At 37.5% G+C, this 72,089-nt stretch overlaps 1 long non-coding RNA gene across 2 annotated transcripts; it reads left to right on the plus strand.

The window, feature by feature from the left end:
* The first annotated feature begins 32,337 nt into the window (after window positions 1–32,337).
* On the plus strand, window positions 32,338–45,899 carry LOC115289249. 2 transcript variants are annotated; one of them, XR_003907507.1, is made up of 3 exons: window positions 32,338–32,433; window positions 36,553–36,617; window positions 45,737–45,899. It is a non-coding gene; the product is annotated as an uncharacterized LOC115289249 (long non-coding RNA). The 2 variants fall into 2 exon arrangements; XR_003907506.1 differs by lacking the exon at window positions 45,737–45,899 and adding an exon at window positions 38,539–38,725.
* Window positions 45,900–72,089: the final 26,190 nt, after the last annotated feature.

Genomic DNA, 72,089 nt, shown 5'->3' on the forward strand with positions numbered 1-72,089 from the left:
ATGTAGGGTGATGTCTCATTATGGTTTTGATTTGCATTTTCCTGATGATTAGTGATATTGAGCATCTTTCCATATGTCTGTTTGCCATGTGTATATCTTCTTTGGAAGGAATAATGTCTGTTCAGGTCCTCTGCCCATTTTTTCAGCCAAATTGTTTGAGGATTTTGTGTGTGTTGAGTTGTATATAAGTTCTTTATATAGTTTTGATATTAACTTCTTATCAAATACATCGTTTGAAAATATCTTCTCTCACTCAGTAGGTTGCCATTTTGTTTTGTTGATGGTTTTCTTTGCTGTGTAAAGGCTTTTTATTTTGGTGTAGTCCCAATAGTTTGTGTTTTATTTTTATTTTTATTTTTTTTGCCTGAGGAAGTATATTCATAGATGTGTTGCTAATGGTGATGTCCAAGAGACTACTGCCTATGTTTTCTTTTAGGAATTTTATGGTGTCAGGTCTCACATTTAGGTCCATTTTGATGTGTGTGTGTGTGTGTGTGTGTGTGTGTGTGTGTGTGTGTGTGGCATAAGAAAGTGTTCCAGTTTTCATTCTTTTTCATGTAGCTGTCCAGCTTTCCTAGAACTATTTACCCAAGAGGCTGTTGTATATTTGCACTTCCTTTTCATAGATGAATTGACCAGATAATCATGGGTTTATTTCTGGGCTCTCTATCCTGTTTTATTGTCCTATGCATCTATTTTTTTTGTGCCAGTAGAGTTTTGATTGCTGTAGCTTTGTAGTGATTCTTGAAATCTGGGATTGTGATGTCTCCAGCTTTTTTCTTCTTTCTCAAGATTGCTTTTGGTTTGGGGGGTTGTGGTTCCATATAAATTTTAGTATAATTTGTTCTGGTTCTGTGAAAAATATTGTTGGTGTTTTGATAGGAATTGCATTAAACTTATAGATTATTTTGGGTAGTATAGACATTTTAACATTGTTGGTTTTCCCCTCATCAGCATGGGACATCTTTCCATTTGTTTATGTCATCTTCAATTTTATTCTTCAGTGGGGTTTTTTTAACTTCTTTTTGGGAGAGCACAAGTGGGAGAGGGGCAAAGAGAAGGGGACAGAGGATCTGAAGCAGGCTCCAAACTGACAGGTGGCAGTAGTGAGTCTGATGTGGGGCTTGAACTCAAGAACCAAGAGATCATGACCTGTGCCAAAGTCAGATGCTCAACTGCCTGAGCCACCCAGGTGTCCCTTCTTTCCTCAATGTTTTGTAGTTTTCAGAGTACAGAGTTCATTTCCTTGGTTAAGTTTATTCCTAGGCATTTTATTATTTGTGGTGCAATTTGTAAGTGGCATTTTTTCCTCAGTTTCAAAGATCTAGTTCTCTTAAAAGATTAATAACATTCACATACTTCTGATATGGTAAAGAAAAGAGAAAGAAGGCAGATTACCAATATCAGGAATGAAGCAGAGGCTATCACTAAAAATCCTGCAGATATTAAACAATATTAAGGGAATACTAAAACAGCTATACACACAAATTTGGCAACTTAGAAGATTCCTCAGAAGACACAAATTATCATAATTCACCTAACATAAAATAGATCATTTGAATAATTTTTAGCTATCAAGAAAATTAAATTCATAATTTTAAACATGACCCCCAAATAATGCTCCTCTACTAAATGGTTCAATGGAGAATTCTATCAAAATGTTTAAATAATTAATACCAATTCTACACACAATATTTTCCAGAAAATAGAAGAGCAAAGGACAGTTTTTAATTCATTTTATGAAGCTAATATTTTTCAGATATCAAAAACAGATTAATATAGTACAGAACAAGAAAACTGCACATCAATATCCTTTATGAATGTAAATATAATTATTTAACAAAATACTAACAAATAGAATTCAGCAACATATAAAACAGAATTGTTATATGATGAGCAAGTGAGATTCATTCCAGAGATGCAAGACTGGTTCAATATTTGAAACTTATTTAATTTAATCAATATGATGTAATCCACTATATGAAAGAAGAAAAAACTCAATAGAGAACTATCACTTGAGAAAACTCAAAACTCATTCATGAAAAATAGGACTGGAGGGGAATTTATACAACTTGATAAAGAAATCTACAAAAAAAACCCTATAACTAACATACTAAATGGTACATTACAAGGATGTCTGCCTTTCCCACTATAATTCAACATAGTGTTAGAATTTCAGGCCAGTGCAATAAGACCAAAATAAAAAAAAAAAAAGAAAAAAAGGCATACAGGTCATAAAAGAAGAAATAGAACTATCTCTATATTCTATGACAAAAGACATAATTGCCTTTGTAGAAAATTGCAAAATCTACCAAAAAATCTCCTAGAACTAAGTGAATTAGGCAATGTGGCAGGATGCAAGATTTACATACAAAAGTTTATTGCATTTCCATAATAGCAATGAACATATGGGCACTAAAATTAAAAACACCTGTACAATACGTGTGTGTGTGTGTGTGTGTGTGTGTGTGTAAATCTAACAAGATATGTACAGGATTGTATGTTAAAACTACAAAAATGCTGATTTAAAACACCACATATTTAAATACATGGATAGAAATACAGTGATCTTAAGTTAGAATAGTCAACATAATAAAAATACCATTTATCTCAAAATTGACATACAAAATTGACACGATTTCTACAAAAATTCCAATTTTTTTATAGATAGGTATAAGATTATTCTAAATTTTACATGGAAAGGCCAAGGAACTAGAGTAGTTAAAACAATTTTGAAAAAAGAGTAAAGTGGGAGGAATCAGTCTACCCTCTTGCCAGATGTATGACAAAAGCATTTAATCAGGACTGTGGTATTGATGGAGGGATAGACAAACAGATCAGTGGAACAAAGAATTTAGAAATACATTGACACAAAAATGCCCAATAGATTTTTGACAAAGGTGCAAAACATGGGAGAAAGATATTCCATTCAACAAATAGTGCTGTAGGAATTGGGCATCTTAGGTTAAAAAAAGAAAAGACCCTTGACCTAAGTCTCATACCACATTCAAAAAAAATTAGCTCAAAATGGATAACAGATGTAAATGTAAAGCCATTAAACTCTTAAGATCTCCAATAATGAGGGCTAAGCAAAGACTTCTTTGACTTGATACTAAAAATATCCATAAAAAGAAAAATTGACAAATTGGACATTCTCAAATGTTTAAAAATTTTCACTTTGTATTTTTAAATATTTAATTTGTATTTTCTTAGGACCCTGCTAAGAAAATGAAAGGGCTAATTACAGGCTGGCAGAGAATATTTTTAAATCACCTGAAAAAGGGCTAGTGTTCAGAATATAGAAAGAACCCTCAAAAATGATCAAAAAAGCAAGTAATCCTAATAGAAAATTGACAAAAGACACAGAGAGACATTTCACCAAAGAGGATATAAAATGGCAAATGAATACATGAAAACATATTCAACAATATTAGTCACTAAAGAAATGCAAATGAAAACCATAATTCGATACTATTGTAACCCTATCACAATGGCTAAAATAAAGAATAGTGACAACACAAAGTGTTGGTGAGGATGTGGAGAAACTGAATTACTCATTTATTGTTGGTGGGAGTGTAAAATTCACTTTGGAAAACAGCTTGGGAGTTTCTTAAAAAAATAAAATAAACAACATGTAACTCCCATATGACCCAACAACTACACTACTGGGCATTTATCCCAGGGCAATGAAAACTTACGTTTATACAAAAAATCTATACACAAAGGTAGCGGTTTTCTTCATGATCGACAAAAGCTGGAAGCGGTCCAGATGTCCTTCAGTGAGTGAGGGAGTAAACTAACGGTGGGCATCCATAGCAAGTCATTCCGCCCAGCAATACAAAGGAACAAGCTATTGATACATCTAACAATTGGATGACTCTCCAGAGAAGTACGCTGAGTGGAAAAAAGCCAATCTCAAAAGGTTCGATTTCTATAACATTGTTCAAATGACATTATAGAAATGAAGATCAGACTAGTTACTGGGGAGTAAAGGAGTAGGTGATGGCGGCAGGAAGTGGTGTGGCTCTAAGACGCAACACGAAATATACATGATGGAAGTGGTCACTAACTTGACTGTATCAATGTTAACATCCTGATTACGACATTGCACTTTACTTTTGTAAGTGGTTACCTTTGGGAGGGACTGGATAAAGCATACACTGGAACTCTCTGCATTATTTTTTACAACTGTGTGTGAATTTATAATTGTCTCCATAAAAGGGGGCGGTATCAGCCTGGGCAGTCTCCTGTATCATGTCTCAGCTCACTAACTCATTCAGTTATTATATCAGTTGAACTATATTGTAAATCAAAAACAAAGTGTAAACACAAGACACAAAGGCTAATTTAAGCTAATAAATTTTTAGCATTTATTACTATAGTAGAAACAGGTCACTGAGCTAGAAATTAATAGACTGTATTCAAAATGGTAAATTCTCCTTGCATAATCTTCTCAGGTTGAGAATAGGAACTTTAAGCTCATCTTCTGATACACTATCTAGAATTAAGCAAAAATGTCATGTTTATTTCATATAAACCTGTAAAAAGCCAGTGGGAAAAAATTCTGTCACACACATGTGGCCTGGAGTCATCCTAGCAGGGAAGGAATGACAATTTCCCACGCACTATAAAATGCCATTGTAAAGCACACAAGGTCACATAAATACTGTTATTTCTGACAAAAACAAAGAGAAAAATGCACACAACAAAACAATAAATAATAAAACAAAAACCAACAACCCATTTGCACAGGATAGCTTTTTCTGAATGTAAGTCATTCATTCCTTCTGACCTAAGTCTGGCACAAGCCAGAATTAGGGTATGGACTGAGACAGGATGAGCTTACACTGTGCTGTCTCTTGCTGAACCTGTATTGAGAATCAGCACCCAGGGGTCAATATGAAATAGAAAGCTAGGCCAGGCAGTCTTACTAGCTGCATTCCAAGGAGTCTAAGTTAACAGGCAAAGTCCAGACCTGAGGCTGCAAGTCAGAAACCAGGGGGAGCAGAAATCCCACCCCAAGCAGAAGGAAGTTCTTAGGGAAATTATTCACACTATTGGGGCATCACTGAAGATACTTCTGTAGGGTACTTTTGTTTTCACTACAGGTGAGAGAGCTGCTAAAGATTCCAGGTCATTTCAGACACATTTATCTGACTGGTATTTACTAAGAACATCGTTTATATATTGGGCTTTGTGCTAAGTATTGGGGGAGCAAAGAACACTAAGTGCTTACAGCTCAGTTTAAGAGAAGGATAAGGTAGCAATGACCAGGGCCTGTGAAAAGCTGGAGGTGAGCACAGGGTGAGATGTGTGCTTCCAAAGAGACATTTGTGTTGTTCTGTGGGTTGGTGGCAGTAGATGAAAGTAGAGGGAGGCAGGCCACGGAAAATGTTCCCAAGATCTTGAACTGGATCTTGAAAAGACAAAACGTTTTAAGGAAGAAGGACTGGGAAAGAAATGTCTGGCAGATGCTATGGCTTGGAAAACTATGATGCCTCTAGAAAAATTTCACTTCTGAAGAAATTGACCAGGTAAAGGTGGGCCCTTGGGGGACACTAGATAGAGCCACTGATGAGGGTGAGACCAAGAACTGAATGCAAGGGCACGAAATGGAAGATGCACAAAGAAAAGTTTATCTACTGTGTTCCAAACTATGTTCCAAATGCCAGCTTGCAGGTTTCACCACCCTAGGCAGAGACTTAGAACCGCAGTTCTCAACCTTTAATGTATATATGTTTCTCCTGGGATATTGCTAAAATGCACATTCTGATGCATTAGGTTCGGGAAGGGGTCTGAGATGCTACCTTTTTAACAGGCCTACTGATGATGTCGATTCTGCTGGTCCGTGGACCACACTGTGAACAGCAAAAGCTTAGAGTGCACTAGTCTTTAGAGTGGACATGGAAATGTTCCTTTGGAGTGAGGGAAGAAAATGTTGGAACTTACATTATCAAAATGTAGGAAATGTACTTTAGGAAAAAAGTAGGAAATTAAAGTTCGCAACGATAATGTATAGATTAACTCTGGCCCCTTCATCCACTCTGTCTGCTAGACAGTTGACATGTGTAATATGTGAGGTATCCTGAAGGAGAGGCAGGCATTCTATAAGTTGAAGGCATTGGCAGTGACACCTTTTATTCTATGTCCAATTTCAATTTATAGCTACATACAGCAGTTACAGTATATGTTGCAATGGATATCTGGGTTATATAATCTAGTGTTAACTTATCTTCATAAAATGAACAGTGGCACAAACCACTGATTAAAAACATTAGGTATATAAATATAAGTGAACAAAAGGCATTTGCAAGAATGCTTCTACTCTTGGAGTGAACTCTCCATAGCCACACTGTGACATCCAGACAATGATTCCAAGAGCTGACTCCAAGTTGGTTAAAAATGAAGCAAAATGATGAATAAGACTACTTGAAGTATGAATTTACATTTAATATTAGTAACTAATTCCACCATGAATGTGTATTGTTCCTTGGGATATTAGTGAAGCCATCATGATTCGCAGGACTTTTTCTTTCTTTCATTTCTCCCTTCTCGTTTTTAAGAGAGAGAGAGAGTGTTTGTATGTGCAAAAACATGTGACCAGGAAAGGGGCAAAGGGAGAGGGAGAGAATCTTAAGCAGGCTTCATGCTCAGTGCTGAGCCCAAAGCAGTGCTCAATCCCATGACCATGATATCATGACCTGGGCCAAAATCAAGAGTAGGATGCTTTACTAAGCCACCCAGGTGTCCTTAGCAAGAAATTTTCAAACAAAGAACTCCATAAAGCAAACCTTTAATATTTTTCAGCTACATTTAAGACATGCAGGGCATGCCTGCATGGCTCAGTCAGTTGAGCAACTGACTCTTGATTTCTGCTCAGGTCATGATCCAGGGTCAGGGTCATGGGATCAAGCCCCAAGTCAGGCTCTGCACTAAGCATGGAGCCTGCTTAAGATTCTCCCCGCCCCCTCTCTCTCTCTCTCTCTCTCTCCCTCTCTCTCTCTCCCTGTCCCTCTCCCCCTCTCCCCCTTCCTTTCCCTCTCCCTCTCTTCTTCTGTCCTTCTACCCCGCTCCTGGGCTCTCTCTCTCAAATAAAAATAAAAAATATGATAAAATAAGGCATGGAATACTCAATTTGGGACAAAATTCTATTAAATCTGATGATACATTTTCAAAAACCAGGTTAGCATTTTCTTATATTCCACCTATTGGGGAATGACTTGATCTTTCTGGTGGAGTAAGAAATAATTGAAAGACTACATGAAAACTATTTGGCAATCAACTTCATCAAATATCAAACAGTGACCCAAGGATCCTTTCCCCCAGGTCCCAGAGTCCTCTCCATTCAGCTAGAAGTTGAGGATAGTACATGGGAGATTTTTGTTCGGCCTGGAAGTAGCTCACATCACTTTTGCTCATATTCTGTCACCCTGAACTGAAAACTTGACTGCAACTAACTGTAAGAGAGGCTGGGAAATGTCGCCTACCAACATTTTCCAAAAAGCTGAGTTTGAAATTAGTATCTCTGTTGAGTAAGACTGGAGGCTAAGAATTGGGCCAGGGAACTATTGTATTTCTTTATGGTTACGGTGTGTATATGTGGGCTTTTTGAAAATTATTTCAAAAAATAAATTTTTTTAATAAAAAAGATGACCATCCCAGTCAGGCATTAGAACTGGCAACCAATCTGTTTTGAGTATGTGATTTTCTTTTTTAAAGTTTTATTATTTTTTGAGGGTACACTAGTACTTAGACCTATTTGAAAATATAGATACATAGGAAAATAATGCTTAAGATCTGCTAATAATTTATTCAAAATACATATAAATGACTTTCTACTAGATTTCTCAAAAAATAATGACAACATTAATAGATTTTAGGGCATATTGTGAAGACTGAGCATTAAAATATATGAATCTAGATGGGTTTACTTTCTTTTAAAATTAGTCTATAAACTAGTATGTAAAATACCCATTTCTGAATGCTTAATTGATATCTAATAATATTCTCTAGAATTTAGGAAATTAATCTAATTAATTTTACTAGGCTGACAACAAAAAGCATAGAAAACAACTCAAGAAATGAAGACCATATAACAGATGAGTGTTCTTATTACCTCTGGAAATAATAATTCCCAGGGAAGATAAAATGTTCATCATATTGTTGTAAAATGAATGAAAGCTGCAATTTAAAATTCTAAATCCTGATAACATAACTGTACAAGAGGGGAAAGTGAAATTTACAAGGAACAATTAGAAAAATTATAAATACTTAGGTTTTCTAAAATTATTTTATAATGTATTTGATCGCTGAGCTATTAACTTTTTTCTCTCATAAAATTATAATAAATTCTAGGCAGTCTGAAAATCCTATCAGCAGGAAGCATGTGTCTTTTTTTAATGCAATGTGGCTTTAAAATGAGCAATTCCCAATTATTAACCTTAAAACATCTCAACAGACAGAAATAGAGATAAATGCTTTGTTTTTCTGGAACTCCACATCAGGCATTTTCATCCTCTTCTTCTTCATTCATAGGAAGCAATTAAATCTTTGTGTAGAAGATTTACAAGTCTTTGGAAAAGCAAAATCATCAGAGCAAAACCATGTGGCCATTTGAAAAAAGGTTTCCCCCACTATCCAAAAGTAGAGCCTTCCAATGAAACATTTTGTAAGCTGAAATGGCACCAAGGAAAGAAGCAATTACCAATAATTTATATGGAAAATTTTTGAGCATTCTGAGACTCAAATAATAACCTCTCTTAGGCTTTTCTGTTACTTTAGGACACATCTTGCTAACGGATGCACAAAATAAATTGAGATAAAGCACAGATGCTCACAGACACAGTTCAAAGCCATGGTGGCCTGATGCTGAGCATGGTTCCCAGGGAAGGAGCTTGGCAGTGCCCCCCTTGCTGGTAAGAATGAATGCTGCCTCTATAAAGGCTCACTCCAAAACAAACGCTGAATGCTATTTTCACTTTTCACCTTTTTTCATAAAAGCAAAAATCCTCTTCAGATTTCTTTCCATTAGTAAAAAACATACTCATGTAGGTCTTTTATAAAAGCAATGTGACATAATGTGAACTTTCAAAAAGCAGGGGGTATTTGTATCAGGGTAGCTAATAACAATTGAACTTTTGAGTTATTAAAGCAATAAATTTTCTAATCAATTTGGAAAGTATGATGAGTATCTGAAATCTTTACTTGGTATTAAATGATTTTTCTCTCCTAAGACAAGAATTCTCAAACTGACCTCTTTAGGTTTCTGTGAAACCTAACTCAATTATTATATTCTCCCTCAGACTTTCTAAAGGAAGATTTTTAAAAATCAGCATGGTATTTGTTTTATCTTATATAATTTTTATGGTAGTTAGCTGTCACATACATCTAGAATATTTATAAATGCACTTCTTTTAAACCTGGTGTAAAATCTAGAGTTGCTAGAAGGGATACCATCATCACTGCTCTAAGTAGAGTTAAGGTTAATACATGATGACGTTTGGCAGGTCATAGTTGATGGTCTCATGTGGGTGCAGTCCCATCAACAAAAGAATGAAGCAAGGTGCTTAACAGATCTAGTTTTAAAGTAAACATATTTGAGGTTGCAAATAGGATCTGGGAAACCAAGATTGGAATTTGTTTTAGATCTGGGAAACTCCTTCAGCTCAAGAGAGTGCAAATACTATAAGAAAATCTTTCAGTTGTCAAACAGTTGAATGCTGATGAATGTGCACCTGAAGTGCCCATGCCAGCAGATTTACCGGAATTGGTACTATTTGGGGGAGTCAGCACATACTGTGTACTCATGACCTGCCAGAGTCCAAAGACAGGATGCAGCCCAAATATATGGGCAGCAAAAGACACAGTTCAGAAACATACAACTGTGAGCCATGACCAACTCAAAAATAGCCCAAAATATTTTCAAAGGGATAGAACCATTTATTTTGTTGTTACTTTTAACAAAACAAAAATCCTTACAATTCTTCCTCATCCTTGACTTGACCTACTATGAGCCAAATGTTTGTTCTACCCCATAACTCATATGTTGAAATCTTAACTTGCAAAACAGACAGAATTAGGTGGTGCGGCCTTTGGGAGACGTTTGGGTCATGAGCATGGAGCCATTGTGGAAGGGATTCATGCCCTTATAAGAGAGAGATGATGGAGCTTTCTAGTTTCTTCCACCCATCAGGACAAAATGAGAAGGTGCAAGCTATAAACCTGGAAGAGGCTCTTCGCCAGAATACAACCATGTTGGTGCCTTAATCTTGGACTTCCCAGGTTCAAGAACTGTGTGAAATAAATTTCTATTGTTTCTAAGACACTGGGTTTGTGATATATTGTTATAGCAGCCCAGATGGACTAAGACATGACCCTTATACCTCTTATCAGGATCACTGACTCAGCCTCCTATCTCCTTCAGTCTCTTCAATGACTTTTCACATTTAAATGTGAACTCTTGCCAAGCCATCTTCCTACAAAGATATACTTATGATTTCCTCTCCCCCAACCCCTGCCCACAGCTTCTGTTTCTTCAGTGAGGTTGGCCCATGTGGAAGACTATTTGCAAAGATGGCTGCCCCTTGTAGTCTATATCATTTGCAATGTGACTTTGAAGCTCCTTCCATTGAGAGGTAGAGTCTAATTCCCAACCACTTTAATCTGGCTTTGTGATATGCATTGACCAAAATAATGTGGCAAAAATGATAGAGTTTTAGTTCCAGTCTAGGCCTCAAGAGGCCTTGGCATGCTTCTGCTCTTGCTCTCTTATACCCCTGTCCCCTGCCATGTGAGAAGAAACACAGAATAGCCAGCTAGAGCATGAAAGACTGTGTGGAGAATAGCTTGGACACTTCAGCCAACAATCAGCCAACAAACCAGAAATGTGAGTTTATTCTGGACCAGCCAGCCCCCCAGCTGACCTTCTAATTGACTGCAGTCCAACTGACAGCAAGCCCAACTAAAAGACACTGAGCCTAGCCCACATCTGTAGAACCACCCAGCCAACCTTGGAATAATAGGCAATAGCAAATGGCCTTTGTTTCAAGTTGGGAGGTGATTTGTTAAATATCAGTAACTAAGGAATGTAACCCCCATTCATTCCATGTTTATTGCCAACTCTAAGTTTATATGTTGTTTTTCCTAGAAGACCTCCTTCTCTTTCCTCCACTTACATCTGTTCACTTTTAAGACCCAAGTCAAGTGCTTTTTCACAAAGCCTTCTTTGACTACAATCCATAGAAAGATCTCTCGTTAGTTGAGTAACACAATTTTCATTTTTCTCTATAATATTTCATGTATCCTGTATTCAATTATGCAAGCCCTGAGTTATCACAACCCCTAACACAGAGCTAGCTCATTTTTTGACACTTCATAAAAATTTACTAGTTAAAAACAAATAGATGGCTGTTCTTGCCACCCATCCAACCTGTGGCATGGTTTAGGCATCGATAACCAATTCCCTAAACTGACCTTGTCTTGGAACTGATGAACAAGTTTCCCTGTGGAAGATCTTTGCAAAGATAGTTGATGGATATATGCAGTTTACTTAAACCATCAGTTTCCTTAATTTAAAAAAATTGTTTATTTTGAGAGAGAATACACACATAAGCACACAAGAGTGGGGGAAGGAGAGAGAGAGAGGGAGAGAGAGAATATCCCAAGCAGACCCCACACTGTCAGTGCAGAGTCTGATGTGGGGCTTGAACTCACAAACCATGAGATCATGACCTGAGCCAAAATCAAGAGTCAGAAACTTTATCGACTGAGCTGCAAAGGAGACCAAAACCATTTATTTCCTTTGGATGGGAGAACTATATTGATAGATTTTTCATATATAAATGAATATAGATATATAAGGATATAGTCATATATATGAATATATGCATGTGTGTGTATGTATATATATATAAGTAATTTGTGTGTGTGTATGTGTGTGTGTGTGTGTGCATGTGTGTGTCCTTAAGAGAATTCCTCCTTTGTAAGGGCTATCAGTTTTTGTTTCTGCTCATTAAGTATGTGCTTCATATTCATTTTACTTGACACTACAGGAAATTGTGCATGACTCAGGCTACATAATTCTGAGCTTATTTCTGAGATGCTTTGTCTATTATTTCAAATTGTCACAAGGTCGGTTGACTCTTTTACATGCATCAGGTAAAATAAGAAATATGTATATACATACCAATTTAAACACCATAATAAATTCCTATATTTAGTATCCTCCATGTTCTATCCAGTATCCATCCTCATGTTCTAACAACACTTTTTTATCTACAATGTATAGTACTTAAACATGACACAGCAAATGCTATAGCTTTGGAATTATAGTGCAGTAAACAGTTATAGCATATTTATCACTTTGAATTCATCCATCACCTCAGCACAATTCCAACAATTATACTGAGTGATTTATTTAAAAATTAATTTCTCTGAAGTGTAGTTTTACTGGCTTTTCCTTAGAAATCCAGAAATGCATGCTCATTTGTTTTTTTAAAAACTGTCTCAGCTCAAAACTCTTGTGTTCAGATTAGTGTTAAATACTGACATTACTGAATATTACATATAGGCCACTCAAGAAGCAAATTTAAGCCAATTTACAACTTGGCTTAGAAAATAGTTATCTGTTAGAAGGGCTAAAAGTAACTCTTCCTTATTTAAAAGCAGCCATTTACTGACTTTTTGTTATGTATCAGGTACATGTGAAGAACTTTAGCTTTATTTATTTTTTTAATAGTTTATTGTCAGATTGGTTTCCATACAACACCCAGTGCTCTTCCCCACAAGTGCCCTCCTCCATCACCACCACCTCTTTTCCCCCCTCCCCCTTTCCCTTCCACCCTCAGTTCATTTTCAGCATTCAGTAGTCTCTCAAGTTTTGCATCCCTCTCTCTCCCCAACTCTCTTCCCTCTTCCCCTCCCCCGGTCCTCCATTAGGTTTCTCCTGTTCTCCTGTTAGACCTATGAGTGCAAATGTATGGTATCTGTCCTTCTCTGAAAACTTTAGCTTTATAATATGACTAAATCATCACAATAATCCCATGAAGTAGGCATTAATATTAGTATGAGGTGTTAGTGTTTGCAAATAAGGAAACTGAATTCTAAGAAGTATCTTGCTCATTATCACATAGATAATGAGCCATATTTTTTGTACTATTACATGCCTCCCAGGTTGCCTTTGTTTTCAGAGGTCCAGATCTATCTCTAAAGTCCCTCTTGAGATTATTCTAATGGCAAAGCTTCTCCCTATTTTCACAGCATATCACTTTATCTAGGTAGCTGTTGACTTCTGTGTACAATCAACACAGGGAGGTGGGTATGGTGCATGTACAGTTTCCTCACATATGTAATTATAATGCTTGTGTCACGATTTAAAAGTCTGCTGGACTTATGAGTGCTAAATTACTAGAAACTTGATGATTGAACCCTTGAAAAATATTTATGTCTTAAAAGAAGATAACCGGGTGCCCGGGTGGTTTAGTCAGTTAAGTGTTGGACTTTGGCTCAGGTCATGATCTCACAGGTTGTGAGTCTGAACCCCATATAGGACTCTCTGCTGACAGCTTGGAGCCTGGAACCTGCTTTGGATTCTGTGTATGTGTCTCTCTCTCTCTGTCCCTCCCCCTGTCGTGCTCTGTCTGTCACTCTCTCAAGGGTAAATAAACATTAAAATTTTTTTTAAATAAAAGAAGATAACCAAAAAGGAATGGCTTAATCCAAAGGAAGCAGTTACTAGTTATAGAATTTTAGGCAGCCTTGAGGACATATAATTAGATCAGTGGTTCTCAGTGTTGGTAGTACCCTGGAATCACCTGGAAAGCTTTAAAAAATTTTTTAAGCAATCCCCAGAGGTCTGGTTCAAGTGTTTTGTGTGGTAGATACTGGGTACCAGGGCATTTTATAAAAACTGCAAATGTGATGATAATGATCAACCAGGGTAGAATGCCAATAGTTTGGATAAGGAGATCACAAGATGCCTCTGTATCCAACAAAATGGTTCTGGCCTTGGTTCTCTTCAGATGGTGTGTCAATCTGTGGCACTGAGCTTGCTCTTCAAATGGAACACAAATTCCTCACCAACATGCCGGTAGGTGCACTTCAAGATTTTTAAAAATCTTCTGTGATACAGCTGGAAGAAGACATGGGTACAAATGTTTATATACAAATGAGGTATGAAGTGCCTGAATTAGACAAAATTCCAGAAGCCAAAACAAAAACAATTGATAACTTGGGCTACAATAGGATCAATTATTTTTGCATAGCCCAAATCACCATAGAGTCAAAAGAAAGCTGTCCAACTGAGAAAACCTATTTGCCACATTTTGATAAATATGTCATTTTGTTAAAACATAAAGGTTTTGAAACGGCTGAGAGGTCTGGTAGCAGCAGCACCCCAAGTTCAATGAAGACATCTAACAACCAAATCGTGGTTTCTAAATACCTTCCTCCATTAAAAGGAATGAGGCTCCTTAGAACTAGGCTGAGTCCAGTGCCAGAACAGCAAAGAACAAGATAAGCCTGCAACATTGTATACCAGAAAGTAAGGAAATGCTGAAACAATTTCATTCTTTCTCATTGCCCTGATATAAATTTTTAAAATGAAAGTTAGAGGCACCTGCATGGCTCAGTTCTCTGGCTCTTTATTTCAGCTCAGATCATGCATGATCCCAGGGTCATGGGATCAAGCCTCTGCATCAGGCTTCATGCAGAATATGAAGCCTGCTTGGGAGTCTCTTTCTCTCTCCCTCTGTCTCTCTCCCCTGCTCATGTGTGCTCTCTCCCTTTCTCTCAAAAAATAAAAAATTTAAAAAAATAGAAGTTAAAAGAACAGGATATTTACACGGTCTTGAAGTATCTCTCCACAGAATACTTACTAAATAAAATAGGAAACATGTAGTTTTATAGACAAGGCAGACTGACACCAGTTTACTCAGGTGATTAAAGTTAACATCATTAGTAAGGTGATGAATCAAAGTCACATTCCATGTGATAGGATGCAATGAGAACACAGCCTCTCTTCCATGGTGCTCCTGCCAATGATGCATAGCACGAATCCCATCATGAAGAAACAAAATAAGGGGGACTCTACATTTTTTGAAAAATTGTTCTGTAATCTTCATAACTACTGAGATCATGAAAATCTAGAAAAGGCTGAGGAGCTATTCTAAACCGAAGGACACTAAAGATACATCACAACCAAATGTAAACTTGATTCCAAATTAGATCCCTTTTCTGTAAAGGACATCATTGGGAAGGTTGGAAAAATCTGAATGGAGGCTGAGTTTTGGTCTCCTGATTTGGGTACTTATTATATTATAGGAATATGCCTTTGAATTAAATATTTGGGGATTATGGAACATCAAGCCAGCAACTTACTCTCCAATGACTCAGGGGGAAAAAAATCTCTGTATTTGCAATTTTTCTGTAAATTTGAAGTTGTTTCAAAAAATTTCAATGCACTGGAATTTATTAGGAAAGCTCAGTGAAGTAGTGATACGATTTTGCATATTTTCCCTCAAGGAAAGCAAGAAAATAACAACCCTCTAGCTACTAGATATGCTGAACTGCATGAGAATTTGCTAGGTAAGTATAGCTATATCTAACCTTGAGTTTCCACCCACCGGTCTTACTTTGCTTCGAATATTTAGGACTTCTAGGAGTAGCGGTACCTCTTGTAAGGAGTATGACTATTATTTCCTTCTCAAAATTTAGTAGAAGAAGGAAAGAATCCTTCTGAAGGATTAAAGAGAAAGGTAAATAAAGCCCAAAATTTCTGCAGCAACTCTCTAACAAATTTGAACACTTAGCTGCAGTTAAAAATTTTAAGTACAGATATTTGTGAAGTTCCAACAAATATTTCACATTTTTTTCAGAAGTACACTAAGTTTTTTTTTTTTTAATGCTACCTCTTCTCAGAGATAAGAAAAACATGGTGTTCATTGTATTAGACCTTAAAGAGACCTCTGGAGCTCATCTAACCCAAATACCTCCTGCTGGATGATAGCCCCATCCCTTTTGTTCTGCCCTGGTGGGTAAAGAGAACAGATGGAAGTCATCCTCTGATCCTGTGAGCTCCAGGGTCTACAGATTGAGAGCCTGACCCCTGTGCAGGGTGCAGCCACGCCATGCCTGACTCCCTGCGGATCTCCTCCTGCCCGTGTGGATGTTGATATTTCGTGGTTCACAAGCTCCACGGGCAACAAGTTCTTCAGGACAGCGATGCTTTCCTCGCAGCTGGTGGTGTTAATCCTTCTGAATTGTGTCATTTGTGGACCAAGCTAAATGCAAAAGAGCGGACTCTGCTTTTCATTGTACTCTGAGGATATCTATGGGACATACAATGTCATAATTCACTGCTTCCCAAAGTATAATAATCTTTCAAACAGAATGGCTCCTTAAATTTATCTTTTCAGCTTCTCTCCTTAGACTTCACCTACCCTGCAGAAAGAATATATATTCAGTCTCATGCTTCTCCTTCCTCATCCCACCCTCCTATAGAGGTATTAACCAGCCATCAAATGGATTGACTGAATTACCCTTTCGGTTTTTGCTGTCATCTGATTATGAGAAGAGGGCACAATGTGGAGAGCGCCACAGGAGAGCAAAGCAAAAGACAGAGATATTGCTAAAAATAGAGAAATTAGCAGGAAACTCTGTTCCTGGGATATCTGAATTCAAATGTTTTATACCTGAAATAAACCCCAGGAAATCAATGAATCTTCATAAAACCACTGAGTGAGAAAAGACTGCAGTTATTTGTTTCAGCTGAATTCTGTTCACCATGGTTATTCACAGAAGTTCTTGAGCTATAATCCATACTCTTCATTTACAAAAGCTTTTTTTCCTTAAATCCAGAGGAAGCACATTTGTGTAGTATGACCCAGCCCCTATAATGTAAGCCCTTGTGCTCTATCTGGATAAGGATGTATAAACTCCTTATGAGTTAGGAACTATTACTTTCTGTGTTTCTCAGATGAGAAATGGATTCTTAGAGAGCTGAGTCACTTACCCAGGGCCACACAGCTGATTAGTGACAGAGTCTGGATCTGAAGCCAGAACTGTCTAGTTCTGACTATTTTAGTATTCTCATTTTTAAAAAATAATTGCATTTTTGATGTGTACAAAATAATATATATATATATAATATTCTGGTTATCTATTGCAAAATAGACCACTTCAGACCACTTGGCTTAATACAGCAATTAATTACTATCTCACAGTGCTAAGGATTTGGTCAGCTCATCAGGGCACATCTCCTTGGGGTCCTCATGTCATTGCAGTCAGATGGTGTCTGGAGCTAGAGTCATCTGTAAGCTCAACTGTGCTGGACACACATGATGGCTTTTTCACTCATATGACTGGTGCCTCCCTTGGGATCACTGGTTAGACATCTCCCTGTCTCCATGCAATCTCTCCATGTGACTGACTTGAGTTTCTTCACAAGATTGTGGTCTTAAGGTAGTTGGACTTCCTACATGTTCGTTTGCTTCCCCAGAGTGTGTATTCTAGGAGGCCAAGAAAAGCAGTTCCAAAGCTTCTATGACTTAAGCTTATAAGTCATACAGTATCATTTCTGCATCTTCTTGATTATGCTGCACCCCCAACCAGGTTTAGCATGCATGAGGCCTATACAGGACCTTAAATATTAGGAAGCATGGTGCATTGGAAAGCCATCTTTGCAAACCAAATATAAGCTGCAATATGTACTGAACAATAACCATCAATCAATGTTTCTACCTGATCCATTCCCTTGTGCTCCACGAGTGAATCATGTGTTCTTATAATCTCATGAGGTTGAAAAACTGTGTGTATACAGACTATTTAGTTTTGTTCATTTTAAAACTCTATTTGAATGGTATTATATAATATATAGTCTTCCATTTCTTGCATTTTTACTCTCAACTCTATTTTTAAGATTCACTTACTGTGTTGCATATAGACTTGACTCACTCATTTTCACTGTTGTAGAATATTACGTTTTGGGAAGATACCAAAATGTATCCATTCTTCTGTCAGTGAATATTGAGGGGGTTCCTGGTTTTTGCTACTATACACACTGCAGCTGTGAACATTCTGTGTTTGTCTCCTGAGGTCCATATATTAGATTTTGTCTGAGACATATCCCCAAGAGGGGATGTTGGGTTGTGGGTAACAGGGAAAAACAGTCTTTTAATTGGCCTCCCTGGGCTTACACCTCTCTAGTCCATTCTCTACACACTTGGTAGAGTGATCTTTCTAGAATACAAATATGGTGTTATTCCCTTACCTCGGGGCCTTCAGTGGCTCCCCACTGACTTTGCCAGTTGTTTTCAAACTTTTGTGTACATTAGAAGAACCTGAAGGGCTTGACAAAAGCATTAGTGTCTTGGTCCTGCCGTTGGAGATTCCGATGCCATCACTAAGAGCAGACATATATGTTTTAACAAGCTTCCCAAATAATTCTTTGACATATCAAAATTTGAGAATCACTGGATACATAATAAAGTCTCAACTCCTTACAGTAATGGAAAAACCATTCCACAATTTGTTCTTCTCCTATGAGTCCAGCTTTATCTTTTGCCCCAACTTGTCAAGCATCCTTGGAGCAAGAAGGCCAAAGGACTTAACGTTTTTGAAATGCCTCCTCCTGCCCCGACCCCATCCCATCCATTTTTTGTTACTGCACCTGTAGTTCTTTATTGTGATTCATTTTTTACTGTTAGTATCTCTTTACTAAGGGGAAAGAACTTGGAAGTGAAGGAAACTTTCCGATTTCCAATGTGTTCGTGAACATCTTGCATAGTACCTGGTGCTTAAGGAATATTTGTCAAATACATTGATTTTCCCAAGGTCACAAAACCAGCTAGTGGTGCATCTGGGACAAGAACCTGGAGTTCTTCATTTCTAGTTAAATGATCTTTCCACACCATGCAATGGGTCTAATGACTAAACATCGCACATTGTCATGGTGTTCTTAGGATATGGACTGAAAGGAGGATGACCTTCATTCCCCAATCTTAAGAAAGGAATACACATTCACTCCTGAAGGATTATACTGAAAGAGTGCAGAAATAAATGTAAATCCTTACCCCTCAATTTCATCCCCCCAAAGGACTAAATTATTTTTCTCCAAAGCATAGGACATTTTGCTTCTATTTGCTTTGGTAAATACCTTAACTTTGAAAATTTACCATTGTTTTTAAGGTTGCCTTTGGAAAAAATATATCGACTTATTTAGCCACGCATCTTGTTCCTAATTGTTGTAACCTTATTTACCATCACTTGCCTTACAAATATTTACAGCATTACTTATAGTTATTTTCATTGTCTTAGTGAAAATCCACGCAAACAATGTAGAATCTGTATAAAACTCCCCATATTTTATAATGCATTTTGGAGAGATGTTTTTTGAAGATCCCCCATAGAACAGAATGTGAATAGTTGTTATTGTGTTTTGATTTGGCTTCTAGCTTTAGAATTCTCTCCAAACACTCTCTCAATCAGACTTTGTGGCTATTCTACAATGCAGTGTTTTCATGCTTCTGAATTTTCTCCCCTTTATAGAAAAGCCATGTCATATGCAGCTTCAAAGAAAATATAAACAACAAAAAGATTTATCTGGAGAATCAATTAAGGTGATCATTGGTTAAATGAGGTTAATTCCATGTTGAAAGGAACCAAGATATTTCCCTTTAGTGACAGATCCTGTTTTGCTAATATAAATTCTTGCCCTGACGGTGAGCGGCAGCAGACAATTTTAGACAAGAATAATTAATTAAAAGATACATTTCATGAAGCAGATGACATTGACAGAGTAAAAAATAAGCAAAGCAGAAAAATAAAGCAGAATTCACCATCTAAAGATAAAGCACTAAAAAACATTCAGCCCTTTCAAGTGGTAAAGGTATTTTCTTCTGATGCACAAAAATGCAGAGAGCAATTCAACCCTTTAGAGTTCTGTTTTTCATCAGCTTTGATCTGAAAATTGAGACAAGTGTTTGGAGTACTGTCGCTGATAAGGAGGAAAGTGAAGGCTGGAAGCATACTTGAACAGAATGTGGTTACTCACACCCTGAACGATTAAACACTCACTGCATTTTTTTAAAGGCAAATTCTACAAGTCACACAGTTTCAGAAATCATTACAGAGAAAAAGAACAGCACACACAGTACTTTCATAAGAGCAAAAGCTGTCATGACCACAGAATACCAAAGCATAAGCTGTGCACATATTCCCAGTTTCATCTTTAGTTTCTCTTATTTGTTTCTAGACACTGTTTTCTCTGCCACCGACAGTGTTTACAGTCTCTGGCTGTCACATAATGAAACAGAAGCAGAAAGCCTTTATTATGGTGTTAGTACTTTAGAGAGATACCAACATAGCTGGGTATATCAGACGTCCTTTTGTTTTATTTTATTTTGTTTTTATTCCCTCTCCTGGGAAATACCGCTTCCTTGATCTGAGGATCCTGGGGAATCTTTGGTCAGCAGGTTGCTGCTAATTGAAAGGTCAAATTCAAAGACCAGTGGCACGGTTGAGACACAATCCAGTTCCCCCTAGAAGAGGAAGAGAGTTTCCATAAGCAACCCCTTACTACAATCCTAAAATCTTAGGGTCCCGAGGCAGACTGATAAAGAGTGAAACTTCCCCCAGTTGGCCCACGTTCAGCTTGTGGAAAATCTGACTGGTTTTTTTTTTTTTTTTTCAGTGCCCCTCTCAGTTTTAGGGAGGCAAGTCTTCATCCTCCACAGCTGAAAAACAGAAGATTCCCACTTAGCCACTGGGCTTTAGTTTCCTCTTTTGCATTAACAGAATGTGTGAAATCTCTTTAGAGTGGTACCTTTTTAGTATCTGTGCTAAATGTGCATGTGAGACAAAGAAGTATAGTTAATGAAATCATTTAAGCATTACTCAGCACCCACGACGTGGCAGATACCGCATGGCGCTGGAGACACAAACAGGAGAAAGATGTAATTACGCCAGGCCTCAAGCAGTCAAGGTCTGGCTGGGGAGACAGATCTGCAAACACCCAATTACGATATAACCACACGATGTGGGAACTGCTGTAGCAGGGCCTATGCCGGGAGCTGTAGGAGCAGAGAAGGAGGATGAACTCATTCTGCTGGGTTTCTGGAGAAAGGAGCCTAGGATCATATGACAGAGGAAGGGATGTATTTATCAGCTGAGCTGGAGTTCTACAAGTAGAGAAGGCATGGATAGACAGCCAGTCCAGAAAGCCAGGGCTAGTTGGGTGTTGGGAAGGAACTACTTTGGAAAGTTTTCTGTCAAACGACCTCTTCCAATAAGAGGAAATCTTAGAGAAGAAAACTAGTCCCCACCTGCAACCCTGGCAAATAGAGGCAAGCAGGTGAAATGAACATTAGAGTTGCTTTGAAAGGGGAAAGTGGAGGGGGAGCTGGCACAGAGGCACAGGGCGCATGACAGGGCGGGAGCAGGGCAGGGGAGGGTAGAGCCAGCCCCTCACTAGTGCCTCCCCCCCTTTTTTATCTGCTCTTCCCATGCTCATACACTTATCTGGTGGATCATTTTTCATTTTTGCACACATTACCAGTCTAGCAATCTGGTCTTTGAAGTAGCGCTGATCCCTTGAATGTCTTCTGGACTCAAAGATATTTCCAGGCTTTATGAAATCCTGGGGGAAAGTGTTGTCTGAATCCCAGGAGAGAGAGAGAGGCTAGTAGGGGTCTTCTCAGAAGAACAAAATTAGAAGAGGGACAAACTGACTCTATAGAATCTGGGATCTCAAGGGGATCAACTCTTTGGGAGAACTGAGCCTTTGACAGCAGTAAAATTGAAAAGAAAAGCAGAAGCCTGTTATCTGAATGACCAGGGACACTCAGCCAGAATTATTACTGATGTTGGGAGTAGTGACTGAGGACACAGATTTTCCAATCCAGTTGGAGGTTTTCAAAAAGATTAGGAGCCGATTGAAATTTCTCAGGGATGCCTCCCCTTATCCCGTAATTGGTCAGGTGTCTTTATGTTCTTTCCAAGAATTGCCCCTCTTACACCTTAGCAATTATGATAGTTTTGATGATACAGTTTCATTTTTATCATCATTTCCTTAACATATTTCTTCATCCTGTTAGACTATAAGCTCCATGAGAGAAAATTCATTTTGTTCATCACCATGGCTTCATGTGTCTGACACAGAACCTTACACATAGTAGGTGCTCAACAAATATTTGATGAATAAATGCCAGGTTGACTCTCATCTTTTGGGAGATTGACCCATAATTATATATGTGACCCTAAATGTACAACAGCTGTTAGGTGCTTGACCTATGAGAACACTCTAAATGACTTGCAGGGGAAAGATGAAGAGAAGGGTAGAATTTGCTGAGTGTAAGCATCAAGAGTGGAACTGAGCCCTTTGATAATGTTGCTGAAGGCAAGTGGCTTCACTCCACCTTTTCTCCACTCTACCCTCCACCATATTGAATTTCTTTCTATTCCTTGAACATGGCATGTTCTCATTGTTTCCAGGTCTTCACACATCCTGTTCCATCTGCCCCAACTGACAGTGGACCACCAGTTTCTGTAAAGTGTTTTATTGAAATACAGTCATGCCCATTTATTTAAATAATGTCTATGGCTGCTTTTTTCCTACAATGGCAGAGTTGGGTAGTTGTGACAGAGAACTTACAGCCCATAAAACCCAAGATATCTGTTATCCATCCCTTTCAGAAAAAGCTTGCCAACCTCTGCTCCATATCTATCTCATAATTTCCAGGAAATATAATAGATATAAGATCAAGTTAAATGATGCAATTTAACAACAACATTGCACACACGACATTTGTTCAACAATGATGCAATAAGCCAAATCCAGACTGGTACATTCTACCCGAGTTTCTTCAGCAAATCAACTGCATTAAAAAGAAGGGGAGGAAATTATAGTACACAGGAGACTTAACCGACACAAATGCTTACAAGGGGACAAGGACAAAAACAGATAGGTAAAATTTGCCACATATAAAACGAGAAAGAATGAGTGGTAGGACTTACATGCATTCAAAGGCAGATTTTTTTTTAAATATTATGGCTTTAGCAAAACATGTTAACTGACTGAACTTGACCAGACACACCTAATGTGAGCTCCTGCGTGGAGGATAAGTGCTCCTTAGTGCGATTGATTACTATTCATTTGTTTCTCAAGCTCCCTCAGATCAAATATCTGATTTTATTGTATTAGTTATTAACAGGTCTATGTATCACTCCCAAGCCCTGTGGAATTGTATTCTCTTAGATTTCCTTTGGCTTGCAATACCAATGGTTTTTCATTACAATGAGTATCAGTAGGTGTTTTCCCAAGATGAATCACATGTCATGATCATCTACCCACACATTTCGAACCTTGTTAGTTCCATATGTGCTGTGTTTCTATTCTTCCTTCTGTTGAAAACACCTCATTTAGTACCATCTGTAAAGTTTAATAAATTCTTTATTTGTTCTTTCATAGAACTACCAATGGCATTAAATGAAATCTTTTAAATAGAAATCAGAAGCTGCACAGTTCAGCTCTATGACTAGGTATGTGATCATAGCAAAGCTATTTAATCCCAAGGTACTTATCCATTTTAGTACTTTTCTCCATTGCTTCACTCTTTCTACTTATTTGTTATCTTGAGTACAATTCTTATGAGGCTATCTCCTGCTTTTTATGAGTGTCAGAGTCATGGACTCTCCAAGTTGATACACCTTCTCTTAGAAAAATGTTTGTTTGTTCTAAGTAAATATTTCATGAATTGCATAAAGAAGTTCTTGCTTGAGTCTGTTTCCTTAGTTCTGCTGTGTCATTTAGCCACATTGTGATTAAAATGTGTTTGTACAGTGAAAACAGTATAACTACAATAAAATATGTAAAGTGGCCTAAATTTCTTCTAATGAAAAAAAAAACATGGGATATGTATGTTAAATGAAACAATATCAGAAGAATGACAAGTTATCGTATAAGCAACAGAATGTGTATAGAATTTCAAATGACACATCTATAAGAAGATGTCTAAATAGCCACTTTGCAAGTTAAGAGACCAAGAACAAATACTTAATAGAAAAATGGGAAAAGATACAAAGAGCAATTCACCAAAAAGATATAACAATGGTCCATGGTATATGAAAATATGTTCAATAATATGTTTCTTATAATTAGAGAAATTCAAACTAAAACAACCCTGGGATACAAGTTCTAAGCCAGGTAAGTGGTGGTGTTAAAAAGTATGACAACACATTCTGTTGGCCACGCTGTGGGACAACAGACACTCAGATACTGCTGGGGGGATGTAAACTAGTACAATCATTGGGGGATAATTTGGCAATATTCAACAAAATTACATGCGCAGTTATCTTTTGACCCAATAATCCCATTTCTAGGAATTTATCCTGATATATCTTTAACAATATGAAAAAGTACATGCACGCAGTTATTCATTTCAGCATTATTATATATATTATAACTGTGAAATATTTGAAGGAGTCTAAGTGCCCATGTATCAAGGGGTGGTTGAATACATATGGTATATCCACACAGTAAAATATCAGGAGGCTGTTAAAAAAGTGAGGAAGATTTTTATTAACTCATGTGGATTAATTTCCAAACTACACTTTTAAGTGAAATGTCCAAGTATAAGAGAGTATCATAATCTATATGATCTAGTATGGGAATATATACATTCCCACAGAAACAGAAACACAGGAAGGATAAATCAAAACCAAGGCTGGTCACCTGAAGGGAATGGGTAAAGTCTGGGTGGGCAGAGTGTGAATAGGGTGGCAAGGCTAAGAGAAGCTACACTTCTCTGAGTATACAGTATTTAAAAATAGTTTTGACTCCTAGAATCATGGCAATTCCATGAGTAATGTTAGCTGTACTCAATAAACAGTTAAAATAAATAAAGAAGCAGAGGGAACTCAAAATACACACACCAACAAATTTGGAAAACAGTGTTTCAACTATATACGTTAAGGCTAAAGGAAAAAAAAAACACTGGGTTGCTAGTTACTAAATTTGTTTTGCACTGTGGTGTGGGTAGCGATTCAATAACTATGTGTATTCTAGAATTGAGCAAATAAATAAATATACTGTGGATAATCAAAGACTAGTTTCTCACTGTTGGAGAAAGAAATGAAGCAGGATGGAATGAACCATGAGATGGTTGTTTGGAATCAGAGGTGTCAGCATGAACTCATGGTCTTTAATATATTTAGAGATAGAAAAAAGATATAGATGAGTGTGAACCAACGTATATACACATATACATGCACATACTTCTCTCTTCTCTCTACAAGAGCCCAGAAACAGTGACACCTCAGTGAACTCAACTGGCACTTGGTTCTTCAATAAAGGGAGACAAGGCAGGGGTGCCTGGGTGGCTCAGTTTGTTAAGCATCCGACTTTAGCTCAGGTCATGTTCTCACAGCTTGTGAATTCAAGCCCTGCTTCGGGCTCTGTGCTGACAGCTCAGAGCTTGGAGCCTGCTTCGGAATCAGTGTCTCCCTCTCTCTCTGCCCCTCCCCAGCTCATGCTCTGTCTTTCTCTCTCTCTCAAAAATAAATAAACATTAAAAAAATTGTTTTAAATAAAGAGAGCCGTGACTCCTTGTCTGATTCCAGGGCTAAGGCAAGAAAAATACACAAAGAAGCATCTTGTGGTGCCAGAAAGTGAGGGAATGCTCAAAAAATTGATGTGGACATGGAGAAGGATGCAAGAATTCATTTGCAGGAACTCTCATTGTCAAATCTGGAAAAAAACCCACAAAATATGTAATGAGATTAACAATAGATTATAACCTATAGAATAAAATAAATTCCATGAGTCCATGCTGGTAGAAATAAATAATATTTTTATGTGAGCCTTTCTTTTCCACAGTATCTTCATCTATAAAGTAGGGCCAGTAGGGTTAGTATCCAAAATCTATAAAGAATTTACCAAACTCAACACTTGAAAAATAATCCAGTTAAGAAATGGGCAGAAGACATGAATAGACACTTTTCCAAAGAAGACATCCAGATGGCAGACACATGAAAAGATGCTCAACATCACTCATCAGAAATATAAATGAAACCAAATTGAGATGCCACTTCATGCCAGTCAGAGTGGCTAATATTAACAACTCAGCAAACAACAGATGCCAGAAAGGATGTAGGGAAATGGGAACCCCCTGTTGGTGGAATGTAAACTGGTGCAGCTACTCTGCGAAATAGTGTGGAGATTCCTCAAAAAATTAAAAATATAACTACCCTATGGCCCAGCAATAGTACTACTAGGAATTTATCCAAAGGATACAGGAGTGCTGATTCATAAGGGCACTTGTACCCCAATGTTTATAGCAGCACCATCAACTACAGCCAAATCATGGAAAGGGCCCAAATGTCCATCAACTGATGAATGGATAAAGAAGATGCAGCAATGAGAAAGAATGAAATCCTGCGATTTGCAACAAGATGGATGGAACTTGAGGGTATCATACTAAGTGAAATAAGTCAGTTGAGAAAGACAGATATCATAAGTTTTCATTCATATGTGGAACTTGAGAAACTTAACAGAAGACCATGGGGGGAAGGAGTGGGGGAAATCATAAGAGACGTTTAAACACAGAGAACAAACTGAGGGTTGATTGGGAAGTGGGGGGAGAGGGGAAAGGGGTGATGAGCACTGAGGAGGGCACTTGCTGGGATGAGCACTGGGTGCTGTATGTAAGCGATGAATCACAGTAATTTACCCTCCAAACCAAGAGCACGCTGTGTACACTGTATGGTAGCCAACTTGACAATCAATTATATTAAAAAAAATTAAAGTAGGTCCAATAGTATTTATCTTACAATATTGTTGTAAGGATGCATTGAGACAGAGGGTTCAAAAGAATAGTTCAAAACACATGGAACGAACGTGTCTGTAAATGTTAACTTATTTTCCCACCCCATTTTCTTTGAACACAATCCTTTCCCAGAAAATCAGAATTCACAATTTTGAAGCTAAAAAACTGGTAGGATCTTGATTTAGTTTTAGAAACATGGTCTTTGTCTTTTTTAGGAACTTCCTTCCCAAAATGATACCTTCTAGGGGTGTCTGGATGGCTCCGTCAGTTAAGTGTCTGACTTCAGCTCATATCATGATCTCACTGTTCATGAGTTTGAGCCTCACATCAGGTTCTGTGCTGAGAGCTTAGAGCCTGGAGCCTGCTTCAGATTCTGTGTCTCCCTCTCTGCCCCTTCCCTGCTCATGCTCTGTGTCTGTCTTTCAAAAATAAATAAAAATAAAAATAATAAAAATAAAACAAAAATGCTACCTTCTACCTATTGAGTTGCTGGTGATAGTTAACCTAGGCTAGTCACTAGGAATCCATGCTCATTTCCCTATGTATTCTGCCCCCCCACTTCTTTTCCCTCCAGGTAAATGGTGGAGTGATGCTCAGACTTGAACGGTCAGAATTCTGTGATTCTGTGAATGCCCCAGACAGCTGGCCATGAGGGGGCACTGAGGGCTTGGAAGCGGTGACTTGTCTCCTCCTTGGAGTATAGCCCTCTCAGTAGAGCCCTTGTCATGTGCATAAAGGTGCTGATCTCCCATGGAAGAAGTTCAGCTTGGCCCTTTCAGTATTTTTCTTTTTTCTGCCTTAATATTTGAGTGGTCCATTTTCAGCATTGTTAAGATGTTTGATGAACCTCTTTTTCTACGTGTATTGTCTTTTCCTTCAAACAGTTAGTATGATCCTTGAAGGCAGAGAATATTTCTACTTTTCTTTGCTAATCCTTCAGCATCTGATGTACTAATCCGCACACTGGACTTGATGCTGTCAATCCAGCTTTGGGTGCAAACTAATCTTAGGAAACAGATATAAATCCAATTCTTCGGTTAGAGAGAGATAATACTGCCTGATTTTTACCTATTTTATAGAGGCACGTGGCCACGATTTTTAAGTTAGAAAAACATACTGTGATGTATGTATAAGTGCTTTGGACTCTTTGGCATAAAGACAGATAATTCACTGAATATAGTATTACTTCATTTATTCAACAAATGTTTACTAAGCATTCAGGAGAGCCATGGCACTGTGTTGAATAGGATAATAAGCATAGGACTCAGAGGCAAGTAGATGATAGTATCTGCCCTCACTGAGTGTGCAGTCAAATAGAGTGTGACAGATGTGTAAACACATGCAGCAAAGTGGCACCCTATGTGTGCCACGACAACCATCTATACAGCATACAGGAAGGCACAAGGAAGGCCAAGTCATTCCACTAAAATTATCGAGAAAGCCTTCAGAGAGAAACTATCAACTTGAGTCAAGTTGGAAAGATCATCTAGCAGCAGGATGAAGAACAAATAAAGAGAGACGTGACTGCAAGTAGGGACCAGTTAGGGGATAATGCAAGAGCCCAGGCTGGAGACCACGAGATCTGAGCAGCAGAACGGAGAGCACCCCACACTCTTCAGGGCCACAGGAGGAGCTGAGTAAATATTTATTAGATACGTGAAAGAGAGAACTTAAGACAATAAATGTTAAAGTAGATGTGACAGGAAGTAATCATTCATTTACCCAAGTATTTATTGTGCATCTACTAAATGTCAAACACTGCTCTAGGTTATGAGGATATAGAGTTAATAAAACAGATTCTGCTCTCAAGAAATTTACATTCTAATGGGGAAGGGAGAATAAACAAATAGATAAATATGGATCAGTCAAGTCTGTATAAGTGCTATGAAGAGAAATGAAGCCGGATAGGAACACTAGAGACCAGGAGGGCAGAGGGTTGCTGTTTTTATGTCAGGTGGTCACGGAGGTCCTCTCTGAGTGATTTGTTTAGCAACAGACAGCTGAATGAAAGAGGGTAGGGAGCCATGTGAGTGTCTGAAGGAGAAAGGTCCAGGTAGAAATGGGATGGCTAGTGTCTGCGGCACAGAGGGGTCACAGGGAAGAGAGGCAGCAGGGGAGGCCAGAGAGGAACATTATGATTCTTGGGCAGATTGTGGTGGAATGTCTTTTCAGGAGTGCAGGCTCTGTGAGCAGATATTGAAGGGGTGTTCTGGAGCCTCCAGTGACAGCTCTATCTTATGACAGAGGTGCCCCTTAGACTTTGCATCAGAAGCAAGTGCCCCATTTGGCTGGCCTTATCTCCCAGCCCTGTTTTACAGACATGCACTTTATGCACCAATAAAAATGTGTTAGGATTAATCATCCCAAAAAGAGGTTAATTCTAGAAAAAGCACTGGGGACTAGGGACACGCAGAGGTGGATACTGAGGCTTAGCGGTGTGATAGGCCTGGGTTCCAGGAAGGTAGACATGCTCAGTGACTTCCCTGGAAGGACACAGTAGAGAAAGGCACACGCAAATGACCCTGTCCCCCTGACAGATGGGCCTCACTTTGAATGTAAGCACATATGATTTTCATTAAGTTTTCACTAAGTCCTAAGCAGGCTCTATGCTGTCAGTACAGAGCCTAGTATGGGGCTTAACCCTAGGAAACTGTGAGACCATGACCTGAATCAAAACCACGAGTCATAAGCTTAACCAACTGAGTCACCCAGTTGCCCCAGTAAAGTCTTCTTTCTACCAATGACAAATTGTTTACTGCCCAGCAAAAATATCCCAGACTCTTGATAATGAGCTTATATCATTACAAAATTATAAACTCATGCAGTACACTTCCTTATTTTAGTACATTCCTTTCTTTCCACATAGCACAATTTATGTTCTTCCTCTTGTGATAGCTTTTTCTCCATCTCTGTCTGATATATTCATGCAATAGATTTATGAGTTTCATATCTTTACTCCTTTTCGAACCATATAAAGTGCTACCCACACAGTTGATTGGCATAGTTTTTATTTCTTGTTGAAACCTAACTTAATTCTTTTTGCTACTGACTTACAGTTTTCACTGGTGATAAAAAGAGAATGAGGGAATCCACTTGTGAGTATCAGAGTGCACAGCATTATAAAAATAGCTAGTTGATGGCAAAATGTCCCACTAGCCAGTCATGTAAACTCAAGTAATTGTTTTGTTGGATATTGGCAAAAGAGTAAATATCTATTCATAATCTCCTTACCAATTGTGATAGTAAACATTTAAAAACTAGCTCTCCAGAAAATAAAAAAGCCCTCATTTTTTGTGTGTTTATCAATTTCTATGTTGTAAATGCTCTTGCTATGATTGATATCAAGCTGTCAACCTGACCTTATGGAATATGGCATAGGAAGTATTGCACACTGTTATACGGTATTTTCACCATACAGATACAATGAATGCATAAGGGTGGAGGTGGTAATAAAATAACTAGGAAATGAGAAGTTTTTAATATTTGCTACTTTTTTGAAAAACATTTTACTTAATTCTAAGTTTACACAATTTGAGTTTTAATAGTGGCTTGCAAAGCGCTTGAAATTTTAACAATCAGCTCTGATGAGCCTGTGCTATACAGCATCAATACACCACTACTCCTTACTGACCGTAGTAGGAAGGACTGGGTTATGAGGAGACAGACCTGAAGCATAAAATTCCTTATTTATAGGGCTAGCTCAAGCTCTAAGGGATGATGGCTGCCAGCACTGAAGACAGAATGATAGAGAAAGTGGAAAATTTAGGAAAAGAAACTTTTGATACAAGAGGTACAAGAGTAAAATATATTACCATGAGTTTCTTCTCCTCTGAAAAACTCATGATGCTTTGACACTCTAAGGGTAGGACTGTGCTATTGGATCCGCCTCTCCCACTACTCTGCTGGCTAACTTTGTTTAGGAACTGGAATGTTATTTCTTTTTCAGTTTAAACCAAAAATCTCATTCTGGAGTTGGAAAATAAGGGTTTATCATAAAGATGGTGAGTCTTCTTAAAAGTAATGTAGGGGGTTATTATTTGTAGAGTAAAGCTTCTAGGATCAAAGTGTGCTCTGTCTGTCTGTCTCTCTCTCTCTCTAATGAAATAACATTGGACATGCTTTGATAGGAAGAAAAGTTCCATCCTCCCCTGTCTTATGTCGAAGTCAGAGCAACTGAGGAGATTGTCTTTGTACTATCTCTGCTGTATGTGCTTCCAGCTGGGCCAGATTCTTGCCCTGCATTTCGAGTGTTTAGATCAGTTACTCAGGATTAGAAGGCCCAGACCCAGGGTATGTGTAAATTCTATTTATTGAGAGGATGCTCATTGGCGGGGAAAGCCAACTGCTTCTGTGTTGCTCCAGAGCTCCAGCTCATCATCCTGGAGGAAAGGGGGAAACACGGACTTGGAAATGTAGTCTCAAACCTGTTGCCACTTCTATTTCTAGTAATGAAGCATAATACTGTAATGCAACTTTTTCATAAATGTAGTTACTATACATTAGTACGTTCTATTTATGTGCCCCTTAATGAATTTCCATTCTGTGAGCAAATTTACATTTTGATTGCTTCTCAATTCTGGCTGTGAAATATGCCAGGCAAATCAGGCACTTTCGGTATAAGGCAGTGGTTTTCCAAAGAGCTTCCTGATATGAGATACTTGCCGAGCAGTTCCACTCTGCTGTTGAGTTGTGAGTTAGAGTCTGTTTGATGAAAGCATTTTCATTGCGCAGAAGTCAAGTTTGAAAACCACCGGTAAGAAAGAAAAGAGGCTCTTCCTCGGCTACATGACAAAAATAAGAAAGAATTAATCTGGAAGCATTGGAAAGTCACTGTTGGAACTTAGACTATGATACAAGCCAGTTGCTTTAAAGCTAAAAGAGATGTGAATAAAGTCCTTAATATTAAATTGAAGATTGTTGTCCTGATACCATTCTCACTCAAGGACTATTGATTTTTTTTTTAAATCAAGTTGTTTAAAAATGTTGTGCTAAGGATGAAACCATATTCAATGACAAATGGACTGCATAAACTGTCTTCACAGGGCCTTATCAAAGCTTTTCACATGGTGCTTGGATGGTTTGTTTTGATGGGCAGAATCTGAGTCAGGAATCCTTATCTAGCTTCATTATTATGGATATGAACATGGCTCCTGAGACTCTCACTAGTTCCACAAAAGGAGATTTTTTAAAAATGCAGCCTGATAAATTTTCCATTCAACCGAGAGCTGGAGAATATTTTATTCCACTGTACTGTAGCTTAAAGACATCTGACCTGAGTTTCTGCAGAAAGTTGTTTTTATAGGAAGAATATTGAGGTTACAACGTTTGAGTATTATTTTCTTCTCTTCTTTTTCTCCAAACAGGGTTTGAGTGTTTTTCTCTCTATATTTAATAGTCCAAGAGATTCTTGAGTGAAAGACAGGCGTCAGGAAAGATGGAACTGAGCGCTCTGCCAAACATCTGGAAGAACATCTGAGAGAGAGAGAGAGAGAGAGAAATGTTAAATATCTACTGATGCTTCCTAGTTTGTACAGTTATTCTCTTCTGCCCTTTCATAACTCAAAAGTTGGAAAGAACTTAACATGTAGGGCAGGAGAACAAGGAGCCTGCCATTGGGGTGAGTAATATCAGGCTTTCAACTTACTGGCAAGAGTGTTCACTGTAGGCTGGGCATTATGCAGAGAGTATCTGATTTCTTTCTTTCTTTCTTTCTTTCTTTCTTTCTTTCTTTCTTTCTTTCTTTTCTTTTCTTTTCTTTTCTTTCTTTCTCCCTTCCCTTCCCCTTCCCCTTCTCTTCCCTTCTCTTCCCTTCCCTTCCCTTCCCTTTTTTTGTTGGGAGAGAGAGAGTGGAGAGGCAGAGAGAGAGGGAGAGAGAGAATCCAAAACAAGCTTTGTGCAGTCAGCACAGAGCCCCACGTGGGGCCTGATCCCACAAACCCCGAGATCTTGACCTGAGCCAAAAATCAACACTGGACACTTAACCAACTGAGCTACCCAGGTGCCCCTTGATTTACTTCTTATAACAACACTGAAGAAGGAAACCTTATTACCCCTACTTTGTAGACTACAAAATTGAAGACTAGAGAGGTTTCAAAACTTACTCAAGGTCACTCACCTGGTAAACAATAGAAAAAGGCTGCAGATCTAGGCAGTGGGATGCCAAAATCTGAGCACTGAACTGCACACTGTACAATGGTAGAGTCAAAGGAAATGGTGGGTGATGTGGGTGGGAAAGAAAGACAGATGAAAAATTAAATTTCCTTGCTACTTACAGTCCATTGACAAGTTCTTGAGACAGGCTGAGTGACCTTCCTCTGGGAGCTCAGCTGCCTCAGTGATGACAGTCTGCTAAGGGCAAGAGGCAATCTTAGCTTAACATTATCCCAAACCCCAGAATCCTACAAGTCTACTTTAACATATAAAAATTCCTTTGGAGACTTCCTTTATCTCTACCCTCCATGATATATGTTGGCAATCATACTCCAAACATGGCCCACTGATACACACCTCAGTCTCATGACCGAGTTTCTACTAAACAGTAATCCATGACCTTTTCCTAACAATGGCTAGCCCCCTCAGGATCCTGGAAACCTTGCTTCCAAAATACCTTAGAGACTTACACTATCCCTAATGACCTCCCAACTTGACGGTACATAATCAGTCATCTGTCACAACCCCAGTGCATCTCTTTCTGCCTGCAGGTCCTGTCCCTGTGCTTTAATAAAACCACCTTTTTGCACCAAAGACATCTCAAGAATTCTTTTTTGGCCATCAGCTCTGAACCTCAACACTTTAGACCATATCAGTGGGCAGGTGTAACTGCCACAGATACCCATGTGGGGACTGGATGACAGCAGAAGGTAAAGAGCAATTGCTCTTCTCCCAGGAGGGCCTATTTGGGGCCTTGCTTCTGAGCATTCGTCTATGCACTCAACTTCCTTCTGTTTCCATACATAATGTGAAATTTGCTTCATCTCTAAAATTTTATTATGTGCCTTATGAAATAATTTGTATAAGGTCAATTTTGCATAAGTCAAGTGTTGAGTAACCCAGCGAGCGTCTGTACATCATTATGCTGTAACGAAATAGAAAGGGAAAGGAGAAAGATCGGTAGGAGAGGTTTGTTACTTGGAGGGACACAGGGCAAGTATTACACAGAATAGAAATGTGGGGATGGGAAGGAAAACAGAAGTTATGAAGGGAAGAGCAACTGGAGAGAACAAGTTAACTCTTAATTGTACAAATGCACATGCTGGCCTGGATCCTGCTCACTTCTCTTTTCCTTTCTTCCCTTCCTTCCACCCCTCCCACACCCCTTCCTTCCTTTCCTACCTTTCTACCCTCTCACACCCCTTCTTGCCTGCCTGAGTTCCTTCCTTCCTTCCTTCCTCCCTTCCCTTCCCTTCTGTCCCCTCCCATACCCCTTCTTTCCTCCCCACCACACCCCTTCCTTCCTCCCCTCCCACACCCTTCCTTCCTTCCTTTCTTGTTTTATAATAAAGGTCATTCAGATTCTCAGGATCATAAACATGCTCAGGGCATCTCAGTTATGATATTTATAAGGGCACTGAAGAAAATATGGAAGTTAAGAAAGTAAGGAAAAACAGAAAAGTCCCCCAGCTAAACTACCAGGCCTTGCAGATCATAGACCTTTGTTCACAAAGTCAAACCTCAAAGAAAACTGGAACAGCACTGAGTGGCTCACACAGTAGTATCTCATTATTTGCCCTCCTCTCCAGCAGGCCTCCGGGGCCTCTGTCTCGGCTTTCACATCTCTTGGCACCACTGACTCTTCTTACTCTTCTTTCTACATCATGGCTCTTTCTTACTTATGACTTCAACAGCCTCATGGCTTTGGCTTATTTCTGTATATGTCACAGCTTATGACAAAGAAAGTCTATTTTATTTATTCTTTCATTCAAAGAATATCCAGCTTGGATTAGTCACCTCCCCTGTATGTTCACTTGACTCTTTTCTTTCCTACATTGAGTACTTTTTAGAACATTTGACCAAGTCACAAGAATCCCTTTAACCATCCCTGACACTCCATGAGTGTGGACTTAACAGTCATTTTGTACATCATGAGCTCCCCAAGGACAGCCAAGTTTTTGCACCTGACCTAGTCATATACTGTTATGTTTTGCTGTAACATAGAGAGAATTCAGCTCTATCACTAGTTTCCCTTAAAATATCTGGTCATCCCGAGTATCTAATAATTTTTGTAGTCTCTGCAGTAAGTTAGGTAAAAAGGAGAGAGGTCATTCAGACTCTTTCTTTCCTCTCCTTCTTAACTGTCTTTCCTGGGTCCCCTGATTTTTCTCCTTGTATATGCATTGTAGTTTAGAGTAATCATCTTTTGCAATTTGAGCTGACCCATTAAGCCAATCAGCTTATCAAAAATTATTTCCAAGAAAGATATTGCTCCTCAGGGGAGTTCTGGTCAATATAATAATAGATTTGTGCTTGGAAGCTGTGACCAGTTTTATACTAGCACTGATTAATGAACAAAGAAGTCAATTGTTGAGGGAAAAAAATAAAGAGCATTAGAGAGGAGAGTAAGAAAGAGAATACTTCTTGGGTAGACAATGGCTCTCCAATCCCTGATTTCTGTTTTCCCTAAGGTCGGGCTGCAGTCTGCCCCTTGTGTTCTGTGAAATTGCCCATTACCTAACAATTCTCTTTTTAAACTTAGGTTAGGTAGTCTAGTTACTTGTCATCCAATAAATTTAATTGAAGCATTCCTCTATCAGAAAGCATCACTTTTTATTTTCATTGCCAGTTATTTTGTCTGTACTTTCCAATTGACTGAAAGCTTCTTAAGGGCAAGGAATGCATTTGTCTTGCTCACTGTTTTATTCTCAGCACGTAGATTGTTTCCTGGACATTGAATAAATATATTTTGAATGTCTGCCAACTGTGTATCAAGCACTATTTTGTGTCATGCAGTTATAAAGATGAAAGACATGATCCTTGACCTCACATTGCTTAGAGTCAGCCCAATTCTACTTCAATTTTAATCATCCCTTGTACTAGTTCGTAATCTTTGAGTTTTAGTAAATGGGGGAGTGTTGGTTCAAGTGACCAAATCTCACAAGGGATAGGGGAAAACTGGACCTTTTGGGATAGCTGAAACCAGAAACAAAGATGGTAAGAATTCTTTTCCCTTTCTTGTTTTTATCTATGGATTTTCTTCACCACGTCATTTTTATGTCCGCCCGGGTATGTGATAGTAACCACCAGCAGTCTTCACACTTACGCTATTCCAGCTTTATCATGATTTTCCATGGTTCTACTTTGGGGGAAAATCCCTGAGAAGCCCCCACCCCCAGGTGTTTCAGCTTGTGTTAAGTGCACTTTTCTAGACCAATTACAGTGGAGGGAAAGCACTGGGATTATTTTAGTTTGGATCATGACCAGTAAGATCTGTCTTATGGTGGCAGCTTCCAATCTTAACCACATGGATGGGACATGGCCAGAAAGAGGGTCAGGGCCCTTCTGGGCAGATAAAATAATAGATGCCTGCCCCTCTACCCACCATGTTCACATCCATCAACTTCTTTCCTTGACTTTATTTAAGAAATGCTTATCAACTGCTTATTTAGTGTAAAGCACTGTGCTAAGCTCTTAGGCTAGGCATTTATGTTTTAGATATCAAAATTAACTTATTAAAGGGAGACAAATGTCTTTTCTTAATCCCTATAACCATAACCCAGTTTTCCCTGCATTTATTTTTCAGAGTCACAGCAGAGCAAAACCTTGGAGCCCTGGTTTGTTTGGACCATCTCAGTGCACATGAACCAGGTGATTTTATCTCTTATTCCTATCCTTGCCATCCCTAATCTGAATCTACACCATCAGACTTGTCTGTTCTACTTCTCTACTCCTTTATCATGCTTCCACACTCACATCCAAGGATGTCAAGAGAATAAATAGCCCAATAAAACAAAAGAACATACTTCCAGATTTAAAAAGAAAGAAACAAACAAGAAATACATAAATCATACCATATGACAATAGCCTGAAAGATTACATGGGAGGATCTTTGGGTTTTCTGTAAAAGAAAAGAAAAATGGAATTTCCGTGTTTTATATCAGCACTTGACAGCTGGGGTTTTTGTATATTGGCCACCAGAATTGAGGGATGGTCATCAGGAATAATTTTGCCTGAATAAGCATAATTCCATGGAGGATGACCACATTTTCTCTGGTGGTTATCTTATGATGGTGCATAATTTAAGCATGAATCTAACCCACATTTTGTCTAAGAAATTCTTTTTTTATGTTTTTTATTTATTTTTGAGAGAGAGATCACGAGTGGGAGAAAGGTGGAGAGAGAGAGACACACACACAGAATCAGAAGGAGGCTCCAGGCTCTGAACTTTCAGCACAGAGCCTAATGAGGGGCTCGAACTCACGAGCTGTGAGATCATGACCTGAGCCAAAGTCGAACACTTAACTGACTGAGCCACCCAGGCGCCCCTAAGAAATTCTTAATCATGAACATTTCTTCCTCATAAAAACATGGTTCCTTACAACGTGGGTTTGGCATGCCAACATCCTATTACTTAATGTCACACCTGTATAATGGAGACTCATGGCTCAATGAACTCTTCCCAGATAAACAGAAAGCACTTGTCCAAGAGTAATAAACACCTGACACACAGGTTGCTTAGAGCTCAAATAAAGATAAATTTGTTAGCCTGACCTAAATGTTCTCAGGATCTCGAATTAATCTAATGTTATCTGACATTCGGTGCTTTTTCTATCTAAACCGAAAAGACCACTCTTTGATCAGGGTCTCGTTACTCTTTCTCAAGAAGCAATGGTTATTTTGCTTCCTGGTGCTCACATGCTGCTTCCATATGATACATTGTGATCTCCAACGGTAGCACCCAAAGTCAAGCAGAATATAATTCTAAGGCATTCTAAATCAAATGTTTGGTTCTTGGAGTCAATACTAATGTAGTATTGACTAACTAAGCCTAACACCAAAGGGAAACTTTTTTTTAAAGATTCTCTCATGACTTGAATTAGAAATAAATTAGATAAGCATTTTTAAAAAGCACGTTAGAGATTTCTTAATTTAAGCTCATCATTTTACAGTTGAGGAACCTCAGATTCCAAGAAGTAATTTCCCCAAGGTACACGGATCTTAGTAACAGTGCTAACTTACGCTAGAACTTCATTTTGGTTTACCTTAATTATGGAGAAAGTGAAACTATTTAACTGTCCCAAATATGTTCTATACATTTTAATATGTTAGTTATGAAAAACAAGTAATTTTTCTCCTACCAATAGAAAGCTAGATTGGCAAGCAGCCAGCCAGCTTACCTGCCACTTTCTCTAGATTCACAAGTCAGTAATTACCTTACCATTCTAGGAAATAAGGAGTGAGTACACCAAGCCCTGAGAGAGAGAAGGCAGTGCAGTGGGGGAATGGGGGGCACCACACTGAGAAGCTCACCAGCTGTGGATGCAGAAAACACTTGCCCCAATCCCCCTGGTAAACAGGAACAGACTTACACTTATATTATTACTACCATTACTATTGTTATCTCATCTAATCTGGCCTCTGCTGTCCTCCCAGAACATGCTGTGAACACTCAGAGCGTTTGCAGCTCTTAGGACTTTCTTCTCATTTTCTGAACAAAGCCTGTCTGCCACTATCCAGAAGCCTGAGGTCACTCGCACTGGAACCTAACCTGATCTTCTGCCTGAAACAGGGAGATGGCTTAATGGTAGGACAGAACAAGACCACTGGAATCACACTGCGTGTGCCTCACACCCAGGAATCCAAAGGGTGGTGGATCACCGTGTGCTTCCTGCGACCCTTCCAGTCTTGCAAATACCCCTTGAGGAACCATTCTGGCCAGCGGGGCGATCCCTCTCCTATCTGGCTCTGCCCGCTCTCCACACAGGATCACCGTACAATGCTACCGAGTTTTCCAAACATCTGTCCATTTTATTTATTCAGAAGTAACAGGTCTCTAGCTGACTAGTCTGACTGCCTAGGGGGACCACTTGCATTCAAGAGGATTTATTATTATTATTATTTCAAATGTTCTCCTCTTCAGATAGTTTATTTAATCGTGCATTTGTTTAACATCAGAATGAAATTTAAATAAAAGGAAATTTGCTAACCTTTGTATGTTCTGCAGAAGGCAGATTACAGAAATTGTAAATTCAGTGACAGTCCTACAAAGCAATGAAAAAGAATAAAGTCTAGCTACATACACATCATGGATGAATCTCCCAGATATAATGGTGAGCAAGAGAAGAGGGACATAAAAGAATGCATACAGGATAATTCCATATTTATCAAGTGCAAAAACAGCGAAACTCAATCGCTGGTGGTACAGGTCAGAGAGCAGCTGCGGTCCGCAGGCCCTCAGCTTCCCGTGAGCACGGTGCTACTGCCAGGAGAGGTCTGTCTTCATTTGGACGGTGACAAAATTAAATTATACTTCTGTAAATATCCACTTTACTATATACAAATATGTATGTTTATATAAACATATGCTTATTTACATTTAATATAACTATACATATTTGTATATAAGTATACATTACTGTGTATGTGTGCTTTCATCTTTAAAATTATAAAAGTATATCTCTTTTTTTAAGTTTTATTTATTTATTCTGGGCGGGGAGAGAGGGAGAGGAGCAGACAGAGTGCGAGAGAGAGAGAGAGAGAGAGAGAGAGAGAGAGAGAGAGAGAGACTCCCAAGCAGGCTCTGCACTGACAGCCCCGGTGCGGGGCTGGATCCCACCACTGTACATGATGACCTGAGCCAAAGTCAAGAGTCAGAAGCTTAATGGACTGAACCTCCCAGGAGACACACCTCTTTTTTTTTTTTTTAAGTTTTTTAAAGATCTCGTGACATGCTTCAGTCTCAGATTCACATAGGAGCTTTCTTTAAGCTCATCATTCCTGTAATTACAAATTTCCTTTTCAGAATACACAGTGTGTAGTCCTAACTTTTGTCCCTAGGGGGGTTCATGACTTCCCCTCGGCTTGGATGCTTCTCTGGAGTCAGTCCCAGCCGGAGTAGGCTCCCCGCCTCCTCACTGCCTCCAGTTTGGCCTTCCGGTGTCACTGCAATCACCCAGTGCTTTCTCCTGGTCAGGAACATCTTCTAGGAATCCAGAGTACTCACACATCTTTCTGGATATGCACACATAGCCAAAAGAATACTCAGAAATCCTCCTTCAAATATTTCAAAATTATTTTCAATATAACAGCATCTTAGTAGCAAAGAACTTTATAGTAGATTCATACTCCTCACAAGCTAACCTGAGAAACACAGGGGTGGGATCCCAGTGATGAAAGCACACTAACCAATCATGTCTTCTCCTGTGTCCATTTTCTTTGTCTATCTTTTCCTATGTGTGTCAATAATCTAAAATGTGTAATCATTTCTACAGCAGTTTTCCTTTTGAAAAAATATTTCATTGACTTGATACACTATTATTTACCTCCTCTCATTTTGGGTAGGGTTTTTTTTCCCCCTTGTTTATTTGTTTGTTTGTTTGTTTGTTTGTTTAGAGAGTGAGCTGGGAAGAGGGGCAGAGGGAAAGAGAATTTTAAGCAGGCTCCACACTAAACTTGGAGCCTGACATGGAGTTTGATCTGATGACCCTGGGATTATGAAATCAAGAGTAGGATGCTCAGCCAACTAAGTCACCCTGGTGTCCCTCCTTATTCTCAATTCGTGAAACATTTGACGTGTTTTCAGATCTTTTGGAAAGATTATCTTTGATCATGTAACTTTTTCAGTTTTGACATGGAGCATGGCCTCATTTCCTAAGAAGAGGATTACTGAATGGGAAGGCTTGTATAGCTCTTGGAACGTATAGGCAAATTTGTTTTAGAAAAGTATTGTACTAATTTCTAAGGTTTTAGCAATGTGTAACCTATATTATATGTATTATATATATTGTATAAGACCAATTTCACCAGTCTTGCTAACACTGAGTAATTTTTTTTCAATAAGAGCTTTACTGAGATATTCATATACCACCCATACCTGTTGGCAGTCACTCCCCATTTCCCCTCCCCTTGGACCTTGGCAACTACTAATCTACTTTGTGTTTTTATGGATTTGCCTGTTCTGGACATTTCCTGTAACTGGAATCATACATCATGTGATCTTTTATGTCTGTCTTCTTTCACTAAGTCAGTGTTTTAGTTCAAGTGTATTGTAGCATAAATCGGTATTTCCTTTTTTATGGCTGAAAAATATCCCATTACATGGATATGATACATGTTTTTTTTAATTTTTTCAACATTTATTCATTTTTGAGAGACAAGGAGAACAGAGAGTGAGTGGGGAAATGGCAGAGAGAGAGAGAGAATGACAGAATCCAAAGCAGGCTTCAGGCTCTGAGCTATCAGCACAGAGCCTGATGCAGGCTCGAACTCGCTGATCGTGCTGTCATGACCTGAGCCGAAGTCAGACACTCAACTGACTGAACCACCCAGGCGCCCCAAAACATGTTTTTATTGGTTCTTCGGTTGATGGACAATTTAGTTATTTCCACTTTGGGGCTAATAACAATAATACTGCTATGAGCATTTGTGTAAAAATTTTTGTGTGGGTGTAGTTCACATTCTCTTACATACATAACAGGGACTGGAAATGCTGGGTGATAATAATTCTATATTTAACTTTATGAGGAATTGGTAAACTGTTTTGGAAAATGTCTGTACCATTTCATATTCCCATAGACAACATCTGAGAATTCCAATTTCTCTATATCCTGGCCAACATTTATTATCAGTCTTTTTTATTGTAGCCACCCTAGTGCATGTGAAGTGGTATCTTATTGTGGTTTTATTTCAATTTGTAGAATGATTAAAGATATTGAATATTTTTTCATGTATTGGCCATTTATAACATTTCTGTGGGGAAATGTCTATTCAAATCCTTGTCATTTTTGATCGGGTCATTTTTCTTTTTTTGTTGAATTATAAGAATTCTTTATATATTTTGAATACACTTCATATATGATTTGTTAGTATTTTCTTCTATTCCTTGGGTTGTCTTTTCACTTTCTTAATGGTGTCCTTTGAGGCACACATGTATTTAGCTTTGATGGAGTCCAATTTATTTATTGTATCTTTATGTCACTTATGCTGTTGCTGTAGTATTTAAGAAACCATTCCCTAGTCCCAGATTATTGATTTATGCTTATGTTTTCTTCTAAGAGTTTTATAGTCTTAACTCTTACATTTAAGTATATGAGCCATTTTGAGTTAATTTTTGTGTGAAGTAGGGTTTAACTTTATTCTTCCTATGTGGATATCCAGTCATCCCAGCACCATTTATTGGAAGACTATTCTTTCCCCTGTTGAGTTTCTTGGCATTCTTAATGGAAATCAGTTGACCCTAAGTGTAAGGGATTTCTGGATTCTTAATTCAATTCCATTGATCTATATTTCTATCCTATGCCAGTTATACACATTTAAAACAAATTTTTTTTTTTAGTTTGCTTATTTACTCTGAAAGAGACACAAGCAGGGGAGAGGCAGAGAAAGAGAGACAGAGAGGATTGCAAGCAGGCTCCAGGCTGTCAGTGCAGAGCCTGATGCAGGGCTCCAGCCCACAAACTGTGAGATTGTGACTCGAGCCAAAATCAAGAGTCAGATGCTTAGTAGACTGACCCACCCAGGCACCCTACACTGTCTGGATTACTGTACCTTTGTAGTAAATTTTGAAATGGAGAAAAGTGTGTCATCCAACCTTATCCTTTTTCAAGATTATTTTGACTATTCTAGGTTTCATAGATTTCTATATGAATTTTGTAGCAAGCTTGTCAATTTCTACCCAAAAAAGTTAGCTGAGGTTTTGATAGATGCTATGATGGATCTGCAAATTAATTTGGGGTGTGTTGCCATGCTAACAATATTAACTCTTCCAACTCATGAATATAAAGTATCTTTCCATTTATTTACATCATCGTTCTTTTTCAACAATGTTTTCTAGATTTCAGTATACAAGTCTTCCACACATGTTGTTAGATTTATTCCTTAGCACTTTATTCTTTTTGATGCTATCACAAATGTGATGGCTTTGTGATTTTAATTTACAGATTGTTCATGATAGTCTGTAGAAATACAATTGATTTTTGGCTATCGATCATACATCCTACAACCTTGCTAAACTTATTTGTAAGTTCAGATTTCTTTTTGTGAATTCCTTTAGATTTTCTATATATAAGATTGTATCATGTGCAGTACATATAATTTTACGTCTTTGTCTTCACTTTTTTTTCATGCCTATTTCCCCAAATCTCTGTTACAATATAAAATGGAAGTGGTGAGTGCAAACATTCTTGTCCTTTTCCTGATCTTGGGGGAAAATATCTAGTCTTTCACCACTGAGTGTTACGTTTGCTATGGGTTTTTATAAATGGACTTTATTAAGTTGAGGGAATTCCTTTCTACTTTTAGGTTTTTAGTGTTTTTCTCATGAAAGTATATTGGGGTTTGTCAAATGCTTTTTCTGTGTCTATTGAGATTATCATGTGTTTTTCCCCCTTCATTCTATTAATGTGTTATGCTATGTAGATTGATTTTCATATGTTAAACTACCCATGCATTCCTGAGGTAAAACTTACTTGATCATAGCATATAGTTTTTTTATATGTTACAAAATTTGGTTTGCTAGAATCTTTTTGAGGATCTCCGCATTTATATTCATAAGAGATACCGGTCTGTAGTTTTCTTGTGATGTTTTCATCTGGTTTTGGTACAAGGGTAATAGAAGCTCATAGAAGGAACTGGGAAGCATTCCCTCCTCTTCTGTGTTTTGAAGAGTTTATGAGGGATTAATGTTAATTCTTTTTTAAACACTTGGTAGAATTCACCAGAATATAATTCTTCTACACACTTAAATGATATGGTATGAACACAGTGTTATTTTAGTCTGTGTTTTTAGATAACTAGCAAGGTTAAACATTTCCCCATATGTCTGCTTACTAATCGTCTCTGCGGGCATGTATTGTTTGTTCATGTCCTTTGCTCATTTTCATATTGGGGTCTCAGTGTTTTTCTTAACAACTTTAATGAGCGTTTTATAATAGTAACTCTCAGACCATATGATTTAATTCCAGTAATTTTTTTGTTATCCAGAAATATTAATATGTTTTAGGCATAAGGAGGATAAGTCAGGTTTTAAAAACTCCTGTTTTCAATAATTTTCATTCTATTTTATCCTGTTGGCATTCAAAATTATTTTGTGTTTAACAGTGGAAAACAGGAGGCCACAAATCTAATTAACATTTTTATATTCCTTGATGCCCAGACCAATTTTTAAAATTTCATTTCTTGAATATTTATTTGTTTTTACTACACCAAGCTTGGCATAGATATTAGACATATCAGATCTATGTGGTTTTATCCTCCCTCTGAGTTCTCTCTGACAGTTCTGTGTATGGGTTCGACTTACTGAGTACACGCTTACACACCCAGTTCAACCTCAAAGTCAAGTTCCTCTGACTTTTTTTGCCTCAGCAAGACATCAAAATGGGAGTCAATATGTCCCAATGTGTACATTAAAAATAGTTTTGTTGGGGCGCCTGGGTGGCTCAGTTGGTTAAGTGTCTGACTTCAACTCAGGTCATGATCTCATGGTTCGTGGGTTCAAGCCCCGCGTCGGGCTCTGTGCTGACAGCTAGCTCAGAACCTGGAGCCTGTATTCGAATTCTATGTCTCCCTCTCTCTCTGACCCTCCCCTGCTCACGCTGTCTCTCTCTCTCTCTCTCTTTCAAAAATAAATAAAAGCATTTAAAAAAAATAGTTTTATTTACCATGATAGTGAGTAAGACTTGATGAGTCCTCTGTACTGTCAAACATTTGATTAATAAGACCTGTTGGCATTAAATCTCATTAGAGGATTTTAAAGTATAATAGCATTCCCCACAGGCCTATCACAGTGCTTTGGACATCTCGCATTAGAAATGTATTATTTATGATTAGACCTGGAAACGTCTTATTCCACATATATTTCATGTGGTATGTGTGTGTGTGACAGGGGCGGGGGAGAGAGAGAGGAAGAGAGACAGAGAAAGGTGGGTTGGGAGAAGGAGATGTGGGTGTGTGAGTTAAAACGCAGGAAAAGTAAATAAAACACCAGAGGCAAAAAGGTACATTTTTGGTAGCACAAATTAGGAACCAAATCACTCTTAGAGTCTGCTTTAAGAAAAGAATTTAGCTAGTGTCGACAGTTGTTGTGTTTTTTGTTTGTCTGTTTGTTTTTTGACTCTGCATTGTCACCAAACAGATAACAGCCATTTGTGTTGGGAAATTTTTATGTCCTACTCTCTTGTCACATTATATGGGTATGTACACAGTGATACAACACCTTTTCATTCCAGTCTGCTCAAGCAATGTCCATGCTGACTATATGGAAAATGGGGGAAAAAAAAGTTTGTTTTAATCATTTCCATGTTTTTCCTTCCTCTTTGGTCCATTTCTCCTTATCATTGTTACTATTCCTATAAATTTTATTCCTTTAAGAAACATCTCCAGAGAATACATATTCACGTATCTCTATGTATAATTTAATCAAGTATAGCTATTGCTAGAAGCCTGCTGGGCAATATATTCAACAAAAATTCTTTTTTTTCCCTAAGTTGTTCTGATTCCATGTTTTGAACTAGAAAAGGCTGCAGGCTCTCTTATTTATGTCTACATGATCTTTGTACAACGTACCTAACCTTTCTCAGTCTCAGTTTCCCCTTTCTTAAAGAGGATACTTCTTTCCCTTCAAGATTATTGAGAGAGTCCACCAAATGTTTGCTCCAGCCCCCTTAGCATGTGTTTCAAGAATTGAAGCCATTGGGCCAAGGAAAGATAAAAGACAGCGTAGGACAGAGGAGCATCATTAAAGACCCAACCCTGTCTTCTCTCCTGTCCAGATAATTTACAGCCCATGCCCATTAACTGAAAAATGACTCCAAGTGAAGGGAAGGAGAAAAAAGAAGAAAAAAATCCTGAAATAATGTGACTATGTAAAACCACGAGTAAATCAAGAAGACAAAGGAATGCTTGAGTCTATCATGAATTGGCCAGACTGACTTTTCTTCATCCACCTACAGTTATAAAGCTCCTTCATTATAGTCTGATAAATGCCTCAATCCTCACAATTCGCTTCAATCAGAGTTGGATCTAGCTTGAGGGAAGAGCTGGAAGATTTGGAGAGAAGGTGTTTGAAAGACTGTTTTTATACACTTTCTCCTCATTGTACCCCTCATGGATATCCTATCCATTGTTCTTTTTATGTTTATGTATTTATTTTTGAGAGAGAGAGGAAGGGAGACACAGAATTTGAAGCAGGCTCCAGGCTCCGAGCTCTCAGTACAGAGCCAGATGCAGGGCTTGAACCCACAAACTGTGAGATCATGACCTGAGTCAAAGTCAGACGCTTAACTGACTGAGCCACCCAGGCATCCCTCTCCATTATTATATTCCAAGTGTTGATATCAGCTCTTAGGCATCTGCTTCCTTTTGAAGCAGAAAAATCTGTGAGTCACTTTTTGGAAACTTTTCTCTAACCTAAAGTCACCATTTATTTCCCCCTATTTCTAACATAGTCTATCTAATGTCTAGGGAAAATGTACCCTTTACTCCCCTTCCTCATATAATCACCAAATTATGAAAGTATTTACAGTCCTGAGTATATCAACATTACAAATAATTCCAAGTAGGTCATCAGACCTTCAAATAGGAATAAGCATTACCATTAGCAGGAGCCCAGAAAGCAGAGGTCAGGAGTTAAGTTTTCATACGAACTAAAGGCTTCTAAAAGCTTTTACATAGGAAATTGTTTATCAGGTCTTTACATCCAGTCACATGGATACGATGTATTCATCGGGGGAGTACCTACTGATGCTGAAAAGGAAAATCTTCCCTCCCTAAAGACAACTTTTTTATCGCCATTAGTGATGATGCTTCCCTGATAAGAGTCAACACTGCGCCTTTACATTATCTCTTTCTACAAATGTGAGAACCTTCCCAGTGCATCAGCAAGAGCAAGAAAATGAAGAGCAAGTGAAAACCTGAAAACAACTTGAAGAAAACGGAAGCGCCGCCTGTCTTGTTATGGAGTTTAATTGAACTGAAAAGTTTTCTCTAAGTTTGGTGCAAATTCATTGGGTAGCGAAACTTGAACTGATACGAGACTGTTTAAAGACTATTTATCCTACTTAGTATGAATATTCATTGATTTCTCTGCACAAATAACAATGTGCTTGATTATAGGGAACATGTCTGTTGAAGTTGGTGTTTCTGTATCTCCACACATTACATAAGGTATATGCATTTAATTACTTTTCTGGAACTCAAAAGTTCCTGAACTCTAAAACACTTGTAGGCTCCAAGGTTTTAGATAAAGAAGTGTGAATTAGGGACACCTGGGTGGCTCAGTCAGTTAAGTGGCCTACTCTTGATTTTGGCTCAGGTCATGGTCCTAGGGTTGTGAGATAGAGACCCATGTTGGGCTTTGCACTGAGGCATGGAGCCTGCTTAAAATTCTCTCTCTCCCTCTCTCTCTGCCCATATCCCTGTTCACTCACTCTCTGTCTAAAAATTAAAAAATAAAATGAAAAGATTGTGTGATTTAGGACTAATGTTTCCATGTAGCTTATATAGACGTATTCTAGACATTTTTTCTTAATATGGTATTCCATGTGGCTCATTTCCTGACCCTACTTTCCTCATCTGTATCTATATATTATAACATATCTAAATGAGAGTGCTAGGTAATTAGTAACTAAACACTAAAAATGATTATATGTTTTTTGCATATACATGTATAAAACATATATATGTTTATGTGTATACAAATACATACACACAAAATTGGTATGGCAAACACCTTGAATTCAATAAACACAAAGGTTTATAACTGATACTTTCATATATGTTATCACAGGACAATGTGTATTCAACATTCAGCAATCTATTTCTCAGAAGCAAAGCTTTAATCAAGAGCCCTGGCAGCAGGTAGGAAAGGATGACCACTGAAATGTCTGCCTTTACAGAGGCTATCTTCAGGCAGAGAACTCCTAGATTTCTCTCCAATTTGCTGAATATCTTAGAGGAGCCTGATATTCATGAGATCTAATTTATATATTGTTTAAAGAGCTTATATGTGGCATCTGTATCTCCACCAGGCACTGCAGGCATTTCTTCTTGATTACATTGCAGGAACAGCTAAGGTTTATATTATGTTTTTCCAAGAATTGTAATATATACTCTCTATATTTCACTTTGCATAATGGGGATAATAAAAGACATATCAGGAGTTGTTTTGCAGATTGGATAACACATTAAATGTCAAGCCCAACACATGCCCCAGGATACCACCGTGAGGTAGTATCATTAGCACTATTGGCCCCAGTTTTCAGATGAGGACCGGAAATTGTAGGCGGCTTGCCCAACATCACCCGACTAGTAAACTGGAAAACTGACACTTGATCTCATTTTGCTGGTGACAAGTTCAGTGTTCTTTCCACCCCTCCCTTCCCCCATATTCAAGCAAACAAAACAGAAACAGAACCATTCTGAGCCACTGGACTGGTGGTTGCCAAACTGGAAGGGTTCTGGGGGGGAGGGGTAGATGAAACACGTGAAGGGGATTAAGAGGTATAAACTTCCAGTTATAAAATAAACAAGTCATGGGGATGAAAAACAGAGCCTGGGGAATACAGTGAATAATATAGTAATAACTTAGTATGGTGAAAAAAGACTTGTTCCTTTCTGAAATACTACTTAATTTATTCTTAAAATCTACAAGTCAATCTGTCCATTTCACAGTGGAATTAGTTACTCCTATGTTTTTGTGGCTATTTATTGTTTTACATAGTTTCATCACTTCAGAATTTTTGTTCTCGTTCTCTTTCCTTCACCTGGGACAATTTTCAGTTAATGGGCAAGAGCTCTGAAACACCTGGGCAGCAGAGAAGACCAGGTTGGATCCTTGATGATCCTCCTCCCTTCTATGTTGCCTTTTATCTGTCTTTGGCCAACAGCTTTATTCTTGCCACATCTGCTAAGAGTTTGAGAATCATCTTTTGACATCTGGCTGTCAGATTGTACATTCTCTATCCAAACCCAAGGTCTCTTCAAGTTTGCCCACCATCCCATCTGTCTCGCTCTGTGCAGTCTGATATAACCAAAGTAACAGAGACTGGGTAGATGAAACAGCAGGCATTTATTTCTCGTGGTTTTGGAGGCTGGGACGTCTAAGACCAGACACTAGCAGGTGTTTCAGCATCTGGGTGAGATCCCACTTTCTGGTTCATAAACAACTGTCTTCTCACTCTGTCTTCACATGGTGGAAGGGGCAAGAGAGAGCTCTCTGTGGCCTCCTTTATAAAAGGACACTAATCTCATTCATGAGAGCTTTACCCTCATGACCTACTCAACTCCTCAAAGTCCTCCCTCCTAATACCATCACATTTGGAGGTTAGGATTCCACATATGAATCTGAGGGGACACAAATATGAAGTGCATAACACTACCTGTGCCCTCTCAACTGCTGTCCCCGTGCAAAAAGACATTGCCCTTGGGGCCACCTGCTGACACATCTGACAGTCATTGCTGTTCTAGCACTAGGGTACCATGTTGTGGTAGGCAGAATAATAGCCCCCTGGATATACACATTCTTCTCCCCAGAACTTGTGAATATGTTACCTCATATGGCAAAATAGACTTTGCAGATGTGATTAATTAAATATCTTGATAAGGAAAGATTATAGTGAATTCTCATGATGGGGCCAGTCAATGCTGCTGGCTTTAGAGATGGAGGAAGGAGTTATGAGTTAAGGAATGTAGGCAAACTCTAGCCATTAGAAGTGTCAAGAACGGATTCCTCCCTATAGTCTTCAGAATGAATGCAGCCTCTCAACCATCTTGATTTTAGTCCATTGAGATTAATTTTAAAGTTTTTACCACTAGATGTATAATAAATATATATTTTTTTCCTTCTAAAGTTTATTTATTTATTTTGAGAGAGAGTGCGAGCATGTGTATGTAAGAGAGGGAGGGGAAGAGAGAGAGAGAGAGAGAGAGAGAGAGAGAATCTCAAGCAGTCTCTGGCTCAAACTCACAAACCACAAGATCATGACCTGAGCCAAAATCAAGAATCCAATGCTCACCTAAGTGAGCCACCCAGGTGCCCCTAAATATGTATTGTTTTAAACCACTAAGTGTGGTTATTTGTTATAGCAGGATTGGAAACTAATACACATATGAAACATAGGGTTTCTTTATTTTTTTAAGTTTTTATTTATTCATGTAATCTCTATCCCCAACATGGGGCTTGAACTCATGCCCCTGAGATCAATTGTCACATGCTCCTCTCACTCAGCCAGCCAAATGCCCTGAAGTATAGAGTTTCTTTAAAAGTCTTGCCATATCCCTGGGCTTTATCTAGGGGAATAAACATAGGTGTCCTCTCCATTGGTGCTGCCCCAGCCTGGTGCCGAGCTCCACTGGACTGGGCCTGTCCCCACTCATCACCCCTCCTTCCAAGTTGGCCGAGAGGGATGTGGAGAACTACGTTCCTTCCCAGAAACCAGCAGCCAAGCCCATTATCCTACTCTCTGTGAAGAATAAACCTGTTTCCCTGGCCTGACAGGTTCTTCCAAATCTATCATTTGTTTTAACACTTTCTCTCATGAAGTCCACTCTCACAAATGTAAAGCTTCTCGATTTAAGTTTAAAATTTCATTCACAAGTATATGTGTTCTGTTTGTCGTCCTGAGCCAGTGAATGCATCACTTCAGGGATCTGTAGAGAGAGAAGTTGGGCAAGTATTACTGCATTTTAACCTTGTTTGTGTAGACCTTCACCAACATTTTTAATATTTGCAGAATATTTCATTATATGGTTACTCCAGAACTTACTTACCTAATTCCCTTTTGATGAGCATTTTGGTTGCTGTCAAATTTTTACTAGTATAAAAAATGCAGAAATGAATATTCTTGTATATATGTTTTTGAGGAGTTATAGAATAATTTAAGGGAAAACCCAAGAAACAGATTTTCTAGGTCAAAGTTTATACACACTTAACATTTAGAAACTTATTGTCTTTGTGCTTTTCCTTTATGGTTGAAGTAAAAGAGGAATCATCCCTTTGGTTGGACCAATCTTTGCTTTCACCTATGCCCCAGTGTGTGAGGGCCTCCTTTGTCCACGCTCTGTCCAATTAAAAGTGTTACTCATTTTTTTCTTTATCTTCAGTAAACCAAAAGTAATATTATATTAGTATTTTACTTTGTCTATCTTTTCTAGTCAGGTTAATAATCTTTTTAACATCTATTAGCCATTTTTATTGTTTCTCTAGATTCACCAATCACATTCTCAGCCTGTTTTTCTACATCTTCTTCACATTAGCCCCTATCTAGCACCCCAGTTTTCCCCACGCTTGTCACTTGCCTTTTTACTTTGTATTTATTTTTACTTTTTTATTTTACTCCTCTTCCTTATTTTTTTGTTTTTGAAATAAAGTTGACACACAGTGTTACATTAGTTTCATACAACAAAGTGATTCACCATCTCTGGTATGCTGTTCTCACCACAAGCGTACCTACCATCTGTCGCCATCCGTTACAACAATGCCACTGACTGTATTCCCTATGCTGTGCCTTTTACATCTATGACATATTCATTCCATAACAGGAAGCCTGTCTCGCCTATGCTCCTTCACCCATTTTGCCTATCGCACAACCCCCTTCCGTCTGTTTGTTCTCTATATTTATAAGTCTGTTTCTGCTTTGTTTATTTCTTAGACTCACAAATGTTTTATTTTCCTTTTATGTTTTTCTGCTACATGAGATTGTCAAGCATGTCAATCATTCCTTCAAATGTTCTGATTTAGGTTGCACTCCAGCTTTTAGTATTAGTGCTGTGTGTGATTTGCAAAATGTGATATCTGAATGTTTGGATTGAGTAGGCAAGTTTAAAAAGAAAAACTTTTCGGTGACACATGTCAATAGGCTTTATATCATAATAAATAAATAAATGTACTTTGAGTTAAATGAAGATTCAAGGTCTTTAAAATCTGTCAGGCATAACCGAATGACTTTCTGAAGTTACACAGTTATGTTTATAACAGCTTGTTCCCAGGAAAGCACAGTCATTTTATGTTGTGGTTCAATTAATGAGTTATGCTTCACATTTGGCATCTTTTCCTTCTATAAGCTAATAGACTTTCTAAGACCCATTCACCTGAGATTTCTCTTTCTGCCATACCTGTTCTCTGCAGAATTGTTCAGATTTTTAAGAGAACTTGGAACTCTTAGTCTCTAGACAGTTTCTCTCAATGTAGCCTCTTGCCAATCAGACTTGGGCGACAGAGTGGAATCACACCAGGCTTACCTTTGTGTCCGCTGAGAGGTTAGACTGCTGTGTTAAGGAGGTGTGTATCTCACATCTTTGAGAGAAATCTAAACTCTAAAGTACCCAGGGGGAAACCCTGTGACAGTATTTTTACTAGATTATCAGATCAAACATTCTGACTAAAATGAATAATCGATTCAGTTAGGCACTTTAATCGGCAGTTACTTTAGTAGTTGTTTGTGTGAATTAATGGAAACAACGAGTGATTTGGTATTTTGTGAATACAAACTCTGTTTTGGATTCTTAAAAATTGACATCGTTGTCATCACCCTCATATTTTATTTCAACACACTGCCGCCCTCGGTACTCTGGAGTGTGTGTGTGTGTGTGTGTGTGTGTGTGTGTGTGTGTGTGTTGTAGAGAAGCAGGTGGTAAAGAAAGAAATCCATGCATGTAATTGTTTATAGACAAAAGTGTCTTAACATGGAATGTTTTCTTTTCAAATATCAGTAACTCCTTCAAAGCAATTCTTGATCAACTGGTATTAATAAACAATTCTGCAAGTAAACACTATTGTAATTATATTCCAGGTAACATAAATGTCCCCACTTAAAATAACTAAGTAAAAGGTACTGAGGAATATTACACAGCCATTAAAAAGAATAAACATAAATTTAAAACTCTTATTTGTTGAGGTTTTTTTTCCACAAATGTACTTCTACCAAGTGAAACTTACTAAATCCAGCTGATAAACATTCAAGACTTGTTAAACTCTGAATGGAAGAAAACCCAATGCATTAATTTTTTTTTAAAAGAATAATAACTTCTGGCTCAAAAATATTATATTTAATATTTGTAAATGTCAGATAGCTGGAATGCTAGAAATCTTTAATTTCATTTTGCTAAAACACCTTGGTTAAAAATTGAGTCCATTGGTGCTGTTTTTTCCCCTGATAAATTCAAGTAGCTTGTATGAAAAATATCTGATATATTTTCATCTTATAATCTTTTATATAGACATTCAGAAAGCTTTGGTTCCTCTTGACGACATTCTATCTAAATCAAATTCATTTTGTCCAACAAAAAGTTCAGGAAGACTGCACAAAAATATTATTATGTTGAAATACCAGACATTTTCTAGATAATTCTATAGAAAAGATAATTCTGAATAGGATTTTTTTATCTTGATAATGTGCTGTTATCCATTTTTCTTGGAACCATTTTTTCCTGATATATACAGTTTTTCTCCTGTGGTGGTAAAACCACTATTTTGCTAATAGTTAACAATGTATCTTCCAGATGGTCATAGCCTCTGCTTTGGTTCCTTGACCTTTTTCTTCAACAGTGCAAAACTCTTTTCAACAGATTCTTTCTAAAGATATCCACTGGCTTTTGACAATGAGATTTCTTAGCAACCCAATAAACCCTGTCTAATTGCTTTTCATCTCTGACCAACTTGTCATTTTTGGCTGCTGATATATGTGTGTCCACATACCTAAATTCTTTATGCTTGTTATCAATTGTTACTCTGGCAAGATCATTTCCATTTCAAAATTGCACAAATTCCTTTTCACTTCTCTTTTTAAAGAAAGATTTTTAAAAAAACAAATTTCAGTATTTTAGACATGTAAGGGACATAATTAATTTCATGCTTGTCCTCATTTATCAGCAAGCTTGCTTCCTTCTTTTTTGTGTCTCCTTCCTCTGATATATTTGTTAACACCCCACTGAATAGTGTTAATCCTTTATATTATTAGAATATTTTACTTACTTGCAAATGCATATCTTGTCAATGAAAGTTGTCTCCTTCTCTGATGTGTTCACTTGGCTTCCTTCTCATTTTCTTATTTGCCAAACATATTTTATTTGTCAAAATCTCTTAGTGGTTTATACTCATGCCACTTGTGCCATAGAGTTCTTATTCCTGAAGAAGTTAAAAGATAGGCTGGGTTTTCATTAAAATATTTTAAACTGAATAGTTCCTCCACACCCCTTAATTTTCATACTTTTTTCCCCTGAATACTTGGATTATTTGGGACTTTTTTGTGTGAATTATTATACACTCAAGTCTCTGCTATTATGCTGGGATCAGTTATTTTCTGCTTGATATCTGTTTTTATATCCATAGCATTCTATAAAATACCTATTTATATTTCTTTGATAAAATATCTTTTCTTTTTTTTTCTTTTTATTTAAATTCCAGACAGTGTAGTGTTAATTTCAGGTGTACAATGTAGTGATTCAACACCTCCACACAACACCTGGTGCTCACCACAACTAGAGCACTCCTTAATCCCCATCACCTCTGTAACTCCCTTCCCCACCCACCTCCCCTCAGGTACACATCCTAGTTTGTCCTCTACAGTTAAAAGTCTATTTCTTGGTTTGCTTCTCTTTTTTTTTAAATTTGTTAATGTTTTTTAATTTTTTTAATTAATTAATTAATTTATTTATTTATTTATTTTTGAGAGGAAGAGAGAGCGTGAGCAAGGGAGGGTCAGATTGAGAGGAAGACACAGAATCTGAAGACAGGTTCTAGGCTCTGAGCTAGCTGTCAGCACAGAGCCCCACGCAGGGCTTGAACCCACGAACCATGAGTTCATGACCTGAGCTGAAGTCGGATGCTTAACCAACTGAGCCACCCAGGTGCCCCTGCTTCTCTCTTTTTTTAAGCTTTTGCTCATTTGTTTTGTTTCTTAAATTCCAAATGTGAGTGAAACCATATGGTATTTGTTTTTCTGACTGACATATTTTGCTTATCATAATACTCTCTAGTTCTATCCACGTCATTGCAAATGGCAAGATTTCATTCTTTTTTATGGTTGAGTACTATTTCATTGTATATATGTATATACACCACATCTTCTTTATCCATTCATCAGTCGATGGGTACTTGGACTATTTCCATAATTTGGCTATTGTTGATAATGTGCTATATTTATTGGGGTGTGTGTATCCCTTTGAATTGGTATTTTTGTATCCTTTAGGTAAATACCTAGTAGAACAATTGCTGGGTTGTAAAGCAGTTCTATTTTTAACTTTTTGAAGAACCTCCATATTAGTTTCTAGAGTGGCTGTACCAGTTAGCATTCCCAACCATGGTGCAAGAGGGTTCTCCTTTCTCTACATCCCTGCCAGCAATGTTATCTCTTGTCTTTTTTATTTTAGCCATTCTGATAAACATGAGGTGATATCTCATTCTGGTTTTGATTTGCATTTTCCTGATAATTAGTGATGTTGAGCATCTTTTCAAGTGCCTGTTGGCCATTTATACGTCTTCTGTGGAAAAATGTTTATTCAGATCCTCTACCCATTATTTAATTGGATTGTGGGGTTTTTTTATTGAATTTTATGAGTTCTTATAATTTAGATATTAACCCATTTTGGATATAGCATTTGCAAATATCTTCTCTCTTACAGTAGGCTGCCCTTTCCTTTTCTTGATGGTTTCCTTTGCTGTGAAAAAGGTTTTTAGTTTGATGTAGTCTTATTTGTTTATGCCCCTTCTTGAAAAGACAGATAAAAAATCTTTATCTATTATTAAGATAAATGTTAAAGAGCAAACATATTGCCTATGTTGTCTTCCAGGAGTTTTATGGTTTCAGGTCTTATACTTAAGTCTTTAACCTATTTTAAGTTTATTTTTATATATTTTTGTGTATAGTCTAAGGATGTGGTCTATCTTCTTTCTTTTGCATGTGGCTGTCCAGTTTTCCCAAAGCCATTTGTTGTAGAGACTGTCTTTTCCTCATCGTATATTCTTGCCTCTTTGTCATAGATCAATTCACTATATAATAATGGCTTTATTTCTGGGCTCTGTATTCCACTGATCTATGTGTCTGTTTTGTGCCAGTACCACACTGTTTTGATTACTACAGCTTTGTAGTATATATTGAAATTTGGGATTGTTCTTTCTTCTCAAGATTCCTTTGGCTATTTGGGGTCTTTTATGGTTCCATAGATATTTTAGAATTATTTTCTATAGTTCCATGAAAAATTCCATTGATATTTTGATAGACATTGCAGTGAATTGGTAGATTACTTTGGGTCACATGGATATTTTAACAATATTAGGTCTTTCCAATCATGAGTATAAAATGTCTTTTCGTGGCACCTGGGTGGCTCAGTTGGTTAAGCCTCCGACTTCAGCTCAGGTCATGATCTCATGTTCGTGGGTTTGAGCCCCACGTCAGGCTCTGTGCTGACAGTTAGCTCAGAGCCTGGAGCCTGCTTCCGGTTCTGTGTCTCCTTCTCTCTCTGCCCCTCCCCCTCTCATGCTCTGTCTCTCTCTGTATCAAAAATAAATTTATAAAATGTCTTTTCATTTATTTGTGTTGTCTTCAATCCCTTTCATCAATGTCATGTTTTCTGCATCTAATGAGATGATCATTTGATTTTTATCCTTTGCTTTAATAATGTGGTCTATCATATTAATTACAAGAAGTAATTTTGAAAATAAAATTAGTGCATATTATTAAGGGAATTATGTAAATTGTAATATACTCTGCATAAATTAATTTTTATTAAGACTCCCTCTTCATTTATGTAGGGGATCAGAAAATGTGATGTTAATTGATTTATAGGTAAAAGTTTGATCTATGGAAAGTGTATACATTAAAATCAGACAAGGAGTAGGAAATGAGGTTGGAAAAAGGAAGGAAAAGAAAGGTTGGAGAAAGGTAAAGAAAAAATAAAGGAGCTTCCTGTTCTACTGTTGGAAACTTTAATTTTCTTTTTTTTTTTTCATTTCTAAAATTGAAACATTTTCTACCTTTCCCCCTACCTCATCATCTCAGAATAGCTTTGACCTTGAGCTGGACAATGCAGCCAGGTCATATCTACTCTGTAGGATAATGTATCATTATTACTATCCCAAGGATTCTTCACAGTCATTTTATACCTAATCACCTCTCCCTTATAAAAATTTAATACAACAGATTTAATGAATGTATATTTCTGTACTGTGACCCTTTGGAAGTCACAAACCATTGCAACTAGCTATATTTTTTTTTGGCCCAAGTATCAATTTTCACTCTCTATGATGGTATTATTGTCCCCATGAAGAGATTGTGTGATGAGGGAGAGATGGGAGAATTAGTACTTTAAGTTCACCATCTTTCTTCTGTCTAAAGTCCCAGGGCCCCCATTAGCTGAAAATAACTGAAAGCCAGGAGGCAAAGAAATTCACAGTTAGTCTATGCAGGTCAACATCCTGGAACACAGAGCTGGGTGGAGAAGAATCAACACTGGATCTAGATGGGTGAATAGAAGATATGAACACAGCCAACAAGCCAATAACCATGAAATACATTCTCTGTGTGTGGTGGTTTTGAGAACAGGCAAAGTCAAAAGTCAGAAGAATTGATATTCTATGATAGAAAGGGCAGAAAGGAAATCAGGGTAATAAAGAGAGCTTACACAGAAAACAAACAAATAACAATAGCTAGATTGATTCAAGACCTAGCTCTTCTTCCCAAATCTTAAATGCAGGAGTCCTCAAACTTCATGCTGAACTGACACTCTCTTGCTGATATCTCAATGGGTTCTTAGTTCATGAAGGTTCTTCTGGGGATGTGATCCAAGAGATTTGAGTACAACATTTCAGTTGATAGGAAGATAAAAGAGGCTCAGGAGAAGTTGTTGACTGGAAGCTTTATCCATAGCATAAGCACATATTTTATATATTTTATATGTATTATAAACTGTATCCTTATAAGAGAGCAAGCTAAAGAAGTGTTATTAAGAAAGTCATAAGGAAGACAAAATACATTTACAGTACTGTACTCTATCAAAAAACCTGCATGTAAGTGGACAGATACAGTTCCAACCTCTCTTGTTATTCAAGGGGCAACTGCATTAGTAAGTTATAAACCTTTACATTGGGAAATTACATGTAATAAATTATCAAATATTCACAAATTTGATTTTTCCACATGTGACTAATTATGAATGACACCAAGTTTTAATGCCATACTAGTAACTAGTTTTAATTCTTTGTTACAAGGTAGCAGTCCTTCAGCTAGTGAGTAAGGCTAGCTTACTATTCGGCATTCACATTCAAATCAGCCTTGTGTTTAGCAACTTTTATAGCCATACACAAAGCAAAACATAAACACAAAACCTTTGTGTGTAATGATTCATGTAGTCATATTATGGCAATAATTATGCATTTTAGTGCTATTTACAAATAGAGGGATTTGCAAAGATATGGTGAGGGTCTACTATAGTTGTAAATCGAAGGCTATAAAACATAAAAGAAATATTTCTCACAGGATTTTAGTTTTGTTACAGTTTTACATAGCACATAAGAGAAGTCTTCAAAAGTGCACAATTAGAAAGAAAAAGGAAGAGAGACCTAGTTGTTATTCTTTTTACTTTAAAGTGAAAAGAACAAACCAAGTTTTTAATTTACCTAACACCCTTTATAAGGGGCACAAAAATGAAACAAGTGGCAATTTTAAGAGAACAAATACTGACTCTGTTCTGCTTGAAATAAAATTACATATTCTCTTGCAAAAGAAAAGATGTCAGAGTTAGCACAGAAGAATGAATTCATGTTATTAAGAATTCACAATTAAAATATTAAAATTCTGACATTATAAAAATGCTCATAAACCCACACCATCATTTGATGTCAAGATGATATTGTAGTCATTAAAAAGATAATATTACCTAGAAATTCTAGTCTGAACAAAGACATTAGATAGAAGAACTTTATTAAATAAAATTAGCATTTTTAAAGGTGTTGAAATCCACTTCAAGTAACTTTTGTGATTGTGAACTGTAAATATGAACACCAAGTACCTATTTAAACTTGGTGAGTTACATTGACTTTTTATTTTAATCACATGTTGAGTTCTGCAATTTCTAGGAAATAGTATCAGATTCATATTCAGAACCGTTTGCAATGTTCATGTGTGTATTTAAATATTAAAGGAGCATTTCTTAGCAATCTGACACCTCAGCAGACAACTATATATAGCCAGCTTAGCACAGCGGATGAATCGTATTCTTGCATACGTCCATCGATAAAAGAGAGAATGTGCTTATTTACTTATTTTTGTCTGCATAGCACAACAGCCTGGACAGGCAGTCAACTTTTAAATGAATGTCTGAACCTATCCCTTCGCGTCACGTTGTCTAGCATTAGAAGCAAGAATCAAGTAGTGATAAAGTTTATATAAAGTGACAATATGCAATGTAACCGCAAACTTATTTACTACTCCTATATTTAATCACACAAATGATCGCACAACAATAAATGGGCATTTAAAAAGTATATTTTCCCTACATCATGTAAAATAGAAAAATTGAGCTACTGAACGTTGGGAAAAATCCACTTTTTTCATTTGCCCAGTTACTTTCAATTCTAGGCTATATGCATTAGCAGTGAAATTCTCAAAATGCATTAGTGTAGATACTCCATGGAAAAACATCTTTTTCCTTTATGATGGAGAAGATGCTATTTACTACTTTACAGTGCATGACATTTGGCATTATCATACTACATACAAATGTGGAGACAAGGATTTTATGAATGGTTTTGTTTTCAGATTTTAGGAGGTAGTTCAATTTTGTATAACAAAGTTACCACTTCCAATATATTCCGAGCAACTGTTATTTTTCACTGTCTTCATTACATATGTTGACTCTCTAAGGAAAGTATTTTGAAATCTCAAGGTTCATTGTAGTTCTACTGCATACATCTTCAGTTTAAGCAGAAACATCTGGTGGATCATACCACATTTATTTTTTCTGCACCTATTTTTAGTTCTAGTAGTGTACATTACTTTCAGTTAACTATCTCCCTTCACATGTAAGTAAGACAAATATGTAAGTTCTGCTAAAAGAGTATTTTAGGTACTTTTAAGTAGAGGGTCCTGAGACATAGGACATTCTGACCCAGTTATTTATTTGGCTTCCCTGGTTAAGAACTAATATCTCATATTTTCTTTGTCACCACTTCCTACATAATACCCTTTTCTTCTCAGTCAATTATACTTGCTCACCTTGTTCCTAGTCTTACTTAAGTTCTATCATTCTTTTATACACTTTTCTCAAATAAGTAGAATTATACAATCACTTTTCCTGGAAAATGGCAGCAGATATTGACCACTATGGAAGGCAGAATAATGACCCATCAAAGATGTCCATGTCCTAATTTCTGGAATATGTGAGTATGTTACCTTACATAGCAAAAGAAAACTAAAGGTACAGATGGAATTAAAGTTGCCAATCTGTTGAGTTTAAAATACAGAGATTATATTTAATCATTGAGGTGGACTCTTAAAAAGCAGGAAGCAAAGACTGAAGAGTCAGTGACAGACAGTGATGATACATGAGGAGGCAGGCAGTATTTGAAGCATTAGAGAGACTTGATCTGCTCTTGCTGGTTTTGAAAATGGAGGAAGAGGGCTGTGAGCCTCAGCATGTGAATGGTTCCTAGAAGCTGGAACCAGCCTTAAGTTGACAAGAAGGAGAAAAGGGAATATGTCTACAAGAGCAAACATGTGGATTTTGCCAATGACTTGCTTGGGCATTGGTATGAATTCTCCCCTAAAGTCTCTAGAAAGAAATGTGGCTCTTTTAGTACCTTAGTTTTAGCCTGGTGAGACCCATTTTGAACTTCTGCCCTCCAGAACTATTAGATAATACATTTCTGTTGTTCTAAGCCTAGTTTGTGATCATTTATGTCACAACAATACAAAACTAATATGATCATATTTACCTCAAAGCATTAATTTATTAATTTAGTTACCCTATATGCATCCATTAACTATCTTCTAGGTAGATACGGTTGGTTCTTTCTCACTGTGGCAAACTAGGTGAAAGGATTTAGCTTCTATTCCTTCGAGAAATCTATTGAAATATTAATGAAGAAGTTAATAGGAAAACATATTCATTAAAGAATCAAAACACAGGAGTGGGAACATCATCAATAAGGGATTTTAATAAATGCGTAGAAGATAGAGAGTAGATAGGAGCCTGTTCATGAGTAACCTTGAGTAGAAGAATCTACAGACCAAAATCTATGCAAGACAAGGTGTAGTGGAGGTGAGCATCAGTTTCCTGGCAAGTCCTGGGAGACTTAAGATTCTGTATAGGAAAGTTTAGACACAGGGAGTGAAAACTGAGACAGAAATAAAGGTGATTGTGTGAGGCAAACTCTATAGATAAGCTACAAGTTTCCTCAAACTGCAACCCCAGGATAAAAATAAACGGAATAGTCTGCCAGAGAAGGGCTGATGTGTCGTGTGTGGGTTGTCCGTCAGAGTAAACCTCCCTCAAATTGAAAGATGGAAAAAAAGAATTCTGGCTATTCCTTCACTTAAAGTGAAGATAGTCAATAGATTTAATTTTATTTGTCAGGTAAATGTTATAAACATTGTCAATGTAAACGCTGTAATCTAACTGATAGAAATGGCAAGTGGGAGCCAGCAAGAGAGAGGTAGAAGGAACTAATTTCCTCATTTTATGGTAGCTGAGAGATTTCATCAAAAGACATTGGAATGAGAAATGAGATTTAAGTATGTAGTTACTTAAAATTATGAATGTAACATATTGTGGTGAGCAGCCTCTAAGATGGTCCCCAGTGATTCCTGTCTCCTAGTGTTCACATCTTTGTGTAATCTTTTCATTTTGAGCGGGGGCTTGATTTATTGACTAACTTCTAAGGAATAGAATACAGCAGACATGATGGGGTGTCACTTGAGATTAGGTTATAAAAAAGGACTGTGACTTCCACCCCCAGCGCTTTGTTGGATCTCTCAGCTGCCAGGTTGTGAGACAGTCATGTGGAAAGACCTGCAGTGATCCTTTTCCCAGAGGTGAGCCTTCAGGCACCACTGCAGGCCTGGCTGATAAATTGACTGCAACCTCTTGAGTCAGAGGTATTCAGCTTAGTCACACCCAGATTCCTGACCCAAAGAAACCTTGCAAAAGTAAATCTTGTTACATTATTTCTTTGCATTATGAATTTGTTATGCAGGTAATTTATTATTCAACAGTAGTGAATATACATGTTTGTATATATTTACATATACACATGTAATTTTCTATTGACTTTGTAAACAAATTTTGTCATATAAATTTTTAATTTATGATTTTTTTAACATTTATTTATTTTTGATAGAGTGTGAGCAGGGGAGGGGCAGAGAGAGAGGGAGACACAAAATCTGAAGCAGGCTCCAGGCTCTGAGCTGTTAGTACAGAGCCAAATGTAGGGCTTGAACTCATGAACAGTGAGATCATGACCTGAGCTGAAGTCAGACACTTATCAGACTGAGCCACCCAGGTGCCACTAAATTCTTAATTTTTAAATAGTCAGGGGTACCTGGGTGGCACAGTCGGTTAAGCCTCCGACTTCGGCTCAGGTCAGATCTCACGTCCGTGGGTTCGAGCCCCGCGTCAGGCTCTGTGCTGACGGCTGGCTCAGAGCCTGGAGTCTGCAGCCTGCTTCCGGTTCTGTGTCCTTCTCTCTCTGCCCCTTCCCCTCTCATGCTCTGTCTCTCTCTGTATCAAAAATAAATAAAACATTAAAAAAAAATTTAAATAGTCAAATTCATCTCATCATTTCTTTCAGAAACTTTAGCTTCTATCTCCATAGATTGTACATATAGTATACTACATATTTGTGTTCAAATGTTTTAATGTACTTTTTAATACTTATTTATTTTTTGAGAGAGAGAAAGAGAGAGATAGAGCATGAGCAAGGGAGTGGCAGAGAGAGAGAGAGAGGAAATCCAAAGCAGGCGTCAGGCTCCAAGCCGCTAGTATAGAGCTTGATGCGGGATTAGACCTCATGAACTGTGAGATCATGACCTGAGCCAAAGTTGGATGTTTCCAACTTAGCCACCAAAGCACCCCGTGTACGAATGTTTTTAAAATTTTACAATTATAGCTTTAATCCATATGATATATTTTTCCTAAAATAGAGTCAAATTTGACTTTCCACATGTAGCTAGTCAATTTTGTCTACAAAACTATTAAATAATCCATCATTTTCCCACTTATGTAAAAAAATGATAAATTTAATGAATTATTGTAAGAACATGAGTCTGAACCAAACAGACGCCATGACAGGCTTTAAGTTTCCCCTCTAAGCTAGAAGGTCTAAGGTCAATCTCTTCAGAACCATTAGGTGGTTATACATTACCCAGGGCAAAAGAGACCACTTTGCGGTATCCAATCAGGAAAACCCAGCTACCTCTCCCCACATTCCTAAGGGTAAGGTCTGCAGATGGGAACTTTAGATAGGACCCTGTTACCTAGTGTTAAAGTTAACCCCATAGTCACCGAAACAAGACCCTGAAGTCACTCTGTAATTGGTTAATTTCAAAGATACCCTAAATGTTGTGATTGGGTCCCGCCAAAAGTAACAAACGCTCTGAAGAGTGTGTATGGTTAGAGTTGCTGCCAATACTGTTGTACCATTATGATTGGGTCACTGTACCTATGTCACAATTTCTTGTAACTCCCCCTTCCCAAACCCCATAAAAACCCTACTCAGCCCTTGTACGGATCCTCTGCATTGGAAAAGTCTGTGAGTCCGAGTTTGAACCCGTAATAAAAGCCCTTTGCCTTTGCATGCGTGCCTTGGTCTCCCTGGCAGTTTCTGGTTTTGGGGTGATATTAAAATCTTGGGCATTTCATTATCATAAATACTTGGATTTATTTCTGAAGACTGATCTGCTCTACAAATCTATTTGCCTCTTTTTATACAATATCTTACTGATCTGATGAATGCATGCTCTAGCTAGTGAGTAAAGCAAGTTTTGACCTTATCCAAATTGCTTTTCTTTTCTACATTTATGGGCTATTCAATCTATAATGTACAAAAAGCTCAAGATGAGCAAGAAAAAGAGCAATTTAAAAAATCAGCAAAGATCACAAAAAATGATTATTTACAAAAGAACAATCCCAAATGACCAACAGAAATAAACCTAAGAAAAAAGTCAAATTCTCTAATAATCAATATTAGCTGATTAAATTAACCATGAGATTTAATCTTACCCTATCTGGCAACAATTTAAGAGCTCTAGTATCTACTTCTGTTGAGGCTGCAAAAGAAAAGGAACTTTTTTTTACCTTACTTACCTCACCTTACTGACAAAGAAACTGAAATATGCATTGTTACATCCTTTTGGTAATATCTTTTTAAAAATTAAGAAAAATATACCTTTAATCTAGCAATTCCATTCCTGGGAATTTATATCAAAGAAATAAGTCAACTAGCAATTAAGAATATTTGTACAGAATGTTTATTGAAGCAATGATTATTGTGGCACAAAACTAAAAGCATTTACATGCCCATAAGAGAATGGTTCAATAAATTATGGTACCTGTATGTCATGAAAATTTCAAAATTTAAAAAGAATTCTTTAAAATTATTATAGTTGATTTAAAGACACTTCCACAAAAAGTTCTTGAGTGAGAAGAGGAAAAGGTAGAAAAGTTCAGTAGCATGATCTCAACTTTGTATAATAAATAATGCCCCAAACCCCAAAAGAGTAGAGTAGGACCCCCCAAACAAACAAACAAACATTCAAGCTGAAGCCATGCAAGTTGTTTAATGTCAACAGAGAAAACTATGGTTGTTCTAGGGCCTTTAAACATTTAATCAAAAACAAAAACCTCTGTGTCAGTCATAAATGTATGGAGAAATTAACAAATTGTTAAACTAAAGTTTATTTAGTACACTGTAAATTTAAACATGAAGAGCATTAAGAGTTAAAGCATTTTGTTTCTTTGTAAAAAAAATGATTAAAACAAACTTATCAAGAATAATTGGAACTAGAGCAAACAATCCTAAAACTTGTGTGAAGCCACAAAAACCTCAACGAGCCAAAGTGATCTTGAGAAAGAGAAACAAAACTGGAGGAACTGCAAGTCCAGATTTTGAGTTATACTACAGAGAGATAGTAATAAAAACAGTATGGTAATGGTACTGGCCTAAAGACAGACATAGCTCAATGGAACAGAACAGAAACCCAGAAATAAACTCACAATCATATGGTCAATTAATATTTGACAAAGGAGGAAAGAATATGCAATGAGAAAAACACAGTCCTGTCAACAAACGGTGATGGTAAAATGGTAAAATTGGACAACTAGATGAAAAAGAATGAAACTGAACCACTTCCTTATACTATACTATATACAAAAATAAACTCAAAATGGATTAAGACCCTAAATGTGAGACCTGAAACCACAAAGAAACCTTGAGGAAAGCAGAGGCAGTGATTTCCCTGACATTGGTCATATCAACAATTTTCTAGATATGTCTTCACAGGTAAGGGAAATAAAAGCCAAAATAAACTTTTGGGGCTACATCAAAACAAAAAGTTTCTGCACAGCAAAGGAACAGCCAACAAAAGTAAAAGGCAACCTATTGAATAGGGGAAGATATATGCAAATGACATACCCAGTAAATGGTTAATTTTCAAAATATATAAAGAACTTATACAACTCAACACTCCAAAAAACAAATAATCCAATTAAAAAACGAGAAGAAATGAACAGACATTTCTCTGAGATGACATAACAGATGGACAACAGACACATGCAAAAATGCTCAACATCACTCATCATCAGGGGAATGCAAATCAAAACTACAATGAGATCACGTCACACCTGTCAAAAAGATTGAAATACAAAACTCAAGAAACAAGTGTTGGCAAAGATGTGGAGAAAAAGAAAACTCTTGCATTGTTGGTGGGAATGCAAACTGGTGCAGCCACTCTGGAAAACAGTATGGAGTTTCCTCAGAAAGTTAAAAATGGAACTACCCTATGATCCAGTAATTGCACTAGTGGGTATTTACTAAAAAAAATACACAAACACTAATTCAAAGGGATACATGGACCTCTATGTTTATCGAAGCGCTATTTACAATAGCCAAACTATGGAAGCAGCTCATGTCCATCAATAGATGAATGGATAAAAAACAGGTGATATATATATGTGTGTGTGTGTGTGTGTGTGTGTGTGTATATACAATAGAATATTATTCAGCCATAAGAAAAAAAATGAAATCTTGCCATTTGTGACAACATGGATAGAGCTAGAAAGTATAATGCTAAACAAAATAAGTCAGTCAGAGAAAGACACGTACCATATTCTTTCATTCATATGTGGAATTTAAGAAACACAAGGGAACAAAGGGAAAAAAAAGAAAGAGACAAAAACCAAGAAACAGACTCTTAGCTGTAGGGAACAAACTAAGGGTTGCCAGAGGTGAGGTAGGTGAGGGGGAAGGAGGAGGGGTGGCTGAAATAGGGGATGGGGATTAAAAAATACACTTAACATGATGAAAAAAAAGAATACCTGGAAAATAGCTGCCTTCTCATTGGATAATTTACAAAATAGCAAGTATCTTTTCCATTTCCATGCCTAGGGGGTTGTCATAGTTCTTTATAACTTTGAGTCAGTTTCTGATGCTGTATCTTTTGCCCTTCCTTCCTTCCTTCCTTCCTTCCTTTTGCTTTTGAGAGACAGAGAGAGACAACAGAGTGCAAGCGGGGGAGGGGCAGAGAGAGAGGGAGACAGAATTCAAAGCAGGCTTCAGGCTCGAGTTGTCAGCACGGAGCCCACTGTGTGGCGGAACTCAAGAACTGGGAGACCATGACCCCAGCAGAAGTCACTCGTCAACCCACTGAGCCACCTAGATGTCCATATTTTTTTGCACTTTCAATGTTGTGAAATATCCCCATAAATGCTTTTAATGGAAAGTTTTTCTCTGGCATCACTGTCTCTGGGACATAATTCTTTTCATCACAATCACTTTCCTCATGCTTTTAAGTCCACTTTCGCTAAGTTCCGCTGGCTGCATAGCTATGATCTCCTGTACGCCCACAGGGTCAACATTCCCATGGCCAGCTACTTCTCTTACGCTCCACTTATGTTCAACTTGAATTCACTTCCAGCATTATTCCTTCTTATCTCTGCTGCTATTTCATCTTTGTTGTCCAGTTCCCTTTTTTGATTATTTAAGTTTTGTGGAATATCATGTGGTTTTATCTCTGGCAGAGAAAAAGGCAACTCCCACAGTTTCCCCTTTGTACACAATCTGAAACAAGATGTGCAATTACCAATCATCAACAGATTTCGAAAGAAGTGACATCTCTTACCAAGATGTACATGTGTTATGTACATGATGGTCTGTAGACTGACAAGCTAGAGGTAATACTTGTACTTTATGCAGATATTCACAGCAAATACACTGTGACAACCAAATTTTGCACCATATTGTTGGTGGACTGTTATCCTTTAACTGAACTGCAGTATGTTACTTTATGTAGGAACTATGCAAAGTGGAGGCTTCCTGTATATGAACATACATGTATGATTATATAATCATGTTTAAAAATTTGTTAATTGTGGTAAAGACACATAACATAAAATACACCCATTTTAATCAGTTTTCAGCACAGGGTTCATTAGTGTCAAGTGTATTCACATTGTTGTATAACAGATCTCCAGAACTTTTTCATCTTGCAGAACTAAAACCCGACACCCATTAAGCAAAAGAAATGTTTAATATGTTTACATAATCATGAAGAAATAGCAAAGGATTCTTAACAGGTTTAAACATTTGTTAATGTGAAAAGACGGTGTTCCTGAATTGAGGGAGGGAGAATTAGGCAAAAGAAAAACAATAGGGAAAAGTGCATAAAGACAAAACATATACCATATTAACACATTTGTGTGCTTATGTGTGCTTATAAAAGCATTTGTGTATTTACATGTAAATAAAAATAAAGGTAACTAATTGAACAGAAATAAGAGATTAGCAGAAATTGAAGTAGGAGATAGCAGAGGGAGTAGAAGTAAGCTAATTTTTTAATCTTTCATAACAGAGTCAGTTGATACTATTGAGTACCAATAAATTCAGGAAACAAGACATGAGTATAATATTCAGTAATACAGCGGTAATGACCAGAAAAACTTGAAATTAAAATGGCTAAATGTGGTTATCTCTGCTAAATAGAACTAGGAGTAAAGAATGGGAGATTTTTGCTTGGTGTTTTATAATCTTGTAATGTTGGATTTTTTATCACCATATTTATTTTATTATTATAATTAAAAAATGGTAAACTTAGTACATATTCTCTGGGAGCTTACAATCAAGTTACACACCACATAAGAATTAAAGTACCACTTAAGGCAGTATCATTCAACAATATAATTATCTGTTTCTAAATATGTATATAATATGATCATTTTTCCTTAAGAAGTGAAGTTTAGTAGCAGCATTAATAAGGAAAAACGAGGCACTACACTTAAAACTTCTATGATCGTTATGCAGACAGTAATGCCTAACACCATAAAATGCTAAGATGAATTAAGGTAAGTAACAGGACAGCAGTAAAAACATTAACCTAAAATCTGAAACCAATTTAAATATCCTGTGGTCAGCTATACTATGTAATGGAAAACCACGTCAGTTTCCTCCTTAAGTGGATCAAGATGCTTTAGCATTACTAGTATTCATCAGACATAATAGAAAAATGGATCCTGATCTAAAAGGCTTTCTAGAATATAGCTAATGTTGGGTATTTTTGGTACAAGTCACTTATTTCTTTCAAAACTAGCCGCATTTAAGATATGGCTTTAAATATAATTATGAGCACATTTCCAGACTTTCAGAGAATGTGTGAATGTATACGAATATGGGAAAGGGGTAGTGATAGAATTTACCAGAATTTGTGAGTAAAAATCAAATCATCTTTTTCTAGATGTTAAATATAGCCTGATAGCAGGATAGCAGCTGTGTTTGTTTGCTTTCCTGCTGCTATTCTTAAAAGAGTGTACTTTGGCATTTTTGTATGGAGCTAAATAATGGTGTGGACTTTTAATTCGTGCATAGTGTAAGGTAAGAGTTGGTAATGGACATTCTTTTCTCTAAGTTTTGGTATTGAAAGATGACATATTAATGTGAGAAACTAAATTTTTTTTTACCAAGAGGAGCAGAAGATTCAATTATGCTTTCCTAATACTAATTTTCAGAATGCATCATGTAAATGGACAGAAAGAATAAAATAAATAGCAAACCACATGTAGAAGAACATCTGTTGTCCAATCTTACACACAGTGATTAAGGCAAACAAACTACTTGTTTGGTCCCAGCTCTCTTTGAATGCATGTGGAAATCCATCTTGCAGCCATGATTGTTGCTTTTCCAGGACTGTTATAAAGGTTTGACTCAGAGTGTAGAGAGAAAATGAGAGAGAGAGAGAGACAGAGAGAAAGAGAGAGAGAGAGAGAGAGAGAGAGAGAGAGAGAAGGTCATATATTAAACACTTAGCATGCTTTCTCTGTGAAAAATAAGAATTCAGTATATATAGAAGAGGTTCCATGAATCAATACGCATTTTAAAAACTTTATATTTTCAATTATATTTTATATTTTGCAAACACACACATACTAATCATCTACCATGATTAATTTTTTTACTCCTCAATTTAGTTTTGAAGATATGGTCCATATTAACAAAAGTAGAGTAGAGAAAGGGATCAAGTTAGTTGAATAATTTTCAGAATAGTAAAGCTTTCAAGAAATGTGGCTGTTTATACTGGTGATGGGGCAATTCTCCATGTTGCTCTGTGGAATGAAGGCAAAAATGTTGATTCTACCTTTATGTTTTTCTTTTACCAATTCTCTTGTCTGTGATTCCCTGTTCAGCTCTTCTTAGAAATTAAACTTAATTCCTTTCTCTCTGGAGGTGTAGAGAGCTCTTTCTAATCTTCAATAAGTGTTCAATAATGCAAGGCTTAAGGTATACTCGTGTGTAAAAGAAAGAATGCTCTGGAATATAGTTCAGAAGCTGAATGAGAAAGGCGCGGAAATGAACCAATCTGGATGCCTGAATAGGTGATGGCAAGTGGGGAATGCCCATGAAAAGGCTTCTTGGGGTTCTTAGGAAAGTTGTATTTGGTAAATTTTTAAAATCTCCTCTTGTTATCTTCATACCTCCCGGAGAATTTTACTCGTCATTATGGACTGTCTTTACTGAGGGAAATTAAGGGACAGATAAAACCTTTACAAATAATGGGCACTGACTGGCCCTACTTATGGAAACCTGCTCTGGAGAAAAAGGTCACAGTCTTCATATTAAAACACAGGCCTCTTGTCATCTGCCGTTTGTCCTCTGGCTTTCTCTCAACTATTCTATATGTGGGTTTTGATGAAAAGGTTTAGAACCAGCCAGAATCACAGTGCAGTATATCTTTATATGTAAATTTGAAAGCTGTGCCACTATTCCAAGTTAATGATAAAAAATTTTTTTATACCCAGGGTCCACACTAATATAAAAGAAATAAAACTATAAAAGAAACTAATCATGAGCTGGAGAGATTAAAGAACTACAACCAGTTCAGGTGGCAAGACAACCCCAGTAGGTTTTATGCAGTAATTTCAGTTTTGCCTGCTCGAGATACTTCTGTGTCTCATTTTTACTGGTTCCTTTGAGGAACTCCACAATTCCTTGTGATTTGGAAGTACCGGTGCATCCTGTGATCCCTCTTGTAGAACACCACCTCCCCCAGCTAGGTCCCCTCAACAAAGCAAGGCCTACTCCTGTGTGATCGGTCAGAGCTCTCTCTCAATTTGCTTGAATTAGCATGGAAGATTGATTGGCTAAGCCACTGCAAGTAGGACAGAATGAGAAAGTCATAAAAAAGGAAACAGAGAAAAAGAGAGAAGGGAAGTCTTGGTTGACTCGCCTCTCTAGCAGAACTAACTTTATGGGCATGTAACCTGTACAGTCACACAGGGCTTTGAACTAGCACATAAGGCTGAATGCTTTGTGGTAGCCATCTTGAAATTCTGAATGATTTTTAAACAAGGGTGTCTCGTTCTTTCATTTTGCAAATTATGTAGCCAATTTTGGTCTCCAGATCCAGTTTCTGACATGTGGTTCCTTCTACTATGTAAATGTCCTTAGTATTTTTCTCTGCTTTGTAGGAAAATAAAATGTCCTTGCATGCTTAGGCTAGTTTGAGTTGAGAATTTGTAACTTACAACAGAAACAGTTGTGACAAATGTCTTCAAACCTGCACTTTGTATCAGTCCTCAGATTGTGGTACCAACAAACCCTGATTATCTGTGAAGAATAAATTAGTCACTTATGAATGATTTATGTCACAGTTTTAACACTAAATCTTATTTTCCTGCCATCTGTCATGTCTTTAGCTGACTTCACAGCATCAATTAGACAGTCCATGGAATGAAAACTAATGTTACCTGTTCCTAAATATGATATTTTAATATGTAATATTTTAATATATGATGTAAATACTTAAAATACATTTTCAAAACTAGAAATATGTTTGATAGTTATGTAGCATGTAACAAATGCATGCGATGGAAAATTATAACATGTTTAGAATGTTTTTCAGTTTATAAAATGCTTTTACACACAATATATTACTGTATGAAGTACTCTATTTTGTTTTTGTTTTATTTTATTTTATTTTTTTAAATAGTTTATTGTCAAATTGGTTTCCATGCACACCCAGTGCTCTTCCCCACAAGTGGCCTCCTCCATTACCACCACCTCTTTCCCCGCTCCACCTCTCCCTTCAACCCTCGGTTCGTTTTCAGTATTCAGTAGTCTCTCAGGTTTTGCATCCCTCTCTCTCTCCAACTCTCTTTCCCCCTTCTCCTCTCCATGGTCCTCCATTAGGTTTCTCCTGTTCTCCTATTAGACCTATGAGTGCAAACATATGGTATCTGTCCTTCTCTACCTGACTTATTTCACTTAGCATGACACCCTCGAGGTCCATCCACTTTCCTACAAATGGCCAGATTTCATTCTTTCTCATTGCCATGTAGTACTCCATTGTGTATATATACCACATCTTCTTGAACCATTCATCAGGTGATGGGCATTCAGGCTTTTTTCATGATTTGGCTGTTGTTGACAGT

This window comes from Suricata suricatta, chromosome 4 (genome assembly GCF_006229205.1).
Source record: "Suricata suricatta isolate VVHF042 chromosome 4, meerkat_22Aug2017_6uvM2_HiC, whole genome shotgun sequence".
Classification (NCBI taxonomy): Eukaryota; Metazoa; Chordata; class Mammalia; order Carnivora; family Herpestidae; genus Suricata; species Suricata suricatta.